This window comes from Cyprinus carpio, chromosome A3, assembly GCF_018340385.1.
Source record: "Cyprinus carpio isolate SPL01 chromosome A3, ASM1834038v1, whole genome shotgun sequence".
NCBI classification, from domain to species: Eukaryota; Metazoa; Chordata; class Actinopteri; order Cypriniformes; family Cyprinidae; genus Cyprinus; species Cyprinus carpio.
In genome coordinates this window covers 27120050-27192138 of record NC_056574.1, presented here as the reverse complement: position 1 = coordinate 27192138, position 72089 = coordinate 27120050, and the positions used below count along the sequence as shown (strand labels likewise).

Sequence of the window (72089 nt, the reverse complement as noted above, 5' to 3'; positions counted from 1 at the left end):
GGGGAGTTGGCTTTGATCAATCTTTGCCAGGCCTTCTGAGAGCTGTTTCACCACGGTTCTCCCCATCTGTTTGTCCGTAAGCTCTACCGTGTACTGCCTCCCCAGGCTTTTAATGGGTTGCTTGGAGAGGACAGGGATTTTCTCTCCCCCCACAATGAAAAAGGCGCTGTCGTTTCTGACTCCTCTTCTGAGAGACAGGCTCCGTGATTTTGATGGCTCGATCTTCATTCGTGCCCACGACATCAACTCGTCCATCCTTTTCAGTAGTCTTGATGTGCATGCTGCTGTCTGAAGCAGGCTGGTGACGTCGTCCATGTACGATATACAAATATATATATTGCATATTTGATAACTTGTGATCATATATAATATTATAAGGTCACGCACGAATCTGAATTTAAGACATTTTAAAACTTTTTAGGGCCTTTTTTAGGAAAACTTTAAGACTTTATAAGGACCCGCTGTCACACTTTTAATCATAAATATAATCATAAATTATGTTTATAATTTTATGTATACTTATTTTATTTATTATAATTTATTATCTATATATGCAAAATAATTATTGATCATAAATATAATCATCATTTTCTATTATAAATTTAATCATGCTAATTTTAACAATATCTGTCTATGAAAAGTAATGGTTTTAATTAATCACAAAATGATAAATTATGATTAGAATTTCACTATGCTTATTTCGTCAATATTTATCTATGCAAACAATTGTTTCAATCCTAAATACAATTATAAATATAAATATATAACTTTATTTAATTATTCTTATTTTATCACTATCTATGTTTGCCGAAAATTTTTTATAATCAAATATAATACTAAATTGTGATTATAACTGTATTCAATTATTCTATTTTTATCAATATCTTTGTAAGATAATAGTTTTAATTACAAATATTATCATAAATGAATTGTATTTAATACTACTTATTTTATTAATAATTCTTTTTTATTTATGATTTATTTATTGAATTTTCAAAACAATAATATTTATTTATCTATGCAAAATATTTCAGTTTTATCATAAATATAATTACAAATTATGACTACGAAAGTGCAGCCTCTGAGCAATAACATTTTCTCAGTGTAACCTTCTGGTAATTAGAAATTAAAGATCAACCTCTTTCCTGGGTGACATATGAGGGGTGATAAAAGTTTACAAGGGCATTTTGATATGGAGAAGAATAGAGACAGAGAGAGATATCCTGACTGTAGTTAACCCTAGACCATAATTGTGTGTTCTGCAGTCTGGTTAAGCTGTAAGTGGGTTAGGTTGTGTGCAGCTGATGCATTCTGGGCCTGATATAGGTTGTGCACACAAAGCAAGACAGAAAGAAAGCTGGAGTGCTGGATGAAAATTAGCTTTCCTTGGCCCCTTGAGATCCAGAGACGCGAGGTACATGCACACACATACACTTCAGTTGTAAATGAAACGGGCTACTGTTTAAACTTGCTCAGACTTGTGCCAGATTCACATACACAACAAAAAGAGGATGGTGCTACTGTTTATAAGACACTAAAATACCCACTGACTGCTCTTCCACTGACCCTGAACATGACAAACAGCCCAGTAAACAGGCTTCTGTGTGTCCAGAAGGAATATATTTAAGGAGACAGTCCTTTACGTAACCAGGTCCACAGCAAACCCACATATTAAGTGCCGGACTGGACAAAAAAAAAAAAAAAAAGCATAGGAAATTGCCATGACATTTCTGTGGTGACAGGAGTTTCCATCAGTGTGACATGCTATGGTAGTTCACCCAACAGTGAATGGGTGCCGTCAGAAAGAGGGTCCAAACAGCTGCTAAAAACATCACAATAATCCACAAGTATCCCGCACTATCCGGAAAGCTGTGTTTGTAAGAAACAAATACATAATTTCTGACTAAAACAGGAGTCCATAATCCATATTTACAGATTATTGTAATGTTTTTATCAGCATTTATGACTCTCATTCTGATAACACCCATTCACTGCAGATAATGCTATGTTTCTCCTTTTTTTTCCACACATATTGTTTGTGTGTGTGTGTGTGTTTTGTCACACGTCTCTGTTTCTGGGTCCAAACACTCTGTCAAATCCCAAAAGGAGTCACCTAGCAATCACCCAAAACACCCAACAACATAGAAATGCAGTAGAAAAACTTAAAATAACTAAGCAACTGCATAGCAATACCCATATGACACCATAATACTGTACCATCATGTCTACTAATCTTAAAACTTTGTCACAACAGAGGACCATTTAAATGAACTTTCTTCAAATGAAAACCCTCAAAATAGTGAAGAAACAGTAAAATGTATACATCCTGTTAAGTTAACATCCATGTTATTTATCATATTATGCAAAGTTGTTGCTTTTCATGGGATTATGTGCCAAAAAGTGAAGTATTACAGTAATCTAGTTGGGAATGAAAGCATATTTAAGTGGATTAACATTTTTCCATTCTTTCTTTCTTTCGTTCTTGTATTGGGTATTTTCTTTATCTACAAACGTATGCAACATCTGCATGCAGGAAACTCAACAACATCATATTTATTTATGCTTGTTTTTTTTGTTTTTTTTTTTCAGGGGTTTATAATGAATCCCTCTTATACCAGGAACCTAGGCTACATGCCACAAGGTGCAACTGGCTTTAGAAACAATAAACCAAACAGACTGTACAAGAAATAACGCTGAAAGATATCGTGAATACAGTACAGTTATGCAGTTCAGAAGGTCATAAACCCATTGTGCGAAAGTAAACATTTATGGACAGCAGGAATGTGGTAACCTCGTGTGGTCAGTAATGGACCATTTCCTCTAGTTCCTAAAATTTCTTGTGACTACAAAATAACATAATTATGGTTCGGTGACAACAGCTCAATGCTAAATAAAACAACATAAAATGCTTGGCTAACGTGTAGCGTTCTAACGGGACAAGTGCTTGGTCTAGTGGTATTTGTCTCCCCCTGTTGGTAAAGTGGGACAGCGCTTAATGGGTGTGGCTGTCCAGTGGAACTGTCTGTCACTGTCGGTCACTGTCTGCGGATGATGGTTGTCAGTAATGGTGGGTTTTAGGGCGTGAACTGAATACCTGAGCGCAATACAGAAGTACGATTTCAGTTCCTGAACAAAACTGAATTAAATGTTACTAATCTCTTTTTTTAAATACGATTTTAAAAGTTGGCTTAAGACCACATAACTATCTTAAAACATAATATAGTAGCCCATATAAAGAAGCTGAGAACTCACAATGACTATTAAAACAAACAAACAAACAAACAAAAAAATGCATTCGAGTAAACGATAAACAATAAACGATGTCCCCTCTTCAATCAGATTTAATTCTATAATCAAATACACAAAGTAAGCACATGTCCACACCACTCAAAATAAATAAATAAATAAAATCACCTGACCAACATCTTTCAACAGCAGATGGCGGCATTACATTTACAATGAATGCACAAAAACTTGTTTGGAAAATATGTAAAATAATACAATATTTATCTAATATTTAAATATTTTTACTTAGATCTAAGGCGTATATATATATATATATATATATATATATATATATATATATATGCATACATACATACATACACCTTAGATCTAATTGTGGATCTGTTTAGATCTAATAAAAAAATAGATATGGCCCTGAGTTTGTATCAATTTACCTTTTTTTATTTTTTTCTCTTGAGTGTTATGGTTCTAGGAAGATCAATTTATCACCCAAAGAGACTAAATGTGCTGAAAAAAGCAATTAAATTATTCAAAGGTTTTCAGATGACTCATGCTGTCTCTGAGAAATCACCATTTTCCACTTTAAGAGATTCAGGTAGGGCAATTTGCAAATTTACCTAATCTAATATAGGCTATAGCCATATTTTTGGATTATATTTAATTGTAATCTCACCTGAACTTTCTCAAAACTCTGTAGCTAACACATTAATATTTAGAGACAGAAATATAATTTTAATGTAAAATAAGAATTTATAATTGATAGAGATTGCACTCACAACGAGCAATGAAATATTTTAGATAGTATAGAAATTGTGACTTTTTGACATTTTGTTAAATTGCACTAATGTTCCATGTGCGTGCATTTAATGATAATTTCTCGATATTTTTAATGACCTTGGGAACCCTGGATGGTCGACACAGTGATGTGTTAAATCACATCGTTAAAACAATTTCCCTTCACGAGCCAAAGGGGTCGCTTAATTTACACCATGCCCAAAGCGCAGTAGGAAGGCAAGGTAACCGCATCGTGTCATTAGAAATCAAGCGAACTGAGTCAAGAGGCAGCAGCACGACCTGCACGCCCGGCTCATGACGCGCGAGAGGGGGTGAGACTCGGCGCGTGGTGTCACCGTGGGAACCGGGAGACTGACTGGCGGACAGGGGAGGGGCGCGCGCCAGTGTGTGAGTGGACTCTCTCTCTGGCACATACCCGTCCACTCACTGCCTCTCCTCTCAATCATTAATTCCGCGCTATAAAGGAGCGTTATCAGGCAGCGGATGGTGCTCGTTAAGCGCTAGGACAGTGCTGAAAGTGATGATGATGACGGAAGGACAGTGCAGCCGCTGCAAGATCGTGGTGGTCGGTGACACTCAGTGTGGAAAAACGGCGCTGCTGCATGTGTTCGCAAAGGACAGCTACCCAGAGGTGAACGGATCAGAATACCTATCTTTCTATCTACAAAATAAATAAATCAGAAAATAAGTTATGAAATATGACGGATGCAGAGTGATGACAAAAGTCGGAGTATGTGTTAAAGTAGCCTAATAGTATGACTGTTTCAAACCAATGAACCGTAAGTTGCATTAAATGTAGTGTGATTTTTAATTCATAATATGTTATGAGTTAAATAATCTGCATGATGTCTCGTGCTTGTCTATTACTGGACTGGTCACATTAGATTGCAAATGGATAGAAAGATGAGCAGGAGGCTCGTTTTTAACTTGGCACGGAGGCGTTTACTGCACGAGACGCAGAAGTGAGACCGCTAGTAACCAGGGTGCGAATTAAGTTGGTGGCACGTATTATTTTTACATATGCATTTTAACCGCGTTTTCAAATAACATTTCACTGAAGAAGAAAAAAAACTATAAAAGTTGTATGCTTTTACAAGTTATGGCCAGATGCACACATCGAATATGTTTTTAAGAAATAGTCTGAGCCAAGGGATAATTCGTTCTCAAATTGGACCTTTTTTCCCAACTGTCTTTATTAAAAAAAAAAAAAAATAACTTGTAATAATAACCAGCGAAATATAACAGAAATCGCGTTTGACTAGTGTGTAACCATAGCAACTGTAGGCTGCGCCATTATTTGAATAAAATTATTTATTGTTTAAAAAATTATTTATTGTTTAAAAAAAATATTGTTTATACATAGCAAGAGGATCACACAAAATTTTTCAAATATTTTAAATAGTTGATGTTTTGTTATAGTGGACTAAGTAATATAACATTTTTTTTTTAATTAATATTATTATCTTTTTTTTTTTTTTTTTCAGTGTTTGAGAACTACACGGCGAGCTTTGAGATCGACAAGCACCGCATCGAGCTGAACATGTGGGACACTTCAGGTGAGTTGCTCGGGATATCATGCTACCATACTACACGTAATAGAGTTTGTATACTGGTGTGTAGTAAGCAAAATTGCATTCATTTATTTTTGAAAAATCGTACTTTTACCAAATGCTGCGGTATACAACAGGGCATTATATACTGTATCACTTGACATGAACGAGAAGTAATGTCAGTGTGACTTAAGTTTTATCTGTTAGACTCATTATCAATTCACACAGTCAAAACACAGATTTGGATTGAAACTTTAAATGTGCATGATCATTTCATGCCACTCATTTAAATAAACATGCTTGTAATGCAGTCAACTATAATGACAATGTACTCATTCTCTCTCTCTCTCTCGCTCTATATATATATTAAAATCCATATAAAATTAGGCAGTCTGCAAAGGGTATTATACTAGTAGTCCAGTCCAAACATAGCCAGTGATGTACTGTGACTCAAGCATTAAGAAATCTTTGCATGGATAAACAGATAGACGCAATAGCAAAAGTTCTACTGTAACAAATCCTGGTGCCTGTTTCGTCTATGCATGGACCCGGTTCATTCCTGTCCCTCCTGGCTACTGACCGCTCCCATGGCCTGGCTGACCCCTTGTGAATTTGTATGAGAAACACTGAACATGGCTTTTTTTGTTTCAGCAACATTTTCTCAAATATGCGATGTCTGAACTACAAAGAGTCAGGAAGCAGAACTCTTGCTGCTTTGATTTAACAATACACAATAGACAAAGCAGGGTTTATGTATACCGAGTAGGATATGATCCTGTTATATTACTATTGAGTTCTGGACCGCATCTGTGGGGGAGATCTATAATATAAATGGCTTTGTGTGGATTCCAGCTTCTCGTCTTTAAAACAAACCACTAAGCCAGAACTCAAGTAATATGTTCAGGGCTGTGCATGAGTGTTTGTACAGTACTGTCAGTGTGGATTTTAGCACACTTGGTGTTAAGCTACACCACTGCTGACACACACTCGTCCTGACACACACTTCAGGGGTTTCTCAGCAAGTGTGACCCATAAATCCCCCACTCTAGGCCTCTGCATGTTTCCCCACCCTGCTATAAAAGTCCTTTATGGGAATTTCTTTTCTTGTCATCTCCATTTTTAAGTTCCTATGGGAATGTTTTCCTCTCCTGCTGTTGTTGTTGGTCTGTAGGGTTGTGCTGGGTCGGACTGTAACCCTGTCGAGAATAAATCTTCGCTTTACTGTAAGCGCTCTCATACCACAGTCTGGGACACAAGAGTGTATCTGCGTGGGCTGTGTTATAATGAAGTTCAACTGGTTTTGAACTTTATCACTGTTTAAAAATGTTGTCAGTAAGCCCTCTTGACAACAGCCAGGCACCCAGCTGCTTTGTGTGCAAAAGTATATGTATATGTACATCTGTTTTATTGGCTGATACTGTCTTACCAAAGTGACCTAAAATAATTCACTCTGTAAGTTGGTGGAACAACTTGCAGACAAAATTTAAGGCAAACCGAACTAAAGTTAAATGCTAAACTGAAGCCTTTCCCAATGTATGGCTACATACATTAAATGTGTTTCTGTATCACTTGTGCCACCAAATGCATTTAAAAAACAATGGCTATATTTGGAAATGCATAGCATACTACTCTTACTATTTCTGTGTGTATACTGTGCAATTTTTCGCAGGAATGGAATACCCAGATGACCTTCTACATTTGAGAAAATGTGCAGTATACAACAGAGCTCACTGCATGATATACTGTATCCCACAATGCAATGAACTTGACTTGATCTTCCATATCTAGCGTGATGTACGAGCCAGACATAGAATCAGCTACAAAATCTTTTTCTTGAAAAATGTTAATATGTTTTGTCGATTTTTTTCCTAGTTAGCAACTGCTTATTGTTGTGTCTCACATTAAGCTGGGATAAAAGGAAGCATTTTTACATACAAGTAATTAGCTTTAAGTGTTAAAAAATTATGTAACCATATGAACAAATCTGTCACTAGAAGTGAGATAAATCTGATTTTCAAAAATGAATATATTTTAAAATATATATAATAATCAATTTCTATTTTTTTATTATTATTATTATTATTATTTAATGCATTTAGATGCTTTTATCCAAAGCCACTTACAGTGCATTCAGGCTATACATTTTATTTTATTTTTTTACTAGTATGTGTGTTACCTGGGATACACACACTGCTAAATTTATTTATGATACTACTATTATTATTATTATTATTATTATTATTATATACACAAGGAATTTCACATTTGTATCCATGTGGTATCACTCTGTATCACGCAATATCACACACGTAGCCATGTGATATCGCTTTACTGTATATCAGTATGGCATGTGATTACCAACCTGCCACTTGCCTACAGCCAAATCACAACCATGCTGATATACAGCCATAACGCATGGCTACATAAGTAAACAGATGGAGCAGTTCTACACTTATTTAACTATTTGCCACCTTACCTTATGTTTTATTCCTATCTTTTAATCCATTTCGGGGGTGCGGCATAGAGGCATCATGCCTTCCACAACATCTCCTGCCACTCGACCCGTCACCACTAGAGGCAGCTGCCACTCGGCCCAGTCACCGCTAAATGCGCCTGCCACTCAACCCGTCAATACTATGGCAAATAGGTACCAATGTGGTGCCAGGCACGACGCTTCGGCGCTGTGCTCAATTATGGATTAAAAGAGAGAAACAAAACACATGGTAAAGTAGGATTTTGGTAAATAGGCTAAGTGTAGAATTGCATGGTCTATTTGCTTTACGTGCATCAGCCTGCTGCATCTGAAAGCTCTAAAATCCTGCCTTCGAAGGACAAATTCCAAGGTAGGAAGGCATCAAGGCACGTCTGAATACAAAGTTAGCCTCACTTCCTGTCTCATGAGATACCTTCATCTGATCGATTTATGAAGGCCGTTTAGATGTATCCTTCGCTGCCTTTGATATCCCACAATCCTGTGCATTCCATTCCGTGGCCTGTAACACCTCCATGGTTATTCCCAGTGCCTGTAGTTGATTTTCAGGTTCTAGTGAGTATAAATGATAAAAACAGACAAGAATCTAAAGATACAATAGTACATTAATATTTGGATCAGAAGTATATATCAGTAACTCATATATATACACAGATGGATGTAAAGATCCTGAAACAAGACACACAGCATCAGCAATATATGTTTCAAGGTTCAGGTATAAAATAGTAAAAAGAACATCTTATCATCTATCAGTTTATACAAAAGAAATGATTGCAATATCATTGGCTCTTCAGCAGTGTTGGGCAGTAACGCAATACTTAGTAACGCGTTACTGTAATTAGATTTTTTTTTTAGTAACGGAGTAATTTAACACGTTATAATTTTCAAAATAGTAATTAGAGTATATCAAGTGCCAGTGGATTAGAGACCTGCTCCCGCGAGACTCGACGCAGCAGAGTGCAGCGCGGGACAGGATGGACGAGTGCTGGTGCGCACGGGTAGACACTCTTTTGTGTTAGGGATGCGAGAATAAAATGATTCATGGGACTCCCGCAAAATAGAAATATCTAAACATAAAATATCTAAAACAAATAAATTGTTATTCATCTGTTGCACAAAAACGACACTAACTAATATAAAATATAAACGATTAACAGGTGCAAGCCTATGCAGAATTTCTATTTAGGCTATAACACGTGTTTGTAGCATTGAGCAATGCACTGCTGAAATATGCGTGCTCATGAATCCTCTTATTATAACACACGAATTGTAGACATTATGAAAGATTCATTATGCATATATTTATTGTGTTATAACAGAGATTTGTGAGATTGTGATGAACTGAGATGTCTTTTAGAGATTATAAATGTGGCGCTCTTTGCTGCCATTCTTCCAAACCATGCACGCAGCACCCCTGGCTTTAGTTAAAAATACCAGTGTTCTGTGAATGTTGATGCTTTAATAACAAATATTTATCGGGAGCGTGTATGCTGGGATTTCATAAATTTCATGGAGCAAAAAGTAACGTAACTAGTAATGTAACTAATTACTAATTACTTTTGAAATAAAGGCAGTTGGGGGTTCGGTGCCTTGCTCAAGGGCACCTCAGTCGTGGTATTGCCGGCACGAGACTCGAACCCACAACCTTAGGATTAGGAGTCAAACTCTCTAGGCTACGACTTCCCCGTAATCAGTAATTTGATTACATTTTTATTACGAGTAACTAGCCCAACATTGCTCTTCAGTGGGTTGAAGAGATTAATATACCTGAAGTGGTCATATGTTCAGATTCTTTTTCAGCATTATCAAGTTTAATGAGTAAAGACATTTTATCAGACATTTTACAAAGTTTATTTTTAATGCAAACAAAAACAGGTATCTCTTTTGTATGGATACCTGCACTAATAGGAATAGATGGAAATTAAGTGGTGGATCAAATAGTGAAAAAAAAAGTGGTGGTATATGCACCTAAAGCTGGTTTGCCAACCATCATAAAAACGATAAAGAAGAAGAAAAAATTCCATTCCTTGACGGTTGAGCTAAATAAAGATGGCGTATGAAAGTTGCTTTGGTGGTCAGTTTGAGTGTAAATGTATATTTCTGACTAACTTTTTGCACTTTTGATGTTAGTTCTAGCGACAAAATCAGTATTTTAGTAATTAAATATTCGTTAAGTTATCACCAAAACTTGTTCTATTGTGTTGTACATCATTAAACCGTTATGCTGCCTCAGAAGCCTGTCTGGAATAAGTTTCATGAGGTGTCTTCATGCAAAAACGCTGCCTGCAAGTCATTGCCTGATAGGGCAGCGAGGCAGCAATTAAGTTTCGGACGCAGCCGAAGTTTAAACTGTGAGAGATGTTAAGGCAGGCGTGATGCTTCGGTCATGTGCACGCCATTATGGATTTAAAGAGAGGAAAATATATAAGGCAAGATTGCAAATAAGTAAATAAGTGTAGAATTGCACTGTCTGCTTGCTTACGTGCATCAGTTGGAGTGTAAACAACATTGTGAATGTTGAACCCAAGCCTCTGTTAATTCGAAAACGTCACTAGTAACAATGGAACGTTGATTTGCTTCAGTGAAAGATTTTTATATTACTGTATTAAAAGTTTACTGTATAATGTAGAGAATTATGAGAGAGAGATGGACTGAGCGAGTGTGATTACCTGTATCTGATACAGCAGTGGTTCTCAATTCCAGTCCTCGTGCCCCCCAGCTCTGCATATTTTGCATGTCTCTCTTTGTTAACACACCTGATTCAGATAATCAGTGATCAGCTCCATGCATGAACTGTGTTCTGATTGACATGGTCCCTACACAGTGTTCATTGCTTCCTACTCCCTGAGCAGGGGAAATCTGTTGAAGCTTACTTCACTTCGGAACATTCATTCAAGGAATTGTGCTGTGCAACGTCTTCACACACGGACAAGTGTGACATCATATACCTCTCTTAATAAATACAATTTAAATTCACGTCTTGCAGACTTCAGTGCACTTTGAATGGAACATATACGTTCGCTTCGAACTGGAATCATGGGTGAATATCCTGTGATGTCCACTTCGCAGGGCACTTACGTTCGAATAGGACAAATGTATGAAGCAATAAGAGAGACATACAAAATGTGCAGAACAGGGGGGTGCGAGGACTGGAATTGAGAACTGCTGTGATACAGCATTCATTCTTCAGCTCAATCTCATATTCACAGTAAAACATTAGATTGAATATCCGCTGAGGAAAGCGATATCTTTGTCATAATATCTTTAATCTGTTAAGGGTGATTTCTGATGACAGCGTGGATCAGGGCATTTGTTGGCTGCGTCTTAAAAACTGTTGTTGAAAGTAAAAATTACATCCTTGTTTACAACAGCGTTTCACTCTCTTTCAATATAAAAACTTTACTGCTGACTCATAAAAACATTCTCCTGTCGACGTCTAATGGTGGAAATGTAACTAAAATCACCACACACACCATTTCCCAATTCTAAATAGGCCTACTATTATTAAATACTACTATTTTATTTATATAAAATATTATTTATTGAATAATAATATTTAATAAACAGTAACAGCCATCATAAAAGTTGGTAAGCAATTCAGTCAAAAGTACATAGGCAGCGCTCTAACATACAGCATTAAAGTTATGTAAAATATAAAGTTATGAGGCTGTGACCTCAGCCAAAACTATTTGCTCTGGAACAAATAATAGATTATTGAGACCAAAGAATTCCTGTAAGATTTACCCAAAACTAATTATATCTCATGTTTAACCACTATAGAGCAAATATATCAGAGCCAGTGGCAAATTCCAGAAGATCTGACCGAGCTTAGGCTGCTGCCAGCGGGTTCATAAGCACTGAACAGTTGCTGACGCCCTGGAGTTCACATCTCCGAAAATGTAGAAGCAAATAATCGTTATTAACAAACCACATATTTTAAGTCTAAACAACTACATTCTCACCTAAAAAACTTAAGTTACTAAGAAAATGCATCTTATTAGGGCAAAATAAGGGCACCGCTTCAGTAACATTTTTGTGGGAGTGTGGGATAAAAGTATTTTGACAAGAAAGGGATTAGCTTTAAGTGCTCCAAAATGATGTAACTATGTGGATACATCTTAATTTGTCACAATGTCGAGATTTGTTAGGGATTTGTAATGAATGTGTGTGAAAAGTGAAATTGCAGTTGTAAAATTGAGAGCTGGATGAGTGTTTTGGCCCGGCCATCTGGAGAACTAGGGCAACTAATGATTTGATGACTAATGAGAAATGAGTAATGAGAATGTTGAATGGTAATGAGAGGCTCCCTTTTTTTAACTGTGTGTGATTTGTTTCGTTTCTTGTATGTTGTGTATGCTTTCTTCAGCTTTTTCCTCAGTTTTTTCAGTAATTTTGAACCATCCCTCAGTTTGTATAACCAAACAAATAACATGCTGACAGAAATCCACTTACAAGGAAGTCTACAGGGCTGTAAACATACGACTTCTATTGTATTATTTGCATATCTGTCAATGCAGTTTTTATTTGTTTTGAGATACTGAGAGTTGAGATGAAAATGGTTATCGACAGCATGTTACATTTGTTGTTGATAGAGTTTAATGGGAAATTTAATATTATAATTTACTCACGTTATTCCAGAGCTGATAACAGTATATATATATATATATATATATATATATATATATATATATATATATATTTTTTTTTTTAAACGTCGTTAACACTTGTTTGATAATCCACTTTAGACATTTTAACTATAAGTAATTTTGCAAGTACATGTCATCTACCAGTCATTAGAGTATTAGTAGACCGTCTGCTTAAAATCTGCTAGAACTTTATTTCGATGGTCCCCCAACAGACATTTTACTGACTGTACTTAAACTTTGCAAGTACATCAACTTATTCTACTAACCCTAACCTAACAGTCTACTAATACGCTAACAAATTAGTTGACATGTAGTTGCAAAGTTACTTAGATTTAGTAGAATGTCTAAAGTTGAAGATATATAACCAAAATGTCCATACAGTGACTTTTATTGTATAGGCAAAAACAGTTCAAACATTCTTCAAAATATCAGAAAGGTCATATGGGTTTGGAATGACATGAAAGTCAGTAAATGATGAAAGAATTAAAAAATTAAGATGAACTTTCCCTTTAGGTACATTTCCTAAATTTTTAAATTTAGATAATTTGAATTCTGCTAAAATAGTCAAACAAAAATAGGCCATGTACCGTACACATTACACTGTTAGTAGTCGAACATAACGAGTCTTTGGTCGCTTTAATTTTGCCTAGGTCAAAATAGCAAATACCAAATGCACAAGATGGCAAAACACTGCTATGGTTACCACTGTGTCAGTCATCTTAGTTACAGTGTGTATGTGGCCAGTGATAAATCCTGCAAACTGGAAATCAAATGTTAATGCAACATTTCATTCATACAACCTTCATCAGGCATTGTTTCTGCCGGCATAACATCCTTCTTTTCAGTTTAACCTTTTCATGCATTACCCTTAGGCTTGTTTAGATCTACAAAAATGCAAACATAAACACACATTCACACAGGTAATCACACTGTGTCTCTGATGGTTATTAATAAGGTGTCTGTTGATGTTTGTGTGAGCATCTGTGTGCTGCTGCTAAGCTAACTGACACTCTGTTGTGCTTACAGCTACATCTTTAACAATCTGTAATGACATCCCATAGAGTTCTGCTTCATCCACACACACACACACAAACACACACACACACACACACAAACACACATACACACAGCTGCACAGCTGGCGAGAGGTGAATCTAGGGACTGGAAGAGGAGAATGTTTACTGGCAAACATTCAGGTCAGCGTTTCATGCGGACACACTGTTCTTAACAAGACACAAATTATGTCTAGCACTACAGACGTAATCACAGTAATAATGTCTCAAAAATAAAACAGAGAAAACAACCGGCCGAGAATTCTGTGGAGACATTTAATACCCACTGCAAACAAGACAGGAAATGAATGTTTTTTAACATGGCGTGAATCTTTTTGGATTGGCAGAGGAGAGTGACTATAAATTAGAAGCACTTCAAATTATAAAATAGAAAAACAGATAAAAAAAGACAACAGGAGTGTTAAGAAAAGAGCACACACACATACAAATACACAGAGGCTGAGATGCAGAGCAGTTGTACAATAAACACTCTGTTTCTGTGTGTGTGTGTGTGTGTGTGTGTGTGTGTGTGTGTGTGTGTGTGTGTGTGTGTGTGTTTGGGTTCATTATACTTTGGGGACAAATACATTTGACAATATCCCTTTGGGGCAGTTGTATGAAATAATAATAATTATTATTATTATTCATAAATGATTACATTCAATTAATAAAATTTTACAATTTTATAAACATTATTTGATGCGGTGTTTGCTTTCTAATCAAAGCATAAATACACGTAAAAAACGTATCTTTGTAAAAAAAAGTATTCTCGTCGCTTCATAACGTTACGGTTGAATCTCTGATGGCAGATGGACTATTCTGATGATGCTTTTCATACTTTCCTGGACCTTGACAGTGTTATTTATTTGGCAGTCTATGGGACAGTCACAAGCCTCCCTGTTTTCATCCAAAATATCATAAACTGTGTTCCGAAGATGAACAAAGCTTTTACGGGTTTGGAACGGCATGGGGGTAAGTGATTAATGATAAAATATTCATTTTGGGATGGAGTATCACTTTTAAGAGATTTCCCGCCTCCAAATTGTAAATTAATAAATAAAAAAGAAAAAAAGATTCACTGAGTTTGAAAAAGGATCACTCCCTCCTAAAATGACTTGTAAATGCAATCAGGTGTAGCTAACCACCTTCTCAATGGCACACAAAGCCATTTGACTTTCTACTGTGCTCATTTTGATCAGCTCAGCATGAAAATAGCTTTCCTGGAGCATTTCAGTCCTTGATAGTGCAACTGAAGCAAATTATGGGTGGCAAGGAACTGTCAAAAGATCTCTTGAATAAAGCTGTGGAGAGACACAAGTGAGGAGATGGATACAAAAAAAATGTTTAAGAGGCTTTATCACTGCCTAGGAGCACAGTGAAGTCTATTATTAAGAAGATGAAGGTATTTGGTACAACACAGACCCTCCCTGGATCAGGACGTCGCTCCAAACTGAATGAAAGAGCAGGAGGAAACTGCTCAGAGAGGCGACAGAGAGCCCTACAGCAACTCTGAAGCAGCTGCAGGAATTTATGACAAAGACTGGTCATTGTGTGCATGTGACAACAATATCACAAATTCTCACAAATGTGGCTTGTATGGGAGGATTGTAAGAAAAAAAGCCACTCCTCAAGAAAGGCCTCATGCGGTCACAATTGAGCTTTGCCAAAACACACCTTGAAGATTCTGAGGCAGATGAGACTAAAATTGAATTATTTGGCCTCAACACCAAATGATATTTCCTGTGGAAATCCAATACAGCTCACCGTCCAAATAACAGCATTCCTCCAGTAAAGCATGGAGGTGGTAAGATCCTGTTCTGGGAGTTTCTCTGCAGCAGGGACTGGAGCACTTGTTGATGGGGCAAAATACAGTCAAATTCTTGAGGAAAATCTGCTGCACTCTACCAGAAAGCTGTTGATGGGAAGAAGGTTTACCTTCTAACATGACAATGACCCAAAGCACACAGCAAAACTGATCACACAGTGGTTGAAGGAGAAAAAGGTGAATGTCTTTGCATGGCCTGATCAGAGCCCAGACTTAAACCCCACTGAAAATCTGTGCAATGACTTGAAGACTGCAGTCCACAAACAGTCACCATCAAATTTACCTGAGCTTGAGCAGTTCTGCAAAGAAGAGTGGCCAAATATTAAAAAAGTCTAGGGGCCCTATCATACACCTGGTGCAAGGCGCAGCGCAAGTGTTTTTGCTAGTTTCAGCCCGACGCAGTTCTCATTTTCCCGTCCTGCGCCGGGTTGTTTAAATAGTAACTGCATTTGCGCCCATTTACGGAGCTCCGCATATGACATGCAAGAATAAATAAATAAATTGTGCGCACCATTTACTAATTTGTTCCCTCGATGTACTAAAATGTGCACGCGATTACTATTTTGTTCCCTCGATTTGCTAAATTGTGCGCACAATTTACTAATTCGTTCTCTCGATTTATAAGTCGTGTGCACGCTTTAGCAGATCGAGGGAATGAATTAGTAAATCGTGCGCACAATTTATAAATCGAGGGAACTAAATAGTAAATCGTGCACACGATTTAGCCTACTATTTTTTGCGCCTCTGGGCGGGTCCACAATGCCGCGTTCACTTTGCTAATTACACAGAGGGATGCGCAGCATCACACAAACATTTTTAAATATGAAATAATAAAAGATTAAAATGTAATAGATTATTATTGTGTAGGCTACATGAATATAAGAATTCCTACGTCATAATGGATAGTCATTGCATGTATCAGAATTAGGGTACCTATTTGTTTGCGCACGAGCATCTCCGTTTCATCTCTGGAGATGCGTTATTTCTTTACGCTTTGCACTTAGATCGTTAAAATAGGGCCCTAGATGGGCAGACTACAGGCTGCAATTAAAGCAAAAGGTGGATCAAAAAATACTGACACAAGGGGGTGATTCTTTTTCCAACTCAGTGATTCTTTTTTTTTTTTTTTTTGACATGTTGGTGTTGTATCTTTAACGTTTTAAGTTGCATTGAGTAAATACAGCTGGATAAAACAAAAACTGTGTTTGTCTTCATTTCAGGCTTCAAAGCAACAAAATGTGATTACTTTAAAGGGGGGTGATTCTTTTCTATACCCACTGTATATGTAAGGAATGAAAGGAAAATAATTCATACATAAAATAAATTAATAATGGTAATTGTTGTTATTATTATTTCATACATGATTAAATTGAAAATGTAAAAAATTATTACAATTTTATAAAGATTAATTTCCCTTTTGTTGTTGTTTAATTATTCTCTCTCTTTCTCTCTCTGTGTATATATATATATATGAGTGTGTGTGTGTGTGTGTGTGTGTGTGTGTGTGTGTGTGTGTGTGTGTGTGTGTGTGTGTGTGATATGAATGCGTGAATCATATTTTTTATGAAAGTGTGACATATTATTATTAATAATGTTGTATATTATTAATTTCCATTTTTGTATTATTATCACCATCATTATGAATATTATTGATAACAGCAATTTAAAAAGAATAATAAAATGTATGGATTGATCAGTAAAATATTTGTGTTAGTATATATATATATATATAATTTTAATGCAAAGGTTTACTTAGAGTAGGGTTTGAGTGATTATTATGGAGTTTATATCAAAATAGACAATAGGAGTCTATTGTATGTCCTCATTTAAATAGCTAAGTAAACAAATTTATTTTAGAAGCTGTTGTAGGGAGAACAGAAAACAAGTTCTTCTGTGTCCCTGTGGACTAGCACACTCAACTTGACGACAAATAACAAACAAGCAATATGACGACAAAAACCGCCTTTTTTCATTCCAATCTGTCTCTCTGAACACTTTTATTAGTTTCGTCTTATCCTTATTTGCACTCTTATCTAGGAAATTTGATTCAACCATCTTTCCCTGGCTGTGGTTGACAGACCTGCCAGAGGGAACTGTGGGACATGCAGCTCATAGGGTGGCTCCTGAGGCCAGCCCATAATAACTGATAGCTTTGATCAGCGCTTCAAACACTCATTGTCACTCTCACACTTCCTCTCTCTCTGTCCCTCTCTATGTCTGGATTTGTGTCCTCACTCGAGGGAAGGACAGGAGAGTGAGCGATGAATGCAAAGTTCGAGAGAGGAGATCTGGAAAGACAGAGAGTATGCCAATTTTAGACAGTGGCAGTTCACAACCCCATTCAAAGTACTGAGCACATTATGTGAATTTTCTGAATGTGTCCCACAATCTTATGAGCTCAACTTGGCCATCACAAATGAACTGGAAGCAATATAACTGATTTATTTTATTTTATTTTAGTTTATTTTTGTGTACTTTTCATCACACTGCCGAACAAATTAGTCAGTATTACACAAAATCGAACTAATAATAGTTATTGTTTTCTGTAATTATAACTGGTCAATTTAAATGTAATTCAGTGAGGTCATGTGACAACAATAGCATAATTCTGTGCTAATATTCTACTGTAATACTGACGCTTTTCACTGCATACTGCAAATAGAAATGTATTATAGTTACCTAAAACTAAAACTATATTAAAAAATGCTACTTGAACTAAATAGGAGGATGCTAGATTGCTAGAAGATAATAAAATATAAGTTAACTGAAATAAAATAAAAATAGAATATAAAAACTTGTTTTATTTCAGCTAGTTGGCAAGGAAATATTTCTCAGTTTCATATAGTTAACTTAATTTACTAAAATAACTAAAACTAAAATAAAAAAATAATAAAAATAAAATATAGATATTAAAAAAAAGAAACTAACAAAAATGGCAAACTACAATACAATTACTAAAACTGTAACTAAAATTATAAAGGAAAATCTAAACATAAAACTTAAAAATTATTATCTTGGAAACAGAACCGTTTATTTTGCATTTGTAATTTTTTTTTTTTTTTTTTAGATATCTCTGCTGTATTACTTTTGGTTCATTCATTACACTGGAAATGAAAAGTTGGGCACAATGCATTGTGGGAAACAGCAGGTAAACCAGGAACACTGACCTGAGCTGAGTTATGACACTATTGACTTTTCAGAGCAGTTTTACAGCAGAATTTGTATTTGTCTCAAATTTTGATGAAGCTTGCATTATCGAGTCTGTTATTTTCCTGTTTATGGACCCTTTTCAAAAGACTGTGATGACACGTTTAAACAGTCATCAGCATTGTAAATCCTCCAAAGTTTTTTTTTTATTTATTTATGTATGTACATTTATTTATATTATATTACCTTTGCATCAAATTACAAAAAACTAGTTAATGCTAATGGAAGGGTGTTTCTAATACAGCATCTATGAGAGTGACAGTAAATTTGACATCGTTCTCTTTACTGACTGCCGTTATCAGTGTCTCTCTATTTTTTCCTTTTTTTGAAAGTCATGAAAACACTGCCATGGTGACTGGACTTGACTGGACTCGACTGAGCCCTGGGACATCGTTGGCTTAGAAAATTCATATAATGTGCACAGTATACAGAATACATACTTTATTCTGCAGAAGTAGTATGGACGCTAATGTTGAAAATGCTATTCCGAACACAGTCAAATAGAAAGAATTTACTGTGCTGGAATCAAACTGACCTCTCCTTCCTGTTCAGACACTCACCACTGTAGAAACATCAGTCTTTTATATCATCTGCCCTGCTGTATGACCCACTGTACATTATTTGTACATGACACAGCATCTGCAAACGCCATTAGCAGCGTTTCCTCTTTGATTTGAACATCAGCTTTATCGTACTGAAGAGTTTTCATCCTGACCCCTCACTGGGCTTGTGTTCTGCAGGGTCCTCGTATTATGATAATGTACGGCCCCTGGCGTATCCAGACTGTGATGCTGTGCTCATCTGTTTTGATATCAGCAGACCGGAGACACTGGACAGCATTCCTAAGAAGGTCAGAACTTCCTCTTATTTCCTTTTTTCTCTTCTCTTGTCCTTAAAAAGAAAAATATCAGTATATACTTGCAACAGTGTGTTTTGGAATGACATTAAAAGCTGTAGTTGTAAACACGCACATACTCGCAGCATTAGTCTCTCGCTGTCAAACACAATGTAACTGTCGACTAAGAGAAGTTTTTGTTTGTGGGTGTTTAGCAGTGGGAGTATGACGGCATTGTGGATTTATACAAAAACACAAGCTTTACCTAAACACAGATGCCAACAATTATGTGGTGATGAGGGTGTGAGCCTAGCGCTGAAGGGTTTCAATGTGTTTTTCCATTTGAAGTCTTTTTTATTGTATGTTTGGTGAGAAAAAGATATTCAGATGATATAGAAAAAAGAGTGGGCAATATTACGAAACATCGCATATATTTATATCATAGATATGGTATACACTAGCATTTAGAAGTTTGAGGTCTGCAAGTTTTTTTGTTTTGTTTTGTTATATTTTTCAAAGAAATTAATGCTTTTGTATTCAGAAAGGATGCATTAAACTGACAAAAAAATTAGTGACTTTTTTTTTTTTTACAATTTTATAAAAGATTTCAATTTTAAATTAATGCTGTTCTTTTGAACTTTCTATTCACTAGAGAATCATGAAAACATGTATCACAGCCAGTAACTAGTTATACTAATAATATCACTTTTGCTAGCAGTGTAACTAATTAGTAATAAGATTTCAGTAATAATATTACAGTTACCATCCAGAAAACAGCTTGTTATTATATAATCAATATAAATTATATTACTATAATTAATTACAATTAAATCTGATGAACTTATGTGATTTCTTTTGATAAAATACTTTCTACAATACAGCTACAAATAATAGCTACAGTTAGCTTCAAGCTACACATGAAAATTAATACACCACTTTTACTTAACAGTCACTATCAGTCACCATTGAGTGTTTGGTAATAACTTCTGACTGCGATCCAATGTAGATTTTGTTCAAATGATGAGGCAGAAATATATCGTTAGAAACATTTTGGGGGGGAATTTTATGGGGAAGATACACAATTACAACTTCTGTGGGGCGTGAAGGAAAAGTAATGTAACTAGAGGTGTAACTAATTACTGTTGCCAGAAAGTAATGAAAGGGGTAACTAGTAACGAGTAATAAATTACATTTTTGGAGTAACGAGCCCAACTCTGATTACAGCATATTAAAGGTATCACACAAATATTAAGCAGCACAAAGGTTGCCAACACTGATAACAAGAAATGTGACACTGCAGACTGGAGTAAAGATGCTGAAAATTTAGCTTTGCATTACAGGAATAAATTACATTTTAAAATATATTAAAATAAAAACAGTTATTTTGAATAGTAATAATATTTCACAATATTACTGTTCATATTGTATTTTTGATCACATAAATGTAGCCTTTTTTAATTTTTTTCAAAAACATGAAAAAGTCCAAAATAGACCCCTATATATTTGAGCTATATAACTTTTTTAATTATAAAAGAGTGATTTTATTTTATGTAATTATCCCAACATTTCTCCAAAAGCCTTTCATTCTGTAAACCATCACTGTTCTTCTGCTAACCCTGTTACAGCAGAAACACTGAATGTCTTTACACCAATGACTTCAGCATCTCACATCTGAGGCCACAGAGGCGGAGCTAAAGGCAGTTGTGGAATGTTGAGAGGCAGGCGGCGACCTCCGATTGGCCAGTTAACAGTGGCATTTAAGGTTAAAGATCACAGCACTGTTTGATGGATGGTTGAACACATTCAGAACTTGTGAAATGGTTCCATAGCTGAGATAGCTGAACCTTTGGGCCTGGTGAACAACACACACACAAATACACCATGCATGCTCACACACACAAGCTGTCTGTATAACTGGCTTTGGATGGCTCTGCATTAGCAGGAATGTTCCTGAAATGGGTCTTGTTGGGGTCATTTTGAGCTAAATTGGTGTAAAAGTAAATTTAAAACCGTTTTTGTTTACCATGCTGTTGAGTTAATTAGTTAAAAACTGGTGTAAATATTGTGTGATTTGATTTGGATGTGCATGAGTGTGAGTGTTTGAAAGTAATCAGTGTAAAAGTAGTCAAATTGCCTCCATAATTCTGTCTCATATGTACGCACAACTACATTATGCACTCATTATGCGCACATAAACTACAAGGAGCTGAAGCAATGTACCACAAGCTCACTGTATTACAGCGTAAACAACTATTGCAAGGACTGGCTATAAAATGAAATCAAATATTTAAATGTTACTCCCAAAATTTTGCTACGGCTGATACTAGCTGGGAAAGGAAGGAAGAAAGCTACAGTTAAAACAGTAATATTGCAATATAGTATTATTATAATGTTAAATTGTAGTTTTCTATTTGAATTGACATTGAAATGTAATTTATTCCTGTGATGTCAAAGCTGAATTTTCAGCATCATTACCCCAGTCTTCAGTGTCACAGGATCCTTCAGAAATCAGTCTAATATGCTGATTTGCTGCTCAAGAAACATTTATCATTATTAATGTTGAAAACATTTGTGCTGCTTAATATTTTTGTGAGGATTCTCTGATGATTAGGAAGAATTTATTTGAAATAGAAACTCATTTGTAACAATGTAAATCAGTTTGGTCAGTTCCATGTGTACTTGCTGAATACAAGTATTAATAAAAATAATAAATAAATGTGACCCCAAACTTTTGAACAATAGTGTAGCTCAGTAGGTAGGTAAGTAGATGGGTCGGTCAATAGATGGATAGATGCTATTATCTAAAGTGACTTACATATGACAGATTCTTTCTTTCCTTCTTTCAGTGGCAGGTGGAGGCTCAAGAGTATTGTCCTAATGCAAAGTTGGTGCTGGTTGGATGTAAGTTGGATATGAGAACAGATGTCAGCACCTTACTGGAACTGTCCAAACAGAGACTCATACCTGTCACTCATGAACAGGTGAGCGTACACACTCTCTCTCACACACACACACACACACACACACACACACACACACACACACACACACACACACACACACACATACAGACAGAGGACTAGAACATGAAGAGAAAATAGAGATTGTTTTAGGACATTCGTGTTTATTCAACTGCTGCTGCACAAACATAAGAACAAAGACACATGGTACTACACAAACATGCCTTTACATAGTCTGGAAGTCTGCTAGCAAGTTAACAGTACAAATATACCTTGTAGACTGTCAATACAAGATCAAAAAAAGATGAATGCGAACTGTAAAATGTATTGAAGAGCATGTGTGCGAATAAAAAATCTAAGTCCCATTAAAAAATGTAAAACAAATCCGTTTCAAGGTTGAGCTCTGCCTTCCTCAGTGACTACATGAAAATATTGTTTCAAATATTTTTAAATGGAAGTATAGTATCACACACTGCAGTTGACTGACGTCACAGCTTGAAATGTCATGTCAACCGCTCCTATATTGTGTTTGAAACTATTTCTTAAGCACGCACAGACACTAAAAGAAAGCTCTATAATTACACACAGAAACTGAAGTACAGAGAGAGAAGTAGAAAATGTTAATCCTTTATTACGTCAATGCTCTGAGCGGGTCAACTCGCTGTAGCAACATTTCATTATAAAGCACCTAGTTCTCTCTTTAATTCTACTCTGAACTGAGAAGAAGATACGGCACTTTACATGAAAATGGTGCAATTCTGTGTCCCACTACTTCTATTTTTAAAGGATTAGAGGCACAAAGTATATGTTTTTGTTGTGAGGCTTATTAGATATGTTCATGTACTTTCACTGACCTTTTGTTGGAGAAAAAAATGACATTTTAGAAGAGCTTCAGGTCTTATTTGTGCACCTTATTTGTGGAAAGTATATGAGAAAAAAAAAAACATTAGCTGACGTGAACTAAAAGTGTGAGAAGCGAGGGGATGAAAAAACAGTTGAGTGGCGTGTTTATTTTTGTTTTGGCATTTGGTTCAGCTTTTGCTGTAATTCATATGAACACCAAAAAATGGTTTCCATTAAAGAGCGTGAGAGAGAAAGGAGTGACAAGCAAATTGAGAAATGAGAATGTAAATTCACTTGGATATTTCTGACACGGTACAATTAAGCTGACTTGTTTCTTTCTGTATATCAGGGGAGTTCACGAGCACGCGAGCTGGGCGCAGTTGCGTATGTGGAATGTTCGTCCCGAATGTGCGTGAACAGTGTCCGAGACGTCTTTCACATCACCACGCTGGTGTCCGTCAGACGTGAGGCCATCCCGAGCCTCAAGAGAAGCTCCTCGCGCCACGCTCTCAAGCGCATATCTAATCAGCCTCTACTGCCAATCAGTTCACAAGCCACGCCCCTTGAACCCACCCCGACCCTCAGGGAGGACAGAGCCAAGAGCTGCACAATCATGTAGACTCACAGTCACAGTGGTGTGTGTGAATGAAGAGATGTGCACAAAAAAAGACAGATTCTCTGTATTTATGGGAGAGTCATATTGTCCCATATATGGCCCATATGGGTTTGTACAGCTGTGTGAATACATTATACAGAGGAGTTCTATTTATTAACTTCAAGTTTGCTTTTATTTTTATCATTGTGGTATTGCTTCGCAGACCTAAGTGTCACAAACTGTGTAAAGCAGATGCAAAAGAATAATAAAAAAAAAGGTTTGGAATTTTTTGTGTGGACAATTTCGTATTTATCTTTACTAAAAAGACCCTTGTTTTTCGTTTAGTTTTTTTTTTTTTTCAGTGTCATATTTTAATTTTATCTCTTGGGGCACACTTTTCTAGAAATCGCAGATCAGTAGCAAGCTCATTTGTGTGGAACTAAATCCCTGGAATTCTGGAGTTCTGAGAATCTTTCCCCAGCATTAGCCATGATTAGCATTAGCGTTAGCAGAACAAAGACATCTGTGACTTCTGCTGTTCGCTCCTCTATATGTGTGACAGCAGCATCAGTCATGCTTCATGACATTACAAAGACTTCATTCACACTATAGTGAAACACCAACGCAAATGCTGTCTAAGGATAGACGTGGTGTATTTTTCTGAGCCAGAATTTCTGTAGTTAATGTGCGAAGTTTGGGTTTTCTTGGTTACATGCAAGAATAGTTCACTCAAAAATGAAAACCCTTCATTGTTTATTCACTCTCATGTCATTTCAGACCTGTAAGATTTTCACCTGACAGATTTAAAAACACCAGGACATTTTTCAGAATATTTACTTCTGTGATCCACAGAAGAAAATTAAAGCCATACAGGGTTGGAAAGACATGAGAGTGAGTAAATGATGATATATTTTGACAAATTTCATTGTTGGGTGAACTACCCCTTTGAACTCTGTTGATTGCAACAGAAAATAATTTCAACATGTCATTCAGTTTGTAAAAACACTTTACAGTAATGTTTACTCATTTTCAACAATGCACTTACAATGAAAGTTCACTGGGGCAAACCACTACAATGTATAAATACAATACACTCAGTTTCAAAATGTCACTTCTCTGTGCAACATTGTGGTCCAGTGTCGACTGATAACACAAATATACACACACACTACAAATCAAAAGTCTAGAGTATTAAAAAAAAAAAGTCAGTACAGATTTTATTATGATACAAAAGATTTCTATTTCAAATAAATGCTGTTCTTTTACACTTTCTATTGATCAAAGAATCCTGAATAAATGTGCCACATTTTTGACAAAAATATTAAGCACACCAAGATCTAATAATATTTCATAATATTACTGTTTCAATGTATTTTTTTTAAAAAAGAACAAAATCTATATAGTACAGAAGAATTAAGTCTTGAATTAAGTTATGACTTTACAAAAAGTGCTTTATACTTTACCAAAAATATGAACTGACATTGCTTTTAAACTCTCATAATATCTTGCCCCATATATTTCCATTGTAAGTGTGATTCTGCAGAATTTATCAAAAGTAAACAATTGTTCCCAGTAGGCTTTACAAAAGTGTGCAGGAACAATTATAAATTTGTTTCAATGTATTTTACTCTAATTTGTATTGTGGAGGCCAGGAGAATGGGGGATATTGTGCTTTATATGTCTATTCCAATTTGGAATAAAACCATAATCCAACCTCAAAGAGAAGCAACTCAAGAAATCCGGCTTTGTGCTGCATTACAATGTTCTTGGATACAACAAACAGTGGTTATTTCTGTATGCAAATTCTCTTGGAGCCAGTTAGATTCACGAAAAAACCACTAGGGCTTCATATCAGAAATATGCAGTCATTGCCAAGGCAACTGTGTACAGCCCTTTGTGACATCACAACACAGTCTAGCATGAGGGGAATGCTGTTGCCGTGGTTTCTGGAAGCTCTGTGAAGAAGTCCATCTATTTGAACAAACAGAGAAATACATTCAAACACTTTTGCATACAAACACACACACACACACACACACACAAACCTAGGTCATGCATCCAGCCCCAAATGACGGATGTGAAAGAATTAGTCATGTTTGATTAATTTTACATGTTCCGTATTATTGGACATTGCACACAATCATTTTCACTTATCATCTCATGCCTCAGAGACACACTCACACGCACACACAGAAACGTGGCATGATGAGCTCCTGACAGTAGCAGGTAGCTGAGGCTGCTAGCAACAGTCATGACCAGCCAAGCCCTACAGCTCAGGCTGAGTGTAAGAGGATTAGTCTGTGTGTGTGTGTGTGTGTGTGTGTGTGTGTGTGTGTGTGTGTGTGTGTGTGTGTCTGACAGTTAGTCATCATGTTCTCTCTGAATATTCAAAGACACATTCTTCCCTTCAAAGTCCTAACAGTGTTTTGACTCTGGAATGCGAAATGACCCATTTGCTGAGCGAAACAGACATGATGATCTAAAAAGAACCATTCTAAAAATGCACACAGTCCTAAAATGATTCATAAGCCAAAGAAGATGATCAAGAGTATCTCTAGAGTGTGTTTATGAGTGTATCCATCAGGTTTTGGCTATATTACAGGGACCAAATGTCCCCAAGAGTATAGTAAAACCTTAAATCAGGAACAACCAGGTCAGGCAAACAATGGTCCCTCTAAGAAAAATAACTTCATAAACATATTAAATAATTGTTAATGACCATATAAAATGCTGATGGATTTGCATCAGGGATAGGAAATGTAAAATATCATTAGATTTGTATACAACAGTAGAAGTCAATGGAAAGACCCGACTATGATACAAAATCAGATGTGTGAGTGTGTGTGGCTGGCAGATCTTGTTGAATGGCAAAATGCCCTTTTGTCTGCGGGTAACCAAATGAACAGACAACAGGAATGAATTAGCATTCACATTAGTATTCCAGACTTAAATTTACTGTTTCAACTGAGAGTTCACAGGTGCGACGGAAGGCAGAACAAACACAGAGCTAAATATGAAATCCTCTGTGACAAGGTGACGTTTCTGTTCATTCACTGTGCTTTGATTGTTTATGAGTGTTTGTTTTACCACCACATGATTTAAGTTACGCCAGCAACTCTAACCATTCTTGTAAAACAGTAATTATACAAAAAGTGATATGCAAGTCGTTTGACTGGCAATAATGCATTAATAAAATTGGAATTGACAAAAATTACCCAGATTAAAATGACTGAATGATTAATAAGTTCATAATAAACAAAAGAATGCTGTTTGATATCAGCATGACGTGCTTATTTACAGACCAACAGTACGTTTAACACAACAGTCTGTTCAACAAACATGATTGAGTAACTTACATTTTAGACACAATATTGTCAGTTAGTTTGGATATTTGTGCTCCACCAACAAATCTAGTTCCAAATGAATCAAGCCATGGGTTTCCAAGAAATGCAGTAGCAGCGTTCATGATTGAATCAATGTGATTGAATTAATCTGTTGCATGAACGATTCAATGACTCGCTCTCTTACAAAGGCCACTTGTTTGGTTCCAAATGACTGGATGAGTGAATAAATGACTCACTCTGTCGACATCACTTGTCGCCACCTATGGATCTAACATGTAACTGATATAAAAATAAAATAACTGATTGTGTTCACGTTCGTTTGTTCATGTTAACTTCAAATAACAATGTCCATTCAACTTCTTAGCTAGCAAACAGTCAGCTTATTAGTAATGGTGACAAACATGTAGATATTTGGATTTAACACTTAAAATTGCAGTCACATTTTCTGTACCATTGTACAGAAGTTTTTAAAGGAATTTCGATAGGAATCCAAACAATCATGAATTTTGGGTTAAACAACATAAAATTGCTTGTTTTAAAAATGACTTCTGTTCAAGCTGTGCTTCATCCATCACAACACTGTTGAAAACAGACGATTTTTGTGTTGAAATTTTACTCGAATGTAACCACACCTCCTATAAAATCAACAAAACAGACATTGCAACCACTGTAGGCTGGTCTAGGCTGGTCTTTTCAGGAGAGTTTGTGCATGTGCACTCGTGACTGATTTTGTCAGTGCAGTCTGATTGTGTTTTGGTTGACTGACACAAACACAGAGCTTGTGGAACACTCACTGTTCAAACTGAGCTTTATTGACACTTAAGTGAGTCTCTAAGCGAACTTTGCTCTCTGCATGTGTCCACAAATACACACAAACGCACTTACAGAGTAAATAAATACTCATGAAACACTTGCTTTGTTGTTGCCTAAGGAACTTTTTGTAGTACTGTGTGTGTATGTTTGCATGCCTTGACATTGGAGTTCAGATGCCGAATGATGGATGATAATGTTGATGTATTTTCCAGATGCATTTTGCTGCTTCTGCTTTTTAAGTATGCAAACAAGGTTTACTGGTGTCGCCCAGGCAAGAGGCCAAACCTGGTGTAAAAAGAGACAAAACAAAAGGAGAAAAAGACACATGAGAGAGATGAAAATGAAGTCTTTGAAGAGTGACATGGACACTTGACATGCACAAACACTGTCAACATGCACAAACATTCACAAGCAAATATTTAGACATCCTCTCCCTCAGTTGCGGCACTGATTGGTTCACACAGATGCTCTCGCTGTCTCTATCTCTGCGGCGCGAGCCAAAAGTTAAAGGTGAAGGCTCAGTGAGATTCTTTTTAGTCTGTTACCAGTCTGTCTGACTCCTGAGACCAGTTGGAAATGAGTCAAGGGTTAAAATGCTGTTTGATTTTGTCTGATGACACCAGAGAGCTTTATAATACGTGGGAGTTAGCATTACAATTCATCTCAACAGCAGATCTTACAAAAGCCAAAAGGTATAGAAGGCATTTAGTCAATACGGCAGGAGAAAACAATGTAAAGGTTGTGGGAAAACTGAATAAAACTTTACAATACTGCAGCTATGTTTCTCTTCTCCGCCATGTTTAAAGTTTTTGGCCGCCCAACTTGGAAAATCGTGTAGGCCTATCAAAATTATCTCAGAGTTTCCCAGTTGTAAATATATCTTCGAGGCCTTTTATCTCCAATTTCTGACTAGGAAACTTGTATTTACGATAATTCCGAAGCACAAATTGTAAGCAATAGCAATTTCCCTTTTTTATTTTATTTTATTTTATTTTATTTTAATAGCACCTTTTAAAAGTGCTTTAAAATAAGACAGATAATTTCTTCCGTATTGTGACATACATCTGATAGGAACAGATTATCTAAAAATATAAGGCACGGACCAATATCCATTGGTTGTTGATGAGATTGTGGCAGAACTTGCAGTCTATTGTAATAAAGAGGCAGAGTTTAGGCAGACTTGAAATTCTGTTTTCAGACTTTCAGCAGACTTCGTTTCACTGGAAGACTGAGTGGACAATTTGATTAAACATTACAAGGTCAATATTAAAGAAAAAGATTTAACATATACATGGATAGATCATTCACTATAAGATCAATAACATGCATTTCTAAAATAGATAGGGTAAATTTTTATTGCATGATGACTTGAAGGTAAGTCACTTCACTCAGCAGTCATCTTTGAAACATCCCCATTCAGATATGTTCTAATCAAAGGGCTTGCAAGAACTGTCTGTTTGAATAGGAAAAGAACAAAATCTCCAAAACTGCTAACTAGCCAATATTGTTTTCATATATAAAATTAACAATACAATCTGACAACAGTATAATAAGTTTTGCTTCCTTACCCCAAATGACTGAAAACAAAATCAAGCTGATCCAGTGTGTAAAAAACTAATCCTAATACTTTTGGTACTCTCCTAAATGCGCTTCAAAGACTGACACGAAAGAGAAGAAATTGTTGAATAAAGTCTTTTTTTGTTTTATTTATTTATTTTTTCTTTGCGCACAAAAAGTTTTCTTGTAGCTTCATAAAATTAAGACTGAGCCACTGATGTTACATGGACTATTGTAAAGATGCCCTTACTACCTTTCTGTACCTTGAACATGGTAGATGCATGGTCAGAAAGCTCTCGGATTTCATCAAAGAATATCTTAATTTGTGTTACTAAGATGAACAAAGGTCTTTTGGGTTTGGAATGACAAGAGGGTGAGTAATTAATGACCAAAAGATTTTGGTAATTGGAAGGCTTCCATTCATTTTACTATGAATGGTCTGTCTTTTCCTCCTCATATTGTCTCTGCTAATAGTACAAAATCTGAGGCAAGACACACACACTATAGTAAAAAAATTACTGTGCACATTGTTGACTGTATAGTTATTGGGGGCTGATGCTAATGTTAGTACTAATTAACGTTTTGCATTTAATTGCTGCTATCATTTGCTTTTGCTGTCATGAATAGTTCATCCAGAAGTGAAAATTCAATCATCATTTTCTCATTTTGTTCCAAACCCGTATGACTTTCTTTTCTCTGTGGAACACAAGAAAATAATGTTGAGGTTGTTCTTTTCTGAACAGTGAGAATGAAAGTTAAAGGTGAAAGTGAACCAATCAAGCTCCAAAAATGACCAAAAAAGTAATCTAATTTTGCAACAAAAACGTTCAATTTCAAATTACAGAGCAAAACATTGATCCCCTGGTTTGAAGAAAATAGGCTGCCGAAACAGCATTGGTTGACTTTTTGGTGCCACTAATACAAGCCTGTTTGGTGCCACTAATAGAGCAGAATTTTATATTTCAACTTGAAAGACTTAAGGTAAAAAGGGGTGAACAATAGTTATAATAAACCAGTTTGTTGAGAGAAAGAGACGAGAGCTGCTCAAGCGCCCTCTCTCTATTCCTCTCAACACAAGTCTCTATTTACACTCATAACCCCTCAGCTGGGCTGTTGTTCGTCACTTCACTTGATGAATTCTATTCACTTCTGTTCAACAATTCTCTCTCTGCTTATCATTCACCATTCATTGTCCAGGTATCTGTGGATGTGTGCTGGCACATATGTATGTAATCAGAAACCTTGGAGTTATGATTGATTACCAGCTGATTTCTTCAGACCACATTGCTAAAACTGTCCGGTCCTGCAGATTTGCTTTATTCAACATTAAGAAGATCAGGCCCTTTCTTTTGGAACATGCTGCACAACTCCTTGTTCAAGCTCTTGTTCCGTCCAGGCTGGACTATTCAATGCTCTCTTGGCAGGTCTTCCAGCCAGTTCTATCAAACCTTTACGATTAATCCAGAACGCAGCAGCAAGATGCATTTTTAATGAGCTAAAAAGAATGCACGTCACACCTCTATTCATCAAAAAAGTAATCTAATTTTGCAACAAAAACTAAAATTTAATTTTTGGGTTAACATAAGCATTCCTGTAGCTCATCTCGCATAGCATAGTGCCAACAGCGCGACGGTAAGTGGTTTTGGGTAAAATAATTTCTGCCTGAGACTGAGACAGGTTGAATGTATTTGGGCAGAACACCCCGCCCGTCAAAGCTTTTAGCCAATCAGATTCCCTCTGCTAGGTGATTGACGCAACAGGAGTGCAGACGCGGCCCCATATCGGCTGACACCGGCTGCTTTACAATATGTCATCCTGTTCCTCTGAGAGCACATGAAATCATTCATTCACACTTCAGACCTTCCTCTCATTTTATGTTCACTCTACGCTGTTTTCTCACCTCCTGTTTTTCTCTCTGCATAAGCACACACACATTTGCCTGTAAATCTCATAGTGGCAAAACACCAGGGAAATTAAAGCAAATCAGTCAGCCTTCACACCTATGCTTGAACACAGCTTAAATCATCACCCATATCACTGTCTTTCTAAACACACACGCACATTCTCCTTCAAACCTGCACGCATAATCAGATTTACCCTGCGCAAACCTCTAATTCAATCACTCTGCCTCATTTATGTTTGACTTCGATTACACCCTTGAGACAAACAGAAGGAGACACATACAGTGTGCAGTGTTGTGCGGCAGGGCTTTAGGGCTGAGTTGACAACCACATCTGCAGTCAGTGGGCAGCAGCCGCAAAAATACAAATGTACTTTTATCTGCTTTAGGACTTAGAAAAAATTTATATCACCCTATAAAGCTGAACAGCTCTTTTTCTTCCCTTTTTTCCCCTCAATCTTTGCTGATACACAGGAGAAGATGTGCTCAGTGAAATGCAGTGGTCTGGTGAGGCAGCTTATGTTGACAGAGCATCTAATCTAACTTTACTCTTTACTCTTTACTCATACACTTTCCACCTATACAAAGCAACAAAAGGTGTATATATATATATAGAGAGAGAGAGAGAGAGAGAGAGAGAGAGAGAGTAATAATATGTTTACATTTTGTATTATATCTGTTTAAATATAATAAAAAATAATTATTATTATTATTATTGTTTTTGTGCCGGAGGTCCTGGACATCTTGTTCAGATACATGGCATCATGGATTCTATCAAATACCAACAGATAAAAAAAATCTAAACCTGACTGCCTCTGTTAGAAATCTTATAATGGGCCGTGGTTGGATCTTCCATCAGGACAGTGATCCAAAATAAACATCAAAATCAATACAAAAATGTGTCACTGAGCACAAAATGAAGTTTCTGCCATGGCCATCCCAGTCCTCTGACCTGAACCCTAAAGTGGGAGAGAACTGAAGAGTCTGAAGTCTGGATCCTTCAGGAATCTGAAGGATCTGGAGAGATTCTGTATGAAGGAATGTTCTCTGATCTCTTGTCAGGTGTTCTCCAAACTCATCAGGCATTATAAGAGAAAACTCAGAGCTGTTATCTTGAGAAAAGGACGTTGCAATCATTGAGGCCAATGTGAACTAGAGAAAAACACAAAAGGTGAGCAATAGCAATTTCCCACCACTTTCAATTGTTTAACTTCAATGATAGGTTTGAATTTTCTGAATGAAAGATATATATATAATATATAAATATAAGCACCACCATGGGTAAACTGCAAAACAAAACAAAACAAAACTGGTTTGAAGAAAATAGGCTGCCGAAACAGCATTGGTTGACTTTTTGGTGCCACTAATACAAGCCTGTTTGGTGCCACTAATAGTGCAGAATTTTATATTTCAACTTGAAAGACTTAAGGTAAAAAGGGGTGAACAATAGTTATAATAAACCAGTTTGTTGAGAGAAAGAGACGAGAGCTGATCAAGCGCCCTCTCTCTATTCCTCTCAACACAAGTCTCTATTTACACTCATAACCCCCCAGCTGGGCTGTTGTTCGCCACTTCACTTGATGAATTCTATTCACTTCTGTTCAACAATTCTCTCTCTGCTTATCATTCACCATTCATTGTCCAGGTATCTGTGGATGTGTGCTGGCACATATGTATGTAATCAGAAACCTTGGAGTTATGATTGATTACCAGCTGATTTCTTCAGACCACATTGCTAAAACTGTCCGGTCCTGCAGATTTGCTTTATTCAACATCAAGAAGATCAGGCCCTTTCTTTTGGAACAGGCTGGACTATTCAATGCTCTCTTGGCAGGTCTTCCAGCCAGTTCTATCAAACCTTTACAAATAATCCAGAACGCAGCAGCAAGATGAATTTTTAACAAGCTAAAAACAAAACACATTTGTTAAATCTTTTTTTGATATTATAAATCTATCTTTTTTTTTTATTTTTCTATTCTTTTAAAAAAAATGCCCCTTTTAGACTTGCACTCTATTTATTTACTCACATCTTGTTTTCTCTAAAAAAACAACACTAGCTTCTCTAATCTTTTTGTATTTTATCTATTTGTTTTCTTTTTTATTTATTATGCAATTAACAAAAGCAAAAAAAGGCCTCTAACACTAGCTTGCTCTATTCTTTTCCTATTCTATCTTTTTTTTATTGTTTTCGTTTTCTTTTTATTTATTATATGATTTAAAAAACCTTGCTACGTGTACTGCATTAAGCTTACTTAGACTTGTTATAGCACTTATATATCATTGCTCTTTTGTTGTTTTTGATTGCTTCCATTGTCCTCATTTGTAAGTCGCTTTGGATAAACGCGTCTGCTAAATGACTTAATGTAAATGTAAATGTAATCATAACTATATAGAGTGCTAATGAGCTTATTGGAGCACAGACAACACACAGCGTACTCTGGCGCACGCGCACACACACACGCCTCAGGGGCCGCCACAGGGAAGGGTGAAATTAACATAATCTATCCTATTCACGCTCACATTCTCCTCTTTGTTTTCAGTAAATGAACTCTAACCCTTGACACCATGACTGTAAAACACCCACATACACACAGTCCTGCTTCACAAAGAACAATCAGATATGAAACTTTCACTAAACTGACAGAAGAGCAACAATGACATGATACCAGTGATATATCATATCAGCAAGATCAACTGAGCCATTGATGTTTGGCTAATTTGAGCGTATCAGCTTATAACCTTCAGATTACAGATTCACCAGTTGGTGAAGGTCTGGCTGGTTAGCGTAGCCCTTGCAGCTAGATGCCTTAGGCTAACTGCTACACATTTCGGCAGTTCATTCAAAGGTGCAGGGAACGACCCATAAAGTGAGAGCCCTCTTTCTGTCAGCAGTACTGTGTCCTTTAGCAAAGCTCCACTGATGTTACCAGTGCACTCTGGGTACTATACGATTCTCTGGATAAAAAACATCTGCCAAATGAAAGAGAATAAAGGAAGCTCAGCACTTTTTTTCTGGGGACCTACACAGTGCTGAAACAGGCACTTCTGTTTGATTGGTCCAGAGATTTGGGAATATAGCACAGATACACACACACACACATACAGAGGAAGACAAATCTGAAATTAAATGTCACTCAGATGATGTATCTTACGGTCACACACAAAACATGTTTACTCTAATGTTCATATACACAGTGTTCAACATTTGAAGTGGATCATAAAAGTTAATCAAAGTTGTCCTAAGACAATAACGCATTTTGGTTTTAGGCTTTTGGACAACTTTGATGAAAGGTTTTGATCCACTTTAAATGTTGACATATATATGTATGTATGTATGTATGTATATATACAAACCGCTTTCCCTGAAGGTTAGTAGGGATGTCTCTTTTGCATACTATGGCTGCATTTATTGATCAAAAATACAGTAAAAACAGTGATTTTGTGAAATATTATTAAGATTTAAAAAAACTCTTTTCTATTTGAATATATTTTAAAATTGCAATTCCTGTGATGCAATTTCAGCATCCATAATATGCTGATTTGCTGCTCACAAAACGTTTATTATTATCATAACATGTGTAGAAAACTGCTGTTTTTTTTCTTTTGTGATTCTTTGATTAATTGAAAGTTCAAAAGAACAGCATTTATTTGAAATATAAATCTTTTGTAACATTATAAATGTCTTTATTGTCAGTTTTAACCAATCTAAGTCGTCCTTTCTGAATAAAAGTGTTAATTTCTTTTTTAAAAATCTTACTGACAACAAACGTTTGAACAAAAGTGTGTATATATATATACATAACTCATTGATACATTTTCATCCGTCCTTCATTCAAGTGAATATTTAAAAGCAAACTGTGCCCCCTAGCGACACATACTGTTTAGTGCAATTGCTCAAACAGATTTGGAGCTCCATATTCCACAATGTAAAGTTTCAAAGTATCCTTCTATTTTCTGAATCACTGAAAGGCATAACTCTGGATACTGTCAAGACAAAAAAAATTTTTTTTATAGCAGTCACATAGCAAACATATTCTTTATTCATTTTTTTAAAGCAAATTCATACAATTTTCAAAAAAAAAAAATACATTTTTCATTATCTTCAGAGGGACTGAAGATGTTTCATTTATTTCCATCATTCAGTCAAGAAAAAAAAAAGTATTTCCCGTTCTCTATTTGTCGAGGGCTAAGTCAACCTGAACCGCTCATACAAACTTTTTACAAATTCTAAGAATGATTGTTGCATAAATCGCATGACCATGTGCAATGTCATGGCAGCCGTGTGTGATATCACAGCCTATGTATTTGGTAAAATCACATAATCTAATGCTCTGCATGATCTTTATGGTCATGGTCAAACATGTCATTTCAAAGTTGAGAAACAACTGATGTTGCACTGCATTTTCAGGCCATATGTTACATTACGCTTTACTTCTGCTCAGATTAACTGCATGGTCATGTCATTTTCCATAATGATATTAAAGGCCATCTCATACAAATCTATTGTCATAGATATAACTGAAATACTAAGCGAAATTATGTTTTAACAGTGAGCAAGAAAGTTTAAAGAGAAGAATAGTCTATAAGTGCTGAACTGGTGCCACCTAGCTGTGTAAAACAATGGCATGTGAGTTAAGTTAGTATGGATATATGGAAGCACTGGTTACGGATTATTAGTGGTGTTTGCTAAAACAAGAATTGCTGTTACTATTCCTCATGCTTAGGGATCTGAACAAACTCCTAAACCTAAATATTAAACTTAAAAACTATTAGACTATCAAAGGTGAGATATTTTGAGTAAGCAACTGCATAGAACTTCACTGAAAAACCTCTGCAACCACATAGCAACATCCTAGCAACCACCGTCAAACCCTGTCATCATTGAGTTTTGCACTGGCGAGCATTACTTTCTTTCTTAAAGAATAGTTCACTCAAAAATGAAAAATGCTGAAAGTTTACTTACCCTCTCAGGCCATCCAAGATGACGATGAATTTGTTTCTTCATTGGAACAAACTGGGAGAAATTTAACATCACATCACTTGCTCACCAATGGTTCCTCTGCAGTGAATGGGTGCCATCAGAATGAGAGTCCAAACAGCTGATAAAAACACAATAATCCACACTCCAGTCCATAAAATAATCTATTTAAATGAGTCCTCTATCTGAGGTCTTCTTGTTTCTTACAAACATGCAACTTTTCCTTTTGACATGATGTTAAATGATGGACTGGAGTCGTGTGCATTACTTGTGGGTTATTGTAATGTTTTTATCAGCTTTTTGGATGCTCATTCTGACGGCACCCATTCACAGCACAGGAACCATTGGTGACGTAATGCTACATTTCTGTTCCCATGTTCATCTACATTTTGCATGGCCTGAGGATGAGATCAATTTTAAACAAATTTTCATTGAGTGAACTATGAAATTTTCGTTGAGTGCTAATCAAACACACCTGAGTTTGCTAATCAATGCCTTCAGCGTCATTAAAAAATCAGGGCTGGAGCTACACTCTGCAGGAAAGTGGATCTCGCGAGCCAGATTTGAGGATCACTGCTTTAAGGCAATATACAAAAATGTATATTGTTCCTTAAAACCTTATGAAATACATGTATAAAGAATGTAACAGCAAAAATCTATACAATTAGACCCATTTGTAATAACATTTTGACTTGAATTCTTTGGCCAACCTATCCATAACACTAAGAATGAGAGAAAGTACAGTTTACGTTTCATTCCTTGTACTGTTTGGATTCAGATTTTACATGAGCTCATCATAGTGATCACAGTGAGATCAAGCAAACAGTTACAGTGAGGTCAGACTTCCTGTTGGGCAGCTTTGTGTTCACCATGTGATTAGAGAGAGAGAGACTGCGGTGCTTGTGACAGGCTCATTCTCCCGCACTTTCATGTGTCTATTTCTGTCCGCAGTGTTTTATTTTGTTTATTTTGAACTTCAAACATAGAATTGTTTCATTTGATGTGTAATTATTATGATTATCTTTTTCAGATTAATCCATGAGGGACCTGAATTCTGACCCAGAGAACATCAAAATCAGCTGCACAAATTTAAAAAAAAATCAACAAAACAGTCACAGCAAATAACTTCAAAAGTCACAGTCTCAAAAAAATATTTAAAAATAAAAAAATACTGTTGTGGTGTTACCGTGTGGTTTCTGTGATTGTGCGTTCTCATAGTCTGGAAGTTTAATGGAAGTTCAAGTCAATGTGATTTTTTGGGGGGGACTTTGTTCCCTTTTGGCATTAAAGAATAACTATGACATAAAAGACATTAAAAAATATGCATATAAACTGGATTTCCATAACAGGATAAAGACAAACAAAAAACAATCTTCCACACTAGCCAATCCAAACTTTGAATTTGATTGGTTGACAGGCTTAAATGGATGTAAACGAGTTTTGCCTCTGTTGATTTTGGTTGATATTATCTGCTGCACTCTACACAGCTCTCTCAATGTCTCTGGAAAAATAAACACAAAAAGAAAACCGCAGCTCAATTTTTTTCTTTAAACATAAATTCTCTCAGTCAGTTGCTGCCATAGCAGATTTGTTTTCCTAGGTGCTTTGAATCAGTTTGAACATATCCAGTGTTATTTGCCCGGTTCGTTTAACTCCATGTCTGAAATGAGAATGTTTTTTTCAGCTTCTTCGGAGGGGGCGGAGTTAGTGCGGCTGTACCGAGCGCTCTCGTAGGCGCCCGTGGAGCTGAAGCTCCGCCTACGATACAGATAAATCCCTCCCACCACCAGAGCAATCAGAACGAGGGCTGCAACCAGGACCAGAATTAATACATGGAGATGGTCGACCTCAGCTGGAAGAAAGAGAAAAGTATATTCAAACAAAACATTCAAACCAACTTCATGGGTGTTCATTTAATGCATGTTTTTCAACATTGTCAACATATTTTAGGTAAATATGAGGTTAAAATTATTAGAACTTACACTGAACTACAGGCTCTGCTGTGGTTCCTATTTTTAAAAAAAAGAAAGAGGAAAATGTGAATTATCATATTGTATATTATAATTATATTAGGATTTCTGTCATACATTCTTAGCTATTTTTTTCCCTGAGGTCAACTTAGACAAGGTTTTTTGGACATTTCTCATCATGACCATGGCCATTTTTCACCTGCTTATTGAACCTTAGAGCAATACTGTGCTTTTATTGCTGTGCCTTTGAGACTTCTATGCAAACCAGTCATTTTAATTTTATTTATGTGCTATTAAATTACTCATTCATTTTGAATGAGCTTTTTTTTATTTCATTTGTATAGGTTCTAGTAATTTTGTTTGTTTTGTCATTTATATCTTTATATCTTTCAGTTAATGGCAAATGCCACATTATAAAATAAATGTTTTTCTCTAGTTTACGTTGCCCACAATGATTGCAACGTCCTTTTCTCAAGATAACAGCTCTGAGTTTTCTCTTATAATGCCTGATGAGTTTGGAGAAACTAAGATTTAGTTTATAAGATTTCTAACAGCGGCAGTCAGGTTTAGATTTTTTTATCTATTGATATTTGATAGAATCCATGATGCCATGTATCTGAACAAGATGTCCAGGACCTCCGGCAGAAAAACAGGCCCACAACATTATAAAAAAAAATGTCAATATGAATGGGAATATACTTCAGAGATATTTTACTCATAAGAATTTCTAGGGGTGCCAATAATTGTACCAAACATGCATTTGAGAAAAACAGTTATTTTCCCCCCACATTCAATTGTTTTACTTCAATGGAAGGTTAGAATTTTGTGATTTTTCTGAATGAAAGATCAAAAAGATAAACTATGCAGATTTATTTTCACAGCCGCCTTTGCTCATATTTTCCAAGGGTGCCAATTTTAGTGGAGGGCACTGTGTGTGACTTTCCATACCTCGTGGACATTTACAGATGACTCCATGTGTGCGGTTTTTGCAGGACCCAGGGTTCCAGAGGCCTGTGTTGCTCTGAACCCAGAAGCAGCTGTTAGCAGTCAGCACGCTCAGATTAGCGTCCTGCTGCTCCCAGTTACTGTAGTCCACTACTTGACTGTCTGACCACTCCAGACTGCCTTCTGAGGAATCAAACACATACACACAGGTCTAGATAAAGGAGATCCAAATTGCAGTCAATAAAGGAAACAAGTGATATTCATTAAACTTCTTGCCTTTGGAGTTAAAGATCATTCCAAGCCAAGCGCCGTGGGCCTGTTCCTGAAAACTTTGCATGTGCTCCCATACAAAACTGTTCTCGTTTTCATCTAATATTGACAACAGCTTAGCTCCCACTGAGAAAGGAAAAACAAGATTACTTAAGTTTATTGTGTGTAATATGTTCCTGTGCCGATTTTGTTGGTTTTTCCTGTATGTGGACATTACCTTTGTTACACATGCGTTTGGCCTCGTGTTTAAGTTGCAGCTCATGGAGGATGAACGAGTAGCAGTGATTTCTGAAAGGAACCCAGGACCAATTACCTACAGGCTCTGGGCAAAAACCTGGATGCATCCACCTGTGGTCTATCCTTCTCTCTGACACAGAAACAGAACAAGCAAAACATGCTTTAAGAACACACCTGCAAAAATAACACCACAGACAGATCCAAACACACACAGGTTACATCTAAAATAGAATACCAGCATAATGCACTGTATACACCATTGCTGTTATTGTTAACTAAAACTAAAACTATTAAAAATCATTTTTGGTAATTTAAGTAGAGCTGAAATAAACATTACATTAAAAAAACTAAAAATGAGATGTTCTAATAATGTTGGAGGATGTTATAATAGTATATAAATAATTCTAAAATAAATCTGATATACACTGAATATTGCCTGTTATTATTTAAAATAGCATAGAAAATCTGTGTCCCAATTAAATAATGAGTCAACATTGGATGCATACTGCAAATTTCAGTCAGTGTTGTAGGCTACTTCATTTGGAAATTCAATGCAAACACAAACCGTACATAATGCATGCCACACAAACAGTACTAGTAGTATTCAGAAGCATGCTCTAACATTTTCCTACCCGTGTTAATTTCACAGATGGCATTTAATTTTGCATTACAAGCAGCCACAGTCCACTGGCCCTCAACGGTCATGTGACCACATCCATACATTTGATTAGGCTCTCCATCCCGCCAGTCACTGAATGTGAGCTCCTCTTCACCCAACCATGTGTAGCTCCTAGCCTGGAAACACAAGAAGCTTTTGCTGAAGCTCTGACATGCCAGAGGAAGAGACATCCAACACGCACACAATGTCTCACCCCATCGTTGTGTAGTCCGATCCAGGAGGGTTTGCGGAACGTGCTGAGAAGGAGTGTGAGGTAGGCGTGCTGCCGAGGATCCCGTACCACTGCCAGTGTTCCATTAATAGAGTCACACAAATACAGCGCTCCACGCCAGTCCAGAGGCTTCTGCAAAATCCGGTACTGCACGCCATCAAATTCTAACAGGCCATCTAATGATGGGGGAAGAGGGTCCACACCAGGGGGCAAGGCAGGGTCTGGAAACACATGCACACAGGGAATTTAAGTGGTTCAGGGTATATGTGTTTTTTGTGTTATTTTTGTGTTTATTTGTGTGAGTATGTGAATTTGAGATAGTCCTGTACCTTTATCCTTCATGCAGATGAAGCCGTGTTTCTCTGCATCACACCTACGAGAAGCCCACATGCCCATCATTCGGGGAGGACTACCATGGAGAAGCACTATGCAGTTACCCTAATGGGATGTACACACACACATACACACACACACTCAGATTGATTGGTGGATGGCTGGATTTCTAAATGATAGATAATGTAGACAGACAGATCCAGTACCGGGCTTTTCATTTGTCTGTTGTCCACTGGTTCTCCAGGGGCCCAGTTAGTGTAGCTAAGCAAACCAGGTTCAAACCACCTGAACTGAGCCTGTGATTCTGAAGTGAGCCCCACCCACACATGGAAACTGCTGTTGGGCAGCAGAGTCACAAGGAACGCTGAAGAGAGAGAAAGAAATAGATCAAATGCAGAGCTTAGTCTGTTTCCATTTACACAAGATAATGCAACACAAAACAAATTGAGGGCCGTAAGCGCCACACACATTGGAGCACGTCAGTCCCAATATCCATGAAAGTTGTCTATGATTCTTATACTTGCACATTTTTTGTCCTTTTCTTTTTTGTGTGAACTACCAATTTAATGTAACCTAGCCTCCCTTCTGTGGTGTGTGTGTGTCGTGGGTTTGATTTACCCTGAACCCTGTGGTTTGGCACTGTCACTAGCGTGGCTCTTTGTGTCAGACACGTCTTGGATGCAGATTCCCAAGTGCTACGACTCGACAGCTCCTCTCCAAACACCTTATAACACTGTTAGGACGAGGGAAAATACAGAATTCAGAGATTACTGACATAAGAAAATGTGCAATGTGAACATTTCTGTAAGAAAGTCATTTAAATTTTTTTTGCTAGAGCTGTATTTTCTAACATTCCAAATGAAAAAAAAAAAGTAATCAAAATGTAATATCTTGCTTCATTACAAAAATAATTTTCCTTTTTGGCTGCCGTTTCCAAGCAATCTGATTTTTACACCCCTTTACTTACTTTAATTTAAGTCAATGTAATCTTAAATTTCTTTAAAAATATATAAAATTAATAAAGTTACTATACAGTATATAAAAAACAGATTATCCAAAAAAGGTTCACAATAATCAGCAAAACTAAATTTGAATCCAAACTGAACTAACTGCAAAAAATAGTAGAAAAGAAAAACTTTGTTCCAGCCTTGCAAGTGTAATAATGTATAAATGCAGATGGCTGTGGGAATGAATTTTCACCTTGTGTAGAAAAGGACTCCAGCCCTGGGGGCAGCCGGCAGGCATGAGAGGAGGAGCAGGTGTGGGAGGGATGGTACCCGTCACATTCACCCTCTTACACACATATGGCAGATCGACGTGACACCTCTGGTCTGACCAGTCACCTGAGAGAACATTAAAGTAATTCACTAAACTCACTGCTGTTCAATCACGTATCATTCCCCAAAATAACTTCAAAAAGTCTGAACATTAAATCTGTGCCCTCTTTTTAAGTTTATTTCAAATGTGCAGTCAAAACCGGTGCATGTCAAATTCAAGGTGGAGATGACATATTTTCTGATTCTGTATGTGTGTGTAAAAGTAACCAAACCTTTTGAGGCAGAGATTTGGGCACATTTGGGCTCTTTGCTGATTGGTCGAGGCTGTCCTAGTCCCCAGGATACATAATTGAGCACAGAATGATCAGACCACCTTAATCTCCCGTCATTCTTAAAACTGTGTAAACCAATCCACCACAGGTCATTTTCTTTGCGGGACATCTGGACACAGTAAACATACACTTCTTGATTAGTATTGCAAATACATTTCATATAGCATTAAGATTAAGGGCATATGTGACCCTGGACCACAAAACCTGTCTTAAGTGTCCATTTTTCAAAATTTAGAATTATACATCATCTGAAAGCTGAATAAATAAAAACAAATAAGCTTTCCATTGATGTATGGTTTGTTAGGATCGGACATATTTGGCTGAGATACAATTATTTGAAAATCTGGAAGCTGAGGCTGCAAAAAAAATATAAATATTGAGAAAATCACCTTTAAAGTTGTCCAAATGAAATATTTAGCAATGCATATTGCTAATCAAAAATGAAGTTTTGATATATTTACGGTAGGACATTAACAAAATATCCTCATGGAATATAATCTTTAGTTAATATCCTAATAATTTTTGGCATGAAAGAAAAATCAATAATTTTGAACCATACAATGTATTTTTGGTTATTGCTACAAATATCCCCCAGCGACTTTTGTGGTCCAGGGTCTTATATAGCCTTAAATAAACCCATCCCAAAATGAAATTGACAGTTAAGTTTTTCATTTCCAACTCCATATTACTTTCTATCTTCTGAGACACACAAAATGATACTTTTATGGTACTTATACACTCTCAGAGAAAAAGGTACAAAATCTGTCACTGATGTTGTACCTTTTCAAAATGTACTAATCTGTACCCTTAGGAATAGTTAGTACCTTTAAGGTTCTAACATGCATCAGGGGTAAATAAGGTACAAAAGTGTGCCTTTTAAAAAGGTACTGCCACAGCTTTTGTACCTTACCTTTTTGGGTGAACTGATGTTTTAATTGTTGTTAATTTAATGTAATAAGCATGCCTCTTGAAAGAAGAGGGTTTGGTTGTGTCTGCAATGTGTGCTTACCTTGCGTAAAGTGCTAACCAAAAACTGATTCTCCTTAGGAGAGTGCATGGAGACCAGGGAGGCTTCGAACCAGGAGCAGATCCTCTGAGCCTGGTCCCACGTGGAGCGATGTTCAAACATTTTATACTGGGCCTCCTCAAACTCAACCCACTCTAAACCAGTGTCTTCACACGCAAATGTACAATAATGTCACATTACTGAGATTCAAAATCATTTTCAGCTCACAAACAAACTTGTGACTTCTTTTGATAATATTACAGTCTTATATTCACAAAGGCAAAAAAGAGTGCCCTGCGACAGACCTTCATGGCTCTCAGGTTCCTCTTCCACCTTCCCTTTCGGTATTTTGCAGATCCAGTCTAGCTCAGACTCACAGTGTGATACCAGCCAGTTGGTGTCAGCCATGTTAGCTGCTCCACACTCAGCAGACCCATAATCCCCCCTGCCAAAGTTCTGATACGTCACCTGAAAGAGAAAAAAAAATAGACTTTTAAATGTTAGAATCTCTAACAAAAAGCTGCTATGTAGGTACAATGTTAAAGAAAAGGAAGCACAAAACAAAACCATGTTACTTTGATATTTGCAGTAGTAGTGAAAAATCTATTTTTATGGCAGTGGTTCTCAACCAAGGGGCCAGGGGCCACTAGGGGTCATCAGCATACTTACAAAGTGCCCTCAAGATTACTTAAAATGATTTAAAATTAGACAAAACAAGTATTAAAACCTTAAAAACTATATCACGATCTTCCTTATCTTGATTTACCCATTCAAATGCTTCTTTTATCTTTAAAGAATTGGGATTCTTATGGTCTTGAAAAACCTGGATATATGAGAAAGCCTGATTTTAATAGTTCTAGACCTGGAAAAAGTCATAAAAATGAACTCAATAGGCATTTTTATGATGAATATAAACTTTACCAGTTATGCAAAGCTCTGAAATATTTTATTTTTGATATATTGAATAATTTTTAATAAATATATAAAAAATTTTATGAAGATTTAAGCTTTGGAATCCTGAAATGTAATTATTTTAATTATAATTAGTACATTGGTACATTAGATACTGTAACTATAACTATAATAACTATAGTAGGACTGCCCATTGATTAAAATATGTTTTGGGCCTTCAAATATTAATATGGGGGCCTTGGACTCAAAAAGGTTGACAACACCTGCTCTATGGATATCTAGTACAGTGTTTTCCAACTTATATTCATTAATTCATTTATTTGTCATATATACTGTATGTCCACAGCCTCATGGATAATGTTCAGAAATGTGTTCCTCTTAAATCATACTGAATATTATTAATCATCATGAACTATTATTAAAATAGCCATCATTGTTATTCAAATATGAAGTATATACACATACACACTGGTGTAGTACAATGAAATACAATAAAAATTAACAGTATTTTAAGAAACTCACAGCTGATCCATCACTCCATGTCCAACTGTCACTATTCCTGCGGGAAATTCCGATCCACAACCAGTGCTGCTCATGATCCTCCACCTCCCTGCCCAAACAGCCAATCAGAAGGCAGAGCTGTTAGACACTGATATACCTTTAGCAGGCCCACAAGAAGCATCCGGTTCAAAGTCTTAACTTATCTTAAACATAAACATAACCTCAAAATATTTTGTCTAGGTGTATCTGAGAGTAAAAACTGATGAATAAAGGAAATTTTATTAATTCTCAAACAAATCATGCCCTCATTCATTACAAACACACACAGTGTTGCTTTAGGGCTGGATTTTAGAAACTTACCCGAAAGCCTCATGGAGGATCTGGAAGACATAGGTCTCTTCCTCTGGCGTGCTGAAGCTGGCGAGCTGAGCTCCATGTTTCTGGCAGAACTTGTGAGCTTGAATCCAAGTCAGTCTCTTCTCCAGTGCACCTGCATGAAAGACCTACAAAAGCACAGCGATGAGCTGACCACACACCCCAATAATTAATGATGACTTTTTATTCCCTGATATGTAAAGCCAATTAAACTTATTTTCCTAACTGTCAAAAAAATTATTGTAATGCATCATTTGCCTTCTTGAGCATCAGTGAATGTTTGCAGCTTTTGTAATAGTTGTGCATGAGTCCCTCAATTGTCCTCAGTGTGAAAAGATGGATCTCAAAATCATACAGCCACAGCTGGAAATCAAATATGCAGAAGATGCTGGAAAACCAAAGAATGTGCAGGACCTGGATGATTTTTTTCTGAAGAACAGTTTCTGAAGTGGGAAGCTGAACTGCTCAGGACAAACAAGGGACTCATGAAGAACTATAACAAAACATGAAAACAGTCATAAATCAGGCAGGTAACAGCACAGGGTATTAAGAATCAAGGGTCATAATCAGTAAGTCAATGTTCATTTTTATAATATCTTAATATCTTCATGCTTTATAGTCACATTCAGCAGATTAGAGCTGGGCGATAATATAGTTTGCATTTTGCAACAATACAAGCAATCAAGCACTTAAGATTTGCTATCTTAGTAGTAAGTATACTGGGGATAAAGTAGATAAAACAGGATATAATAAAAAAAAATATATATATATATAGATTTATTTTGATGAGCTTGATGTTACTAATTGTCTGCGTATAAATCTGGATATAATATACAGTATATTCAACTTTATATATAGAGCTGGGTAATAATGTGATTTATATTTTGCAATGACATATTTAAATTACAGTTCTGCAATTTCAATTCAAATTGGAATTTAGAAGGCTTTTCAATTTTGAATGGTGCTCAACTCAACACAACACAAACAGACACACTTTGTAACAGTAGTGGAACTTATTGGTGCTTTTCCATCCCGATGGGCATGTTCCTGTTAGGGAGGGCGTAGGCTGAGGAACAGGAGGGCTGGGTATGAGAGAGTCCTGATTCTGTTTGCAGATGTATTTGGAGCGGACACTGGCACAGTCCTTCACCTCCCACAGACCCATGGCCTGCCCCGCCACCATCACCACACAACCTGCCTTTATCTGTGCTGCAACACCACAAGACAAAAAGCAGGTTCATCTTTAACATTTTTACGGCTTAGCATCAAATGATAAAGGGAATGATATATAGACACAAACTATTCAGGAGCACACACGGTCATGGCATACTCACGATCGTGTGTATTTCTGTACCTGGCTCATCTCTGTTCCAGTTGGTGTATGTGAGCTCCTCTCCCGTTATCCAGTGGAAAGTGCCAGAGCTGTTGTCATTATACAAGCCGAGCCAGAACTGATCGTCAGATCGGCCAAACACCAGGCTGCTCACAAAGGCCTGCTCAAACCTGGAAACAAGCACATATGCACCTCATAAGTTATTTCATAATTCATCAGTTTCGGAAAACCAGAATACAAATCCTGTCCATGTTGCTAGGCTTGTGCCCAGTACCTGTTATTAATGATGAGGAGCGTAGCATTGCTGCTAGCACACATTCCTTTTGCATCATTAAAGGTTAGAGATTCTTCTCCAACCTTGAAACAGGAAGGACTGTGCCATCTCCAACCCTGAGGAGATTCACCAGAGGGAGAGAGAAAGAAGTGTTCTGTGTTATAATGCATTTTATTGTTCTTGCTTAAAAAATAATACATTGGTAAATGTTACAGTTCAGCATATTTTTTAGACTAGTTATGCTAAATGTTAAATGCACAGTGACAACTGTAAAACATTTATGGGGGGCATAATCTGGAAATTCGTTTGTTTTTTTTTTTGTTTGTTTTTTTAAGTTTACATTTTCTAATTAAATGAGTGAACACCAGTCTGGATAAACCAGTCTGGACTAGCAATGAATTCATGCTGGTCTTAAAGCTGGTTCTGTAAGTAGGTGAATTTGACCTTTATGAATTAGACAAATGGCAAAGCAATTAAATTAATTGAAAATAATTCTCAAAAAAAAAAAAAAAAAAAAAAAAAAAAAAATTCACAGGAACAAAACACGCACACACAAATGCATGCATGCATTCACACACACACAGACACCCACATTTTAAGGGATGTATCTAAATTACACATCAGATCTTGGCAAGAGGCAGTAACTTGACCTGTCTGCCGGCTGTCTGCTTTACTGTTTAAGACATTACAGAGAGTTAGATGTGTTCTCTCATTGTCTGACAATGACAAACTCACTATGACTCCAAATTTAGCAGCCTGTTCCAAAAATTAAGATTAAGTTGTTAAAACTAGATTTTCATCTGCAGAAGCGAGCTTACAATGCAGCAAAAGAACAGTGTTAATGCCTTATCAAAAATATTGAAATTTGTAAATCCAAATACAGGGAAAAAAGAGGAGGAGATTATTAATAATATCCCATGCAGATACAGTATTGTTCAAAGGTTTTTGATTAATTAACATCATTCTGACAGTTCTACAGGGATAAAGTCTGCTGAAAAAATCCACTTTGCATTAACACGTCTGACATTGACTCAAACATATGTGTGTGTATAACTAAAAATCTCAAGAACATGTATGGCTATTTCACAAATTTACACTCTTGTCATGATTATTTTTTTATTTTTTGCAGTATTTTCTTGACAGTTAAGCTCATCCTACATAACTTTGAAAGGGAATTTTTTTAAAATGTTCTTGAAAGAAGTCTCTTATCCTCACCAAGTCTGCATTTATTTGATAAGAATTGCAGTATCAGTAAAATTAACATCATTTTTTTTAAATATTATTACAATTTAAACAATTTATAACTGTTTTAAATTTTTTATATATTTTAAAATGTAATTTATTTTTGTGTTTTTTATGTTTTTTTTTATGTATTTTTTTTATTTACTCATCATTCAGTGTCACATGATCCTTCAGAAATCATTCTAACATGCTGATTTACATGTATTATTATTATCAATTATCAAAAGAACAGTATTTGTTTTAGATAAATCTTTCATAACTATAGACTGCATAAATTTTACTATCTCTGTTGATGAAATTAATGCATACATGCTGAATAGAAATATTAACTTAAAAGTATTAAAAATCTTATTGACCCCAAACTTTGAATGGTGGTGTAATTCAATAAAAAAAAAAAAAAAAAAAAAAAAAAAAAAAAATAAATATATATATATATATATATATATATATATATATATATATATATATATATATATATATATATATTATATATATATATATATAATAAAAATCACAATACAATTATGAAAGTATGCAAATATTATGTTAATGAGTTTGATGACAAATGATGATGAAAAATGTCTTTGAAACAAAAAAGCAAGTTGAACTGCACTAAAAAAAATAATGCATTGCATTAAGAGTGGTTGCATTTTGATGCTTTGTATTGGTTTGCATTTTTTGGGGCTGAAATTCAAGATTTGTTTATTTACTGTAAGCTGACAATATTTCAATTCAATACATTTCACACATATTTTCATAATTTAAAATTCAATAATCCATATTTACTTTCCAGAGTTCACTTCTGAAATATTCAATCGGTTTACAAACATGATGTATAATATTCAACGGGCAATTTTCAGTCCAATCTATTTCCCTGTACAAATTCACTTCCACAAATCCAGTGGTTCAAATGTGGCAGAATTTTCAGCATTGCACATCCGGGAGCTGCAGGAATAGCAGTAGAGTACTGATGCATGATCTGCATCTGCTGCAAGCGGCTGTTGATTAAGACCAAAGCAACAGGTAAAGCAAGTCATTCATTCACAAAAAAAAAAAAAATGATTTGCAGAAATGGAGTGAGTGGTAAGTATAACTTATGTTTATCAGAGCCAGTGTACATGCGGAAAAGCTGATTAAGACTTAAAAGCTGTGTTTACGTTTAATTCAGCATCTTTACCGTTACTCATTTCCCAGTGTGCGTCAAACTCCAGGATTCCCCAACGATGCTTAACGTGACTCTATGAACTAATACAATGATATAAACAAGACCAAGCTCAGTATATATGAATATTTAGGAAGTGAACTCTGGAAAGTGAATATGGATTATTGAATTTTTTATTATGAAAATGTGTGTGAAATGTTTTGAATTGAAATATTCACAGCTTAAGTAAACAACTATGTTCAATTTAATATGCAAGCACTGTTAATGCAATGCATTATTTTTTTCAGTTAGCAAATTTCAACATGCTTTTTTATTTCAAAACATTTGTCATAATTTATCTTCCATAATCTATCAGTGTACGTCAAAAACTGCTAAAATGATCTACAAAATGAAGTTCGGATAGGGCTGAATTAACTGACACAGAATTGTGGAGAAGAAAAATAAAAAGAAGTAATATAATATATTTGAAAGAACTGTAATCATATATGAAGTTGATGAGGTGTGCATTACTTTTACTATTTATTCTTTCCCTATTTTTTCTGTCTCATTTGTGATCAAAACAACCCCCTAACCCTAAATATTTAATTTGGAAAAATAACTTGTCCTTAACAATTTGTGTTATCTCAAATGACTTACTTACTGCCTGGTGGTCAATAATACACAGAAAAAAACTACACAGACCTACATTATAGGACCTGAATCTTATCTCTGACAGCAACCACCCAGAACACCCAAGCAACAGGAAAAAACATCAGAACTCTGAAAATCAGAACACTTTCACAACCAAACAGCAACGCCCTGGAAACCCACAGCACCCTAGTTTTGCATAGGTGAGAACAGTTTTCTTAGTCAAAGTAACTTAGTCAAACAGACTGTTTCCACAAGCTTTAGGGCATCCACAAGTAACCTCTGAACTCTGACCTAGACGATGGCATCCAGGGTCACAGCTCTTATTTAACAGATGCCCATTACCAGGGTCACAGCAAGGTAACAATAATGCACACACTTATTTAAAACGAAGAGGGTTTCATGTAGAGCTGCTGTAGACATGGATAAATTGGATGGAGGGATGACAGATGTTAGGCAATGAGAATGCAAATGTATGCTTGTTTCTGTGTGCTTGTTAGTGTAACTTGGTCCATGACCTCAAACATATTTTGTCCTAGGTTAGCAAACAGTTATGAGTTATGAAGACTAGTGAGTCAGACTTCTCTGTTTACTGCATGCTTGTGGCAGGTCTGGGTCTACTGACCACATCTGGAGTTTTAACAGCATGACACAGCATTCACTGTGAATAGAGGCTTTATGCAGAGAGAAAGAGAGCCACAGAAAGTATGTAGCGGGAGAAATCCAGCTAACCAGAAGTAACAAACAGAAAACTGCAGGAGCCGCAGAGAACAAAACAAGGAAGGGTAATTAGAGGATTAAAGCTAATGAAAAAGGAAGAATGACAAAGAGGAATGAGAAAAAAAAGGAGAAAGTCAACAGAGTGAAAAACCAGAGTGATTTACCCGTTTGCAGCCGTGGTCCTCTATCCGGTCGTCAGCCTTCTGAGCCGCTTTCTTGCAGATTGAGGGCAGCGAGTAATTACATGGACTATCATTCCAGCGGCCCTCCTACAAATACACACATACTGTATAATGAGGGGTTATCATTATCAACATAACGTGGATCTGACACACATCGTATTTTCTCACAACTCTTTATCTTTTCTGACTCACTTCAGCTCTTAAAGTCGTTGCTAATGAGCTGACGAGTTGAAGACAGTGCTAGGCTGCTCCAGGACAGTTTTGTGTTACACATATATAACAAATGCACACACACATGAACAGTTTTAAGGCAGCTTTAATCACCTTTATGGTAACTACATGACTTAACTGATGACATAACTACAAGATTGCATGCTCATAGTTTTCATTTGCGCTTTAATATTAAATTATATAGAGCACGCACTACTGCATTTGTGTGTGCAACTGAAGAGCATGCAAATTCATTTTTACTGACATATGGCCTGACAACATCTCATCTGACCGCAGTTCACTGTTGTTCTCCTAAAACTCCTTCGTCACCTGTACCTTTTCCAAGCTCATTTTTTATAAAATGAGCACTAATATTTATAAAATGTATTTTCAGTTTTTTTACACAATATATATATATATATATATATATATATATATATATATATATATATATATATATATATATATATATATATATATATATATATATATATATATTGGCAATTGAGCTTGTTCTACACTACCATTTAAAAGTTTGGGGTTCAGCTATGCTTATGTCACTTATGCTTATCTGCGTTTATTTAATGAAACAGTAATACTGTATAATATTATTACAATTTAACACAACTGTTTTCTATTTTAATATATATATATTTTTTTAATTATTTATTCCGAAGCTGAATTTTCAGCATCATTACTCCAGTCTTCAGTGCCACATGATCTTTCAGAAATCATTTTAATATGCTGATTCGACGCTCAAGAAACATTTCTTATTATAATCAATGTTGAAAACAGTTGTGCTGTGGAAAGTTTTTGTTGAAACTGTGATATATTCATTTCAGGATTCTTTGCTGAATAGAAAGTTCAAAAAGAATAGAATCTGTTTAAAATTGTAAAATTATAAATGTTTTTACTAACATTTTTAATCAATTTATTGTGAATAAATACATTGATAAAAAAAAGTTATTTTTGCATTTCTCCTCTTCTATAGCTTGTTTCCTAATCTAGTTGTCAAATAAACCTGGCATTGTACATTAAGAATATGTTTACTAACAAAGCTAACAAATTGCTTTTGTACCTCTTTAGTTCTTTGCTTTGAATAAAAGTGTATGCTAATTGCATAAATGTAAATTAATGATATCTCAAATTGTGTGGCTTACTGAAGAAACGTGCTATTAAAAAAAAAAAAATGTACTGATCCCAAACTTTTGATAGGCCTATACATTTATATGCATATTTATTTATATTTATATATACTCACAGGCCCCCAGATGGTGACACAATCCTCATTAACATTTCGGAAATTGTTGGGTTCAAATGGATGCCAGTAAGTGAATATGACTGGAGTGCGATCTGTCCATTCAAAGTTCATCTGCATAGCTGTATCATGTAGACCAATCCATAACTCCTCTATATCTGAGACACAGGAAAATAGAGAGTCTGAAACACCATGAAGCTTGCGCCAAACTGTATAACACATTAAGACCTGATGAATATATATTGAATTAAGATTACTTTTACCCCTTTGGAAAATTGCTTTTATATTATTATTATTATAAGAATTATTTAAAAATAAACAAAATTTAGTGAGGGTTATGCTCGAGAAAGAAAAAAATGGTTTCTTTTTTTTACTGTAAAGACAAAAATACTGATAAAGCAAATGTGTTTCTGTATATTTATGAATTGATGTTTGCATGTGTATACCTTTCTTCATATACTTAGTGATGAATTCAAGTTCTGGGAGGGTGTGGATGCTAACAAGGTTAGCCTCCATCTTCTGACACATTTTGTGGGCGGAGCTCCAGTCCTGATTGTCTGAGTTCAGCCTATAGCAGCCCGCCTGGAAGTTTTGCCAGCCTACATCACACTGGTACCGCCCATCATCTGCCCAGGAGTCTGTTTCACACACAGGTAAGATCCTCAAGACCAAAGCAGACTTTGAGGTACATCAGCAGAATCCAAACTAAAAACTTCAGAAAAAAATAGCAGAAAAACATGCAGTTTTGGGGCACTATACTCAAACTGCATGGCTGGGCCAGACAAGGTTTACCCCTGAAATAAATCAAGTCGTATTTACTCATTTAAAGTGCAAGCAGTAGTAACATTGCTCTGCACATTTATATGTGAACCACAGACCACAAATGTGTATACAGTACACACACTGCACACATACCTGTGGTGAAGGGGTCGAGTGTAGCGTTGGGTCGTTTCTTGCAAATGTAAGGCAGAGCCACTGAACAGTCCCGGTTGTTCCAGCGACCCTGAGCATCGGTGCTGATCACTCCACAGTCTCCCTCCTCATCATAGCTTGGCATTTCTACAACACACACACATCCATGGGATAAAAATATCTCCTTTCTAATTGAAATGCAAATGAGCTGTTCTGTGCCAAATAAAATTAAAACTACTAAGAACACTAAAGACATTTTTAAATGTAAGAAGGAATATATAGTCTGATGGTCATCATTGGTTTATTTTTTGATCACAGATCATTATCAGAGGGCTAATAATACCAAATAAATAATTAAATAAATAAACATAAATTCACTACCAATCAAAATTACAGTGAAAACAAAAATACTGTGAAATATTACTTAAATTTAAATCAACTGTTTTTTATTTTTAATATATTTTAAAACACAGTGTATTCCTGTGATGTCAAAGCTGCATTTTCAGCATCATTACTCCAGTCTTCAGTGTCACATGATCCTTCAGAAATCACTCTAATATGCTGATTTGGTGCTTAAGATTTCTTACTTTATTATTGCTAAAAACAGATTTTCTGCTCTCATTATTTTTGTGGAAATTGTGAAAAGAACAACATTTATTTGAAATAGAAATCTTTTTGTAACATTATAAATGTCCCATTTTTTAAATCAAATTAATTTATGTTTGCTATAAAAAAAATAAAAATAAAATATTTCTTCCAAAAAAACTTTTGAACAATAGTGTAAATAAATAAATGGATATGAATTAATGACAAAAAGAAAAATTGCAGGTCATTGATCCAATTGAAATAATTTCATTGCTATATATGAGAAGAAACTATAGACATAAAATTACCACAGTTATAAAGATTAAAGTTAAACAGTCATATGTCATTATATAAGAAAATACTGACTGCAGAATGCTTTAATTGTCCACAATGAATTATTCAGCTTTCAATAGCTGAAGCATAAAATTAGCTAAAGTTTATAAAATTGCTAAAGTTTTCAAATCTAGTCTGTTTTCTAAAATATACTGATTCATGTCTGAGTGGGTGTGGTTATATGAGGGTGTGGTTGTAAGGGGTGTTGCCTCACCTGCTTTCCAGTTTAGGTATTTGAGAGGGGCGGAGTCAGCCCACTGCCAGCCACCATTGAGATCTAAATCATTCAGACCCATCCAAAGGGTAGCGCTGTACCCAGTTAGCAAACCTGCAGTACACACATACTTTATAAACACATGCCACTGAGTTTTAAACAAAAATCAGAGTAGCAAATTCTTGTTTGTTCTTAATTTACCAGAATCCTTTTTTTTAATCCCTTTGCAAACCACATAATTTTTAATGTAATGAATGTAAAGATGTTTACATCCCTCGGTCTCTCACCGTTGATAAACATTTGTTCCTCTACTTTAGTGATGCTGAGCAAATCCGCTCCCTGCTGTTGGCAGCTGTTCCGTGCTTCACTCCAGGACAGCCTGGCCTGAAAGTTAAACTGGTAACAGTTATCCATCAAAGGGTTTATGTCCCAAAACGTTGCACAGTCAGTACCTTTGGAAAGAGAGAGAGATGCATTTTAGTGAGCAGGAATATGTGCACTATTATGTAGAGTAGTCTCACATTCCAGATTCCAGACTAAAACATTAAAAGAACGTCTTGAATTTAACAGGGCAGGTCTTTGAATGACGTGAGCAGGATCAGCTGAATTCACTCACTCCTCACTGGGCAGAAGCCCCAGCGCTGGTCCTTTCTGTAATCATGAGTAGTGGCACACCAGTGAAAGCCATCTTCCCTGCCCACACTGGTGCAGCTGTGGAACCACTGGCCATCATAGAGGAAGGGGAAGTAACATGGGCTGCCGTGGGAGTTTCCTTGAATGGTGTAGATTTCTATGGAGAAGAAGAGACAGAGAAACCTAAGCTGCCTAACTTCCAGAAGGAATTCATGATAACCACCAGGGAAGGCAGATAATGATAAATACATACAGTGCCCTCCATAAGTATTGTAACAGTAATGACAAAATTGTTTTGTCTGCTGTGGAGTCAAGACATCTGTAAATATGATTAAAAGATGAATATGAGGCAAAACTACAGAATGTCACATTTTATTATTAGCCATTTCAATACATTCATGTTTTACCAAATAAAAAGGAAAGCACTTTTAAAGCTTCATTCCCTAACCTGATGTGAGCATAAGTATTGGGAAAGTTGAACTTAAAGCAAATGTAAAAGATTAAAAGCTAATATTTAGTTGCAAATCCCTTGCATGCAATCACAGCAGTGAGTCTGCCACCCATAGACATCACCAGACTCTTGGTTTCATCCACTGAAATGCTTTTCCCAGCCTTTAATAAAGCCATTTTCAACTGTTGCTTGGTTCGGGGAGTTTCTGTCTTTAGTCTCCTCTTTAGCTGGTGAAATTCATGTTCAATAGGATATAAATCTGGAGACTGACTAGAGTAATCTAAGACCTACCATTTCTTTGCCCTGATAAAGTCCTTGACTGAGCTTGCAGGGTGTTTTGGGTCATTGTCATATTTCAATATAAAGCACTTTCTGATGAGTCTTGTGGCATTTTCTTGACCATTGGTGGCCAAGATGTTTTTGTACACTTCTGCATTCATTCTGCTATCACCATCATTTGTTAAGTCATCAATAAAGTTGTGAGAGCCTGTTCCAGAAGCAGCCATGCATCCATGACACCACCTCCATCAAGCTTCACAGATGAGGTTGTATGCTTAGGATAATTTGCAGTACCTTTTTTTCTCCACACTTTTGCTTTCCCACCACTTAACAGTGTCCATAAAACTGTTCCAAAATTCTACTGGCTCACCTTTGTGCTTTTTTGCAAAATCTAACCATTTTATGTGTGCTGCTGATCAGAGGTTTGCATCTTGCTGTGTAGCTAATGCTGTGGAAGTCTCCTCCGGACAGTAGATTGTCAGATCATCACTCCAGCTTTCTGGAGGTTGATGGTGATTTTTACAGACACTTATTTTAGGATTCTTTTTCACAGCTTTTATGATTTGTCTGTTATCAACAGCTGTTGTTTTTCTCAGCCAACCAGGTCGTTGTTGGTTGCTGTAGTTGCTGGTGGTTTCTTTCTTTTTCAGGACATTCCAAACTGTTATTTCTCCATGCCCATTGTTTCTGACATAGCTCTAATTGAGTTCCTCTTTTCTTTTAACATCCAAATTGCTTGCTTGTCTCTCAAAGTCAGCTCCCTTGTCTTCATCCAGGTTTGTGTGTGCTGTCATCAAATGCAAGACTCAGAAAGCAGAAGCAGTGGCTATAACTGATACAAAACAGTATTTTAATATCTGAACAATTAATGCAACAGGACACAGCTGATCTCTTTTAATCATATTTGCAGATGTCTTGACTCCACAGGAGACAAAGCAATTTTGTCCTTATTGTTCCAATACTTCTGGAGGAAACTGTAGCTTGAATGTGGATACAAACATTTGCCAAATTAAAGAATGTAAATGTAGGAGAGGAGAGGGAGCGTTTTATCATGAAGAACATAACATATTTATATATGGGGGATATAATATTTTATTGGGGGAAGTCGTGGCCTAATGGTTAAAGAGTTTGACTCTTAACCATAAGGTTGTGGGTTTGAATCTCGGGCCGGCAATACCACGACTGAGGTTCCCTTGAGCAAGGCACTGAACCCCCAACTGCTCCCCGGGCGCCGCAACATAAATGGCTGGCCACTGCTCCAGGTGTGTGTTCACTGCTGTGTGTGTGCACTTTGGATGGGTTAAATACAGAGCACGAATTCTGAGTATGGGTCACCATACTTGGCTCTATGTCACGCCACTTTTATTGCCGTCTACTGCTTTTATGCAAGTTTTAGTATCAATAGTCCATTACACCATAAAGCAGTTATCCTAGAAGTAACTATGTAAATGCTGCCTGGCAGTTATGGGTGAAAACAGCTTTTTATTTGGTCAGACCGTGTGGCCGGACATAGCTGTGTTAAAATAGGTTCTGAAACCACTACAATTGTGCATTGTCATGCTACACCAGAAAAAACATGGATGTAGTCATTAAACACATTTTTTCACTGACTATGCAATGACAGATGATAGACAGATGTATAGAAGAGACAGATATAGCCTACATAGAAAAATAGATCAATAGAATGAACAATAGCAGACAGACAGACAGACAGATAGATAGATAGATAGATAGATAGATAGATAGATAGATAGATAGATAGATAGATAGATAGATAGATAGATAGATAGATAGATAGAGATAGATAGATAGATAGATAGATAGATAGATAGATAGATAGATAGATAGATAGATAGATAGATAGATAGATAGATAGATAGATAGATAGATAGATAGATAGATAGATTGCCCCTGAGTTGGAATGCAGCTGTTACTATAGAAACCCCTGGGCATTCTGTCTGACTGTATAGATTAGCTCTCAGTCTACAAAGAGAGAAATCGTGAGGGTGTGGGGGGGCGAGTTATCCTAAGACAAAAAGATAGAAAACGATATAGAAACAACAGAGAGCACATGTCAGACTGGAGAGAGGGTGTGCAGTTCTGTTACAGTTCTACCGCTGCTGTTGTTCATAGCTGTGGAAAAGTAGGACACATACTCACATCCAAAAACACTCTCAGCTGAACTTTCAGAATATAAGCAGTTTCATTCTTGCAAACACACACACACACACTCAAGCATAAAAACAGCTCAGTGTTGGCACATATCAGTGGCAACTTTCTGTCAGGAACACTCCAGAAGCGACTCTCACAGAGACCACGAAACACAGAGGTGAGAGGAAAGAGAGGCGAGGGATATGTCATATGTGCTGTGGAGTGTCTGCTTCTGAAAGAGTTTAACAGTTCTGTTTCAGTTAAGTTGCCATTACACTTAGTAATAATTCTGGTTCCTTAACGAATCCATTGACAGTTTCTGCAAGTTCTTTTTAAACCCCCAATAACTATATATACTAAACAAAAATGCAATTAAAAGATTATTTTCGGTAAAATATTTCAATTCAATAATTTCAAGTTGCGCTAAATTCTGTTCTGAATGTGTATAACATTTAATATAATATTTTTAACTAAAACATAATTTTACTGTAAATTCAGTTGTAACTAAAACCACAGTGTCCATCAGTAATGTTAAGACCTAAAAATAAAATAAACTTAGTATTTTAATTAAAAAAAAAAATTATTTTAAATTTATTTAGTTATATTTATTTTTTGGCCTTCTGAGAGCACTTGGACAACTTTTAGACAAGAAAGAAACTTCCAGAGGATTACAAAAAAGCCTCAGTCATTGTGAACTAACTAAACCCCAATTTAATTACTGTAGAGTAATGAATGACTGTGATTTCACATCTAAATTAGTCACTATGAGACAGATTGTTTGATGGGACTCAGACTGAGAGACGACTGTGCCTCAGCACTTTATACAAACTTCATTTTTGGTCACTATCCAATCAGGACAAATTTAGAGTTGCCCCTTGGCTGTACTCTACCATTCAAAAGTTTGTTTGTTTTTTTTTGTTTTTTTTTGTTTTTTTTTATGAAATTAATGCCTTTATTCAGAAAGGACTCATTAAATTGATCAAAAGTGACGGTAAAGCCATTTATAGTTTTTTACTAAATATTTCTATTTCAAATAAATGAAGCGCTTTTGAACTTTCTAGTCATCATATAATCCTAAAATGAATGCATCATGGTTTCCACAGAAACATTAAACAGCTAAACTGTTTTCAGCATTGATAATAATAAGAAATGTTTCTGGAGCATCAAATCAGCATGTCAGAATGATTTCTAAAAGATCATGTGACACTGAAGACTGGAGTAATGACTGCTGAAACTTCAGCTTTGTCATCACAGCAATAAATTACAATTTAAAATATATTAAAATGGAAAACAAATATTTTAAATAGTAATATTTCACAATATAAATGCAGCTTTGGTGAGCATAGGAGACTTCTTTTTCAAAAACATTAAAAAATCTTACCACCCTAAACCTTTTGATAGGTAATGTACTGTATATTAAACATCAAATAAACACTGACTAGATGCAATTCCTTTTAGTGTGGACAAGCGAATTACTGGTTAAGATATGAGAAACAACAACATTTAAAGTGCTGACCTCGGTACGACTTGGCACAAAGGTCTTGATTGTCATCATAGACTCGCCACAGAGACTTCTGGGAGGGGGATCTTGCAGGTGGGGAGGCAGTGGCCGAAACATTGCCAGTGTCAAGGAGTAATTTAGGGGAGGGCAAGGAAGATTCAAGCATCTCCAAGAACTTGCTACAGCTCCAGGTCCAGCGCACTCGCGGAGGCTCGTAGTCGCACCGAAAAACGCCCAGTGGTGACTTGTTGCCGATGTGCTCATGTTGCCCGTGGTGATGCCCAGGCAGAGGGAGGAGCCAATGTTGAAAAGCCGCCCCCTGGTCACCCATTTCCATAGCTGGGCGTCACCGTTGCAGGAAGAAGAGAGGTAGAGCATCTGATCTCGTACCCCCAGGCAGCCCTTCGCTCCCTCGTGGAAAAACGCAAAAGTGTCCGATTCATCTGTATGTGCTGTTGCAGAAAGATAAAGAGAGAGAAAAGTTATTAGCCTGACACAGTACAAGAGAAATTTCATAATCCTGCAATTGTAAATATGGAAAGATCATTAATGTTTGATTCCAGCCTAGACATTTACAGAGGTTTTTAATGATTTCACCCACCATTAAACCAAATGACTAATCCTACAGAGACAATTTCCATCAAACACTCAATGTCTTGTGACCAAAACTGTTTTTGTCTCACAGCTATTTTCATAATATTGTAATAATAAAATTATTACTGCAGTAGAATAAGCAAACCCCTTTTGATTCTCTTTCACCCACTCATATGTTCAACAGAAACAAGTAGTTCTCATCCAACACAAGCAAAGCACAAATCCTATTCAAACAATCCCACAAAACGTTTTTATGTGCTTTGACTTGCCTCAGTTGTAAAACAATGATTTAATTACAAGTGAAAAGTAATTGTTTGAGGGAAATCTGCAGTTTCATGTAACCATATTATGTATGTGCACTCTTAAAATGATGCCATAGAAGAACCTTTCTGTCTAAATGGTTCCATAAAGAACCTTTAACATCTGAAGAACCTTTCTGTCTCACAAAAGGTTCTTTGTGGTGAAAGAAGGTTCTTCAGGTTATAAAAAGGTAAGAAACAAATGGTTCTTTAAAGAACCTTTGACTGAATGGTTCTTTGTGGAACTAGAAATGGTTCTTCGATGGCAACCTTTTGAAGCACCTTTATTTTTAAGAGTGTGTGGCTTTCATAATGGCTGCTCTCTATGGTATAATATGGCCTGCAAATGGAGCTTTTCATCTGTTTTTATCTCTGCATGCTTTGGTTTTGGAACACATCATATGTCTGACTGCAAATAGATAGTAATTTACAAAAAAAAAAAAAAAAAAAAACAACAGAAACTGCCATGAGAAAATACAGACAATGGCAATATTCCTCATTTGTGTGAGCAAACACATTTATCCCAGTTTCATCATAACTGCAGCCATCAGTGGCTTGTGGTGGTCTTCTGAATCTATTTCTTCATATATACACATGCTCCATTCAAGATGTTTGGGTGAATAAGATTTTATTTTATTTTTTTAAGAACTCTCTTATGCTCACCAAGGCTGCATTAAAAAAAATATCTAAATACAGTTAAGCAGTCATATTGTGAATTATTTTTACAACTTATTCCTATGGTGGCAAAGCTGATTTTTCATCATCATTACTCCAGTCTTCAGTGTCACGTGATCCTTCAGAAATCATGATGATTTGCTGCTCAATAAACATTTCTTATTATCACCGTTGAAAACAGAATATAAAGAACTTTATATTCCTTTGTAACATTATAAATATCTCCACTCGCACTTATGGCCAATTCAATGTATCCCTGCTGAAAAAATATATTAAAGCAATGTCACATCAAAATCTCATAAAGTGTATGTTTTTAAACTACATTGTTTTATTACTATAAGATTTATCAATAAATAACCTCTCACAGATAACTCTTTACAGTACTTTTGATTTTAACATAATTGAAAGTGATGATATCTGAGTGGGTGAGTTTTTTATGTTGTAATTATTCTATCCATTTTTATTGGTTTAACCAGTTAAATACTGGTGTCAGACTTTATTTACTGGTGTCAGTGAGTTTAATCTCATATTTTAAAATGTTTGTTTTGTTTTTGTACTGTTGATTATTTTCTTATCCACAGGATATTCACATTTCAGTAAAAATAACACATATATTGGTATTTGACTAGGTATATGTTGTTTAGCGAAAAGAAGGAAAGGGAAAAGAGATGGCTAGTATGACAGTCAAGTAGAAGGCAGAAGAGCCAAACACCAGTCTGGTTTCTTTATACTTCCATTCTGCTTTTCTCTCGCTTTATCTATCTCTCTCCTACACCCTCTCATTCCTGCAGGGGGAATGCAAGGTTATAACCACAACGTCAGAGAGAAACAAAATAAGAGCAAAAGAATGAGACAGAAAAAAAAGAGCCTGAAGAAAGACCCGAGAGAGATACAGCTGTGTTTCCAAACAGAGTAGTTCTAAAGCAGGGAAATGGGATCAATCCAAAAACAAACAGGAACTTCTCTACTTTGAAAACAAACCAGAGACAGAAAGTTGACTGAGACCCTGGGAGACTTTCTGAACATCATCAAGCAATGGCCAAACATAAATTTCCATAAGTAACCATTCTGTCAAAAATGTGAAGAAATTCTGTAACAATATAAAATATAGTAAATCAGTGTTATTTAAAGGTAAATATGCTGTGGCTCCGAAAAGCATTTTGGAAACTTTTACCAGGATCTGGCAACAGAACACGGAAAATCCTAGATAAAGTTTTTAACTAGTGAGATGTAAAATAACAAGACTTGAAATGTGAGCAAATGTAACTAGGAAAATTCTTTCCATGAGGTCCTGATTCCACTTATTAATGACGTGCAATCCCTGACAAACCGGGATTGAAACAAGTCTTTCCATCTTCTTGTAGAACAGCAGAAGAATTTGAGGGCATCATGTGATCTGACAGAGTCATATAATTGGTGGAGGTAAGACCCTGGGGAGACATATTTCTGTACCATACTTCCAGAACTACTGCATAACATAAAACAGAGAAAGAAAAAACTCATGACAACTGCTGCAGGATGTCAGTAAATAACGCATTAAAGAGCACAAAGTGATAAATAAAAAACAAGAGACAGATTGTAATGTAAAGTGCAGATTAGCAGTGGTTGTGTGATTGAGGAGAAATGAATAGCTTTGGGTGATTTGTCTGAAGTACTGTTAGAGCACTGAGAGGCAGAATACCATCCATTAGAAGCTTGCTGGACAGTTATTGAGTAAGATGACAGCTTACAGGAAGGAACTTTTTTCAGCCTGTGGTTTTGGCATGACTCCTCCTGAACCACCTTCTTCCAGATGGTAGAGATGAGAACATACCATGGCACGTATGAGGCTGCGCAGCTAAAAGAATTGATATTGCAATCACTGGTTACATAATGCTGATGATGACACTGATGTGACTAGTGTGGGCAAAGTTTGTCTCTTCATCAGAGTCTGTGGAATGATTCCGATTAATTGTTTTCTTAATGTTTAAAGTGGGCCTAGGCACTGTTAAACAGGCCTGATTCAAAACTTGCCATCTGAAACAGTTACCACACATTGGTTTTCTAACAGCCTATGTGCAGGGTAGCTGATATAATGCTAATATATACAATACAATACTGATGTCAAATAAGTTGTACACAAAATTGTGAGAATGCAGTGGATACATTTTACATACCATTTAACCAAAATTAATGATTGATTGATCAAGACATTGTTAGCAAAACAGGAGGCGGCAATATGGGTTGCGGTGGTACGGCGAGTATCAGCCTGGCTCTTTAGTCTACAAACTGCCTGTTGCAAGTGGACATGAGCTGAGTCCCAGACCTTCTCGCTCTCTTGGAACTAGTGGTTCACAGCTGAACGTCCGATGGCTCGCCTGACCAAGGAAACAGGCTTTTGGGACTAGTGGTTCACAGCTGTAGTTGCACTGGTGCGCCTAAATTCTTTTCTTAGGTGCACCAGCACAAAAGTTAGGTGCACCCAAATTTTTGACCGCATCGCATTTAACACCGCAGTTTTACAAGTTCACTTTTTTTTTTTTTTTTGTTCATATAGGCATATTGACTTGTAAATGATTAAATAACAATCTGGTCAACATAATGTTTCTTTATTTGAAGCACAATTCTACAAGAAAGGTAGCTTACTGAAAAATTGTTGGTGCTTAAATTGCTTCACTGAGCTGAAATTTAAACTTAGAACATCTCAAGATAAATGAAATAAAAAGAAAATCTAAATGAAGTGTTTAAGGGTTTCAAACTGAACATCTCATGGCTCAATGTCTTATGGACTATCCTCCATTGCAGTCATATGCTCCTCGGATGGCCAACTCCTGTAGATTGGCCTTCTTGATCTTTGGCCTTGGCTAAACCAGCTGGCCACACTCTCTCTAGCAGCAAAATCTTCCAGATTTGGTCCCTCTACACTGATTCTTATCAGATCTTCCACTGCGTCTGAATGAAGGGATGCTCTAGTGTTTGATCTGAACAGCTAAACAGTCCCTAAACAGCTTATACTACTGTCTCAGCTATCAAAATTGTTGAGTTTTGTATGTAATAGCAAAGTGATTATATTTCGTTTAGTTTTTTATTAAGTTAATTTAGAAAAACATTTGGAGCATTTTTTGTTTGTTAAATATAAGTTTTAGTTTTTTAGTAATGACCAAGAGGCCAGCGTTAGATAGTGAGCCTATGTTTGATCAATTTAGCGTTCTCAAATCATCACAGCTCGCCTAAAATAAAATCTATAGATTTAAAACAGCATATAACAATGTTTAAACGTTAGAACCCAGATAAATGTGCGCTATATCCAATAGTTTTGTGCGTAGACACTTCAGGACATGGAGACGCCAGCGTGATCACTTGTATTTTTTCAGTAGATACGCCGTCATTTTTCATCATTCGTAACTGCAAAGGGTCTTTTATTTGTGTGCATTCACAATATCAACAAAACGTTGTGCTTTTATGAAATAAAGAAAACAAACACGATGCGCTTCCTGCGTCTCGTCTTTAACAGGAGTACAAAAATGAACCGAAACTCAGTGAAAACATTCCTCAAAGACATGATAAATATATCTATAGAAAGCTTTAAATGATTACTTAACGAAATAAAACAAATCGAAAACAAAAACTCATTATAATCATAATCTGTAAGGATGCATTTCTCTCTAAAGACGCGTCTAATGAGATGGTGCGTCAGGATCAGCAACTTCATCCTTGTGACACAGACTCAGAAAACACTAGTTTATTAGTAAATAATTCAAATATCTCCTTACTATTTCCCCCTGTCACATTTATGGTAATTACTTTTGCCAGTGCTTTGGGGCAAGCTTGAGCCTATTGCATGTATTTGAATGGAGAACTGTTCAGCTGTGCTGCTGCTGGCGGGACAATAAACACCATTGAGCCACTCTTGACAGTCGCGGTAGAACGGTCTCGTGTTGTTTCCACCAGCGCGGTAATTGATGGATGTCTAAAATATAAAAGTAAGGATAAGTCTAAAACAGGCGGGAGGCCCGGTCTGTGTCTGAACTATGACGTGAAAATTATCCCGAAGCCCGGCTCGAGGGGTGTAAAAAAAGTCGGGGTCCGTCGGGCTCGGGCTGAAATGCAGGGCTCTAGTGTCTGTTGTTGAACCACAGGGAGACTTTCAGAGTCGCAGAGACTTTTTTTCCCTCGAACGGCTGGTCGCACCGGTGTGACCTCTGATTTTCTTTAGTCGCACCATTGAGAAATGAGGTCGCATTTGCAACCAAATTGGTCGCACTCTAGAGCCCTGATGTGGTGTTCTGTCGTAAGGAGTTCTGCAAAATAGATGATCTGGTTTCCAGAGTGGTAGGTAGTCCTTTTAGAAGGATGATTTTGCAAGACTTAGAGAACCGATCCACGATCCAGGTGTGTTAGTCAGAGGGAGGTAGATCTGTTACAAAGTCCACTCTAAGGTGAGGCCAAGGCCATCAAGGAATGGGTAGTGGGACCAGATTTCCTTCAGGGAGACCACGAGGAGTTTTGGAGATGACACAGACTGAGTAGCTCCTAACATACCAGGAGACATCCTGGGTCATGTTGGGCCACCAATAGCCATTCTGGAGGTGTGAACTGAATCCATAAGGGTCAGCCGCAGAGGTGTTGGTACATTAATTCTCCCTGCTGGACCTCCCGTCTGACCAGGTTTGGAGCGAGTGGCCTCTGAGATTTGATCAGTGGACTATTGGATGGGACTTACTATAATGGCTGGAAGGAGGATAGGTTCGGGAGGTGAGATGCCCTAATTAGAGTGGTGGATGCGGGACAGCGCATCAGCCCATTGATTTCTTGGATCCAGGCTGGTAAGTGACATTGAAATTGAATCAGGTGAAGATCAGGGGCTAGCCGGCTTGTCTAGGGTTAACATGCTTGGCATCTTGAAGGTATTCCAAGTTTCGGTGATCAGTAATGACCTCAAAACTAATAAGGACTTTGGCTTATTTTTCAGGAGGGAGGTGATTAATGCACAGATTTGGCTGAAGTTATTTGCAAGGAGATGTCAGTCCACAGCAGAGAAGGCACAAAGGGGAGGATGAAGACTGACGGATGGCAGATCGAAGCAGGTAAGTAGAGCAGGTAAGTAATCAGTTAAGTTGTGTACAGACAACAACAAGACCAAACAATGACGGAGTGCTCTTTGATTGGTTTTGAAGGGGGACTTTATGAGTGCAGGCAGGTGCAGTGAATCAGAATTCTAGGGATTGTGAATGAGTGGAGTGGATGGAGTGGGTGGAGCTGCAGGATCTGGCGTGGCTAGTGACTTCGTGACAGACATGGTTAACTTATCAGTCATTTTGTCTGTTTTACAGACACAAAACTTATTTTGATAACACAGTGATTTAAAACTTTAAAAAACAAAGGTTCTTTATTTGACTTCTATGGTTCCATAAAGAACCTTCAACATCAATAGAACCTCTGCATTGCACAAAAGTTTCTTTAGGTGGAAAAAAAAAAGTTCTTTAGATTCTTCACACAAAGTAACATAAAAAAGCTTATTCTAAGAGCTGATCAGTAAAAGGCTCGAAGGGACCAAAATGGTTCTTCTATGGGATCACTGCAAAAAAAAAATTTTGGAACTCTTATTTTTAAGAGTGTACTTCTGTACGTTTTTCAAATCTGCTATTGCCAACATATTACAAACCCGATTCCAAAAAAGTTGCGACACTGTACAAATTGTGAATAAAAACAGAATGCAATGATGTGGAAGTTTCAAATGTCAATATTTTATTCAGAATACAACATAGATGACATATCAAATGTTTAAACTGAGAAAATAAAATAAAATAAAAAAAGTTGATTTTAAATTTCATGGCATCAACATATCTCAAAAAATGACAAGGCCATGTTTACCACTGTGTGGCATCCCTTCTTTTTATAACAGTCTGCAAATGTCTAGGACTGAGGGGACAAGTTGCTCAAGTTTAGGAATAGGAATGTTGTCCCATTCTTGTCTAATACAGGCTTCTAGTTGCTCAACTGTCTTAGGTCTTCTTTGTCACATCTTCCTCTTTATGATGCGCTAAATGTTTTCTATTGGTGAAAGATCTGGACTGCAGGCTGGCCATTTCAGTTGCCGGATCCTTCTTCTACGCAGCCATGATGTTGTAATTGATGCAGTATGTGGTCTGGCATTGTCATGTTGGAAAATGCAAGGTCTTCCCTGAAAGAGACGACGTCTGGATGGGAGCATATGTTGTTCTAGAACTTGGATATACCTTTCAGCATTGAAGATGCCTTTCCAGATGTGTAAGCTGCCCATGCCACACGCACTCATGCAACCCCATACCATCAGAGATGCAGGCTTCTGAACTGAGCACTGATAACAACTTGGGTTGTCCTTGTCCTCTTTAGTCCGGGTGACATGGCATCCCAGTTTTCCAAAAGGAATTTCAAATTTTGATTCGTCTGACCACAGAACAGTTTTCCACTCTGCCACAGTCCACTTTAAATGAGCCTTGGCCCAGAGAAAACGCCTGTGCTTCTGGATCATGTTTAGATATGGCTTCTTTTTTTGACCTATAGAGTTTTTAGCCGGCAACGGCGAATGGCATGGTGGATTGTGTTCACTGACAATGTTTTCTGGAAGTATTCCTGAGCCCATATTGTGATTTACATTACAGTAGCATTCCTGTATGTGATGCAGTGCCATCTAAGGGCCCGAAGATCACGGGCATCCAGTATGGTTTTCCGGCCTTGACCCTTACGCACAGAGATTGTTCCAGATTCTCTGAATCTTTGGATGATATTATGCACTGTAGATGATAATAACTTCAAACTCTTTGCAATTTTTCTCCTTTCTGATATTGCTCCACTATTTTTCGCCGCAGCATCGGGGGAATTAGTGATCCTCTGCCCATCTTGACTTCTGAGAGACACTGCCACTCTGAGAGGCTCTTTTTATACCCAATCATGTTGTCAATTGACCTAATAAGTTGCAAACTTGTCCTCCAGCTGTTCCTTATATGTACATTTAACTTTTCAGGCCTCTTATTGCTACCTGTCCCAACTTTTTTGGAATGTGTCGCTCTCATGAAATCCAAAATGAACCAATATTTGGCATGACATTTCAAAATGTCTCACTTTCAACATTTGATATGTTATCTATATTATATTGTGAATAAAATATAAGTTTATGAGTTTTGTAAATTATTCCATTCCTTTTTTACTCACAATTTGTACAGTGTCCAAACTTTTTTGGAATCGGGTTTGTAGAAACTAGAAGATGGCTTTGGAATTTGGGATTTAAATCCCCATGAAAAATACAAAGGATACCAGAAAATGAAAAAGGCAGAATAAACAGGCACTCGGTGGGGGGGTTGTGGGGTTCAACTCCTTGAAAGGGTGTGTGAGCTTAGTCATGTTGTGGTAGGTTGTTTTCCTGAACTCTCATTCTAAGCCACCAGAGCCAAACATTTATTATTATGACAGATGTATTTTTGTTTCTCCCTTCCATTTTTTGGAGGAGGGTAATGAGTAAGGGATATGAGAGATAGAGAGAGAGAGAGAGAGAGAGAGAGAGAGAGAGAGATGGATTTAGGCGGAGGAAGGTAACAAGCCAGCTGGGACACAGGGAGGGAAAAAAGAAGGAATGAGGGAGCAAAAGGAAGCCTGTAGAGAGAGGTCAGGATTTTGTGTAAATGATCCTTTTATTCTGTAAACACAGAGATTGACCAACACACAGGAAATTCCGGCTGGTGTTTGTTTCTGGGCTCCCGTAACTGAGCCCTTAACCTAGCCAGAGTTGTGACCTGAGAACCAACCCCAACTGAGATAGAAACAGATCTAATATAAGGGTCTGCTACCAGTTTTTTTACTGTATATATTGGCGAGACAAAGCTCAAACGATGCAAAAAATGCTATTACAACAAAAATACATTCCAAATATTAAAGTGTCAATGACCCAAAAAGCATGTATATTAGCCTACATATATAAAAATATCTAAGTTACAGCTGCTATCAGAAATGAATACATCTGAAGCATTGAATGATCAGTATAGAGGTGCTTGATTGTAATTTTATTTCATTTCTATGTTACCAAAATATGCATGGCAATTAAAACTTTTTAAATGCCAAAATTTATAGGAAAAAAAAAGATGATTGCAGACTGGGTAACCAGATTCCAAATTGAGCATTACATTAAATATTACATAAAAATACAACATTTCGATTATGAAAATATAAATATTTTAGTAATTAAAACTATTTAATTAACAATTCAATAGATTAAGCTGTTGTCTAGGTGACACTGGCCAACAAAACCACTTTAGGATAGAGAGAGAGAGAAAAAAACTTGTATCTTCTCAGGCTAAAAATCAATAATTCATATTCCAAATCTGAAACCCATCGGCAGCTAAGTTACAACATTTTGTGCTGTCGGGTCTTTGGTGATGTGTGTTTAGCTTGTTCAGCTACACTGCTCTGTTCTTCTACACATTATTTTTAATAAGGTTGTGACAGTCCCTGACACAGAGGTGCAAAAACCTATCCTGTCTGTGCTGGACTGTGAAGTTGAGAGAAGCACTAAAAATTAAGACCACCAAGACGTAAACAGCCCTCAGCTGCGGCTAGTTATTGTGTAACCAGATATTTAGGGCACATCTGCTCACAGGGAGAGAATCAAGCGCTCGAGAACACAGGTTAGCAGAGCAGTGAGAAAACAAGAACATGCTTCTGAAAACAAGCATGACTGTCCCTTAATAATAAAAAATGTCCCCTTGCCCACTAAAGTTACGCTATAAAACATAAAAGCTGTGCTGATGGTACAGGATGTTGTGGAAAAGTTGTGGCCTAGTGGTTAAAGAGTTTGACTCCTAACTCTAAGGTTGTGGGTTCGAGTCTTGGGCCAGCAATATCACGACTGAGGTGCCCTTGAGCAAGGCACCGAACCCCCAACTACTCCCTGGGTGCCGCAGCATAAATGGCTGCCACTGTTTGTTCACTGCTGTGTGTGTGCACTTTGGATGGGTTAAATGCAGAGCACGAATTCTGAGTATGGGTCACCATACTTGGGTGTATGTCAAATCACTTTGCTTTTTTTTTTTGTCAATTGTAGGCATATGCTTGTGTTTAAACACTATTTTTATCCGAGTTTCATATTTAATTTAACCACGTATTTTAACAAAGCTTTTTTCAGCCATTAACAACAACCTGCTTATAACGAATCATTCAAGTAAACGATTCAATGACTCATAAACATCCACAACAAAACGACATTCGCATGTCGCCACCTACTGGCGTAACTACATAAAATAATTTAGGTTATGTATTTAATGAATTATGTGGATACATGCGAATGGTTACCTACAGAAACTAAAGTGAATTCTCTTAGTTAATCGATTCAAATGATCCGAGTCACTTGCATGAATCAATAGCCCCACCAGCAGCGCTCGCACTCCCATCCCCCGGTCTCTCTTGCTCTTCTCACATCTGGTTCCACTCAGAGTTTGGACTTTCGTGGCATTCTTTCACATCAGTGCAGCAGAAGCCAACATAACACAGCAGCACCCCAAATAAAACCAAGTAAACGATCATTCAAGTAAACGATTTAATGACTCATAAACATCCACAAAAAAAGGACATTCGCATGTCGCCACCTACTGGCGTAACTACATAACTTACTGTAGGTTATGTAGTTACGCCAGTAGGTGGCGACATGCGAATGGTTACCTACACGACATTAGGTTGTTTCTATTTGTTGGTGTATTTAAATGATCTGAGTCACTTGCATGAATCAATAGCCCCACCAGCAGCGCTCGCACTCCCATCCCCCGGTCTCTCTTGCTCTTCTCACATCTGGTTCCACTCAGAGTTTGGACTTTCGTGGCATTCTTTCACATCAGTGCAGCAGAAGCCAACATAACACAGCAGCACCCCAAATAAAACCAAGCCTCACATTATTAGTAGCCTATTATTTTTAAATGACACAACACGTCTATAATCGTGTCAACAAAGCAGTCAGGAAAAGGCATAACGAAAAAAAGTAATAACGAAGCGTAAATGTTTCCTACCTGAGTGCACGGTGCTCCGCTCCAGGCGTAATAGTAGAAATAAATATAAAGTGCATTTGCAAACATTTATCCACGCGCGACTCCAACAGCCCTCCCGGTGCCCGCCACCGTGCTGATGCATGCCCGCGGAAAGGTGAAACGGAGAGAAAAACGGATGATTGTCTATTTCTGCGCAGAAAGAGAAGCAGGAACGGTGAAGAACAGACAGGCTTTGAGAGTGTCAGTGTCGCTGTGTGCGTGGACTGTGATGAGTTCAGAGTGAATGAGAGAGGCAGACCGCTCACTTTTACCACACATGTCACAGGAAAGTGAAGTAGAAGAAGGCGGAGAAATAAGTTTTAATAACTACCCAACACCCGGGATAAGTGTCCAGGGCTGAGAATTTGCCAAAAGTTCTCAACACTTTGCTCTGAGGAAAGAGAATATCACGACATTGTTCATTCTTTGTGAATATTTGCTCACATTCAGCACTAGCAGCCTAATTATGGGGTGATTGTTTGTTCTTTGTGAATATTATATATATATATATATATATATATATATATATATATATATATATATATATATATATATATATATATATATATTATTATATATTATGATGAACATAACATTTTTGGTCACTAAAACGTATGTTGTTATTTTAGTTAGAAAGCTCAAGGCCTGAGGTGACACTGGTCAAAAATCTTGATTTTAGGTAAAGTAGATTGGACACAGAACAGCCACAGGCTCTACACACCCTCCTCCACTCTTTTTCAC

General features: G+C 36.7%; 2 protein-coding genes across 2 annotated transcripts; one reads left to right on the top strand and one right to left on the bottom strand.

The window, feature by feature from the left end:
- The first annotated feature begins 4286 nt into the window (after positions 1–4286).
- On the top strand, positions 4287–24330 carry LOC109068928 (rho-related GTP-binding protein RhoN-like). The gene is made up of 5 exons (XM_042733105.1): positions 4287–4705; positions 5519–5597; positions 19553–19662; positions 22494–22628; positions 23800–24330. The coding sequence occupies exons 1-5, from the start codon at positions 4562–4564 to the stop codon at positions 24067–24069; spliced, it is 738 nt and encodes a 245-aa protein (XP_042589039.1). The 5' UTR covers positions 4287–4561; the 3' UTR covers positions 24070–24330.
- Positions 24331–36128: 11798 nt separating this feature from the next.
- Positions 36129–71619, bottom strand: LOC109050285 (C-type mannose receptor 2-like). Its single transcript, XM_042727371.1, is given in 29 exon segments — positions 36129–38489; positions 38620–38646; positions 39556–39735; positions 39829–39948; positions 40040–40189; positions 40692–40854; positions 40932–41170; positions 41279–41387; positions 41489–41646; positions 41901–42015; positions 42483–42625; positions 42832–43000; positions 43901–44064; positions 44203–44365; positions 45332–45419; positions 45671–45813; positions 46680–46894; positions 47040–47188; positions 47293–47408; positions 51208–51312; positions 52697–52851; positions 53140–53331; positions 53609–53752; positions 54738–54851; positions 55025–55189; positions 55354–55527; positions 59768–60007; positions 60010–60204; positions 71331–71619. Coding segments are annotated over 29 exon segments (4437 nt in total). The 5' UTR covers positions 71452–71619; the 3' UTR covers positions 36129–38268.
- Positions 71620–72089: the final 470 nt, after the last annotated feature.

Bases quoted from the DNA above. Each gene is read 5' to 3' on its own strand.
- LOC109068928 (XM_042733105.1), top strand. From the start codon at position 4,562: ATGATGATGACGGAAGGACAGTGCAGCCGCTGCAAGATCGTGGTGGTC. The intron at 4,706-5,518 runs CAAAATAAATAA...TTTTTTTTTTTT, and splicing joins AATACCTATCTTTCTATCTA to TTTTCAGTGTTTGAGAACTA. The intron at 19,663-22,493 runs GTCAGAACTTCC...TCCTTCTTTCAG, and splicing joins TGGACAGCATTCCTAAGAAG to TGGCAGGTGGAGGCTCAAGA.